Below are 72,089 nucleotides of genomic sequence, written 5' to 3' on the forward strand. Positions count from 1 at the left end.
GAGTGTAACCCATCCCCCATGCGCAAGTTCAAAACATGCGGAAATGGCTCCCTCTGCTGGCTGTAGTCTTTAGCCTTATTCCAAACATTCCTCCTATGATGCAAATATCGTCAATTTTCGACAATAATTTGATTATACTTCAGGGTTTCTACTGATACAAAGCCATATGCTAATCGCTGAAGTAACCCTTTAAGCAATTCAGACAGAACAGTCCCTGAAGACGAAAAAGATGGTGACATGTTTGGTAGGCACCCTTATATAATTCCTGGTCGCACAATGATGATGTCATGGGCTGTTGCCGGTCAATAAGATTGACGTAATTCGATAGTAGCTTCAGACACCTGTCGCGCTGGAGGCGTTCCCCCGAAGCGTTCTAGGACGCAGTGCGAGTTCCCTTTCGAAAGGGAACAAAACTGTTCTATCTACAAAGAACTTTGAAGCTCAATATCTCAAAACTGCAGAACAAACTGTCTAGGGGTTCTTTTCTAAAAAGCTTTGTAAGCCTAAGTTGATCGTAGAGACCACTGGTGGCTATTGTTCTATGATCAACTTAAACTTATAATGCTATTGGGTAACACAGCCCAGTTCAGTATCATTAAGTCTTGATTTCACCTTCTGTTTTTGCTTATTTTGAGCTAAATGAGCCCTGTCTATTGTCACAGAACTTACCTCAGTTTTTCCAATTTACACCTTATATTCTCCAATCCAGTGCAGAGCAGCTTCACTCCTGAATCTTGGAGATTATTATTGTTCATGTTGAGCTCTTTCAGATTGGTATCTGATCCAAGAACTCTAGCTAGAGCTGAACAGCCTTTGTATGTTAAGTTACAGTCATTTAGCCTGCAAGGGAAATAAGTAAAATTCCAGAATAATATGTTTAAATACATTTGCTAAAATACAAATATCAAATCTTTTTTTCACCTATAGGTTTAATGACAATAAATGATACATTTAAAAGTGCTAGCTCGATAGTCTTTTAAAAGGTGTTATGCCAAATCTGACTAAAAACATTGCCATTCCTATCAAGTGCTTAACACTGGCTTGAATGCTCAATGCTCTGGAAACACACTGTAAAAAAGAATCATTTGATGCTTCCACAGAGTGCTTCCACAAAAAAAAAACACATGGGAGCATTTAAATGCAGCCACCAGTGGGTATCAAATTGACTTAGTACATGTTACTACTGCAGAAAGCCTGGAATTAGGGGTGTGACGAGATCTCGTGCCATGAGATCTCGCGAGACTAAACTGTGACGAGATTGTGAGTGTGAGGAGTGTGAGGGTGAAGTTTATATTATGGCTCCACTCTAGTTTTGCTAATTAAATTGCTATTTGTTATTTAATTCAGGTGGATAATCATAACAGTCACTTGAACTCACTTCAATTCCATCAGTTCATCTAGAATTAATCATACAGAAATAAAACTTTTTGGCCGACCACCACCGGAGCTACTCAGTGTGGTGGTGCGGTTGTCATGTTTACCGGCACAGCCCTAGTACCAAAGTACCTGCAGTATTGACAACAATCAGGACTAAATATAACATGATGTGTAACTGCTGTAGGTTGCAGATCCCAGGCTTATAATGTATTAAAATAACTGGTTAGCAAGTTACTGAAATAATATTAACCAGGTTAGGTATCTGATTACCAGTTGACATTAGCCCTATTCGCATGGGGCTAGTATTATCTGGGGACCTCTGGTGATTTGTAATAATTGCAGAGAATGTCTGTGATCTTAAGCGAATCGGCCATGTCTGTAATTTGTAAAGTAAAATTCCCCCACAAATGATCTACCATATTTCGGTGAACACAGAGGTCCTGTGATAATAGTAGTCCCGTGCGAATCAACATCTCTTTGATTTGGCCAGGATTAGGCAGATCGTATATAATTTTTGCAAGGTTTTTATTTCCTGTGCGCATTTCTATCTTTATCTTTCACAAAGAATGGAGTCTGCATTCATAATGTGCACCGTTATGAATTCCTGTGCGGCCGTACGGATTACTTTCACTTTAGAATAAGTACCAATTTGGGAGCAAACTATTTGAATGGTGTGTTTAATATTAATATCAATACTATTCTCAATGAAAAACATAAAAACAGAACAGTACAATGACAAGCTGGCTTAAATGAGAATAAGAGAGTGTGAATGAGAGAGTGAATGGGTGAATGTGAGGCAAGATGTAAAACGCTTTGGCCATGGGTCTGTTAAAAGCGCTATATAAATGCAGTCCATTTACCATTTACCATAAATGGGCACTTTTACAGTTTTGAAACTGAATCTTCCGCCGTATATTTTCAGCTTCTCACTGGTGATAAATGAAATGTGACTCCTACTGTCAGTGCTCAGTTCAGTTTTTAACTGTAGCGTCTGTTCTCTAACTGAAATAATAATAATTTATTACTATAAAACAATCAAAACGATTTCGATACATATGACTGTTTGAGTTCATACAGCTATATCTATAATGAAAAAAACATTTACAAATCTTGAAGTCACATCCGGGAGAAAAGTCAGTAAATTTGAGTAAATTCACAGGCTTTGCTTATCCCATGTGAATGTGCCACGCAAAACTCAGATGTGGGAGTAATTTCTAAATCACAGAGGTCTCTAGATAATACTAATCCATTGTGAATAGTGCTATTTTCTCCAAAAATTTGACCAGTTAATAAAATTAGCTAACGGCAGCAAGGGCCAACACAAGAGTAAACTTCTCTAATCTTTCAAAATACTTCTCTAATGTTTCAAAACTTAGCATCCCCAAATATAGCACGTTCTTCTACTTATGTTAATTGCTTCAAGGAGAAGGAAACTCTTTGTTCTAAGCTAAAGGATAACACAAAAAATATATAAAAAAATTAAACCATCAATTTTCCAGGTTTTTCCAGGACATGTGGGAACCCTGAAAAAAAAAACCTAACAATGACTTTGTTTTGAGTTTGACTTACAGTGCAACTTTGGAAGTTTTGATGACTGCTGATAGTCTAATGAGACACTCATCTGATTTCATGAATTTCTGAAGCTCAAACTCCTCCATCTCTTCCTCTGATGTCAACAACACGAAGACCAAAGCAGACCACTGGGCAGGTGAAAGGTCAGCAGATGAGAGACTTCCTTTGCTAAGGTGGGTCTGAATTTCTTTCACCAGAGTTTGATCATTCAGTTCATTCAGACAGTAGAACAGATTGATGGATCTCTCTGGAGACAGATTAGCTTCAAGTTTCTGCTTGATGTAATGAACAATTTCCTTCTTGCTCTGGTCATTTTCATCTTGCTGTGTCAACAGACCTCGTAAGAGTCGCCGATTGGACTGGAGCGACAGACCGAGGAGGAAGCGAAGGAAAAGATCCAGGTGTCCAGTTTCACTCTCGAGTGCCTTGTCCACCGCACCCTTGAGAAAATCAATCATGGCTTCATTTTTGTTATCCTGTTCTGTAGACTCTTGATCAAATGCAGTTTTCTTGTTGATGTATAGAATAAGATATGCATAAAGTGTCTTGAGCAAATCAATCATGGTTTCATTTTTGTTTTCCTGTTCTGTAGACTCTTGAACAAACACACTTTTCTCTTTGACGTCGAGAAACAAATGTGCATAAAGGGCTGCAATAAACTCTTGAATGCTCAAGTGAACAAAGCAGTACATGGTGCCAAGAACGATCTCTGTTTCCTCCTTAAAGATCTGGGTACACATGCCTGAATACACTGATGCCTTATAGACGTCAATACCACAAGCTTCCAGGTCTGATTCGTAGAAGATCAGGTTGTTTCTTTCCAGCTCTTGAAATGCCAGCTTTCCCAGTGAAAGGATGGCGTCTTTATCCCAGGACACATCTGGTGTGCATTCTCCATCATACTTTCGGTGGCTCTGCTGGATCTGAAAGCGGAGAAAGTGTGTGTACATTTGTGTCAGAGTCCTGGGAGTGTCGTCAGTATTTGATTCCTGCAGTGTTTTCGAGATCTCATCAGACTGATTATTTTTCAGATCATTATTTCTTTTCTCCTCCAGAATCTTTTGGAGAACAGTGGCTGAAATCCAGCAGAAGACTGGGATGTGGCACATGACAAAGAGACTCTTTGATTGTTTAACATGATCAATGATTTCATTGGCTATTTTCTCATCAGTGAATCTTTTTCTGAAGTACTCCTCCTTTTGTGCGTCATTGAATCCTCGTATCTCTGTCAGCCGGTCGACACACTCAGGAGGAATCTTACTGGCCGCTGCTGGTCTGGTGGTGATCCAGATGAGAGCAGAAGGAAGCAGATTTCCCTTGATGAGGTTCGTCAGGAGAACATCCAGAGAGGCTGGTGCAGATACATCACACCACGTCTCATTACAGTCAAACTTCAGAGGAAGACGACATTCATCCAATCCATCAAGGATGAACAGGACTTTAAAATCATTCTTTCTTGTAAGGTTTAGTCCTTTTGTCTCTGGGAAAAACTGAGTTAGAAGATTCATCAAACTTTGTTTTTCATTCTCCTTTAAGTTTATCTCTCTGAATGGAAGAGGAAAAATGAATCTGATATCTTGATTTTCTTTTCCATCAGCCCAATCCAGAACAAACTTTTGCACAGAGACGGATTTTCCAATGCCAGCGACTCCTTTTGTCAGTACAGTTCTGATCTCCTTGTCTTGTTCAGATGCTTTGAACAAGTTTGTGCATTCAACCGGTATCTCTTGTGATTCATGACGCCTGGAAGCAACTTCAATCTGCCTGACCTCATGTTCAGTATTGACCGGTTCACTGCCACCCTGAGTGATATAGAGATCTGTGTAGATGTTATTCAGAAGTGTGGAGTCGCCTTGCTTCGTAATTCCTTCAAACACACTTTGATACTTCTTCTTTAGGCCACACTTTAGCTGATGAATGAAGAACAGCTCTTCTAAACACAGGAACAGAAAAAAAGATAGTTTAAGTCTTGAATTTCTCTCCTACATTTATAAGTGTCAATCTGACAGATGTTGATGAGTCTCTTACCTTCTAGAGCATCAGCAGCTGTATTTTCCTTCATCTCTCTCAGGTAGTGTAGTGTGAGATCAAGAGCTGCTTCTTTGATACTGCATCTGTTCTCATTAAAGTCCGTCACGAAGGATTCTGTGTTCTCTTTCTGCAATATCTTCTTAAACTTTCCCAGCTCATTCTTCAGAAACTTGATTATTTTGCTCTCAAGATCCTACAAAGAAAGAAAAAAGACAGAACAACAATTTAAACCAAACTGTACATCCACATTTCCTGAAAACCATTTATTCAATCATTTAAAATATCAGTTAAAAAGACAAACATGATAATGGTGTCATTTTTGACAAATATAATGCATTTTTAAATATAGTATTACCTTTAATAAATATAACAAATATATGATTTTTATTGCTTTTATTGCATTCTTTAAAAGTTAAAAATAAATTGTCAAGATGAATTAGAAATTAAACTTCTGTGTTTTATTACATTTTTGTAAATATAAAACACTTATGAAAATGTGTTCCCTTTCGTTCAGTCACTCTGACGTAACGTCAGTGACTGACGAATGGGGGTTTCGCCTAGAAGCCAATCATCTTCGAGATCTTAGAAAACGCCCAATGGCAGTGCCAATGCCATGGGCATTTACATTTACATTTACATTTAATCATTTAGCAGACGCTTTTATCCAAAGCGACTTACAAAAAAAGGGTAGAGCAATAGAAGCAACGAAACAAACAAAGCCAACAACCTGTAAGAGCTGTAAGAAATCTCAATTAATTAGCAGAGAACACAACTTTTTTTTTTTTTTTTTTTTTTATAGCCAGCTACAACAAATACTCACGTACGGAAAATACAGAACACAGGATTTGGATAGCTAAGATAAGATAACAACCCATTAGGACTAAGGCTGATGCCCCAACTGTTGTCGTTAATGCGGATTCAGTGGCCCAATGGGTTGGTTTTGTATGGCATTCTAGCTAAACGCGCAGCAATAGCCATCGACAGCAAAAACTCACGTACACAAAATACAGAACACTGGGTTTTGGTAGCTATGATAACTATGTAACATACCCGCCTGAAGGCACAAATCCGGATGAGAGACGTAGATATGATCAGTAAGTGCTATTCTGTATTGGTCAAGTGCAATAGGAAAAGTGCAATTGGAAAAGATGTGTCTTAAGATGTTTTTTAAAAATGGCTACAGACTCGGCAGCACGAATTGAGATCGGCAGGTCATTCCACCAGGTGGGAACGGTCCAGGAAAATGTCCGTGAGAGCGATTTCATGCCTCTTTGGGAAGGAACCACGAGGCGCCGCTCATTCGCAGAACGCAAGCTTCTGGAGGGTGTGTAAGTCTGAACAATTGAGTTTAGGTATAATGGTGCAGAACCAGTGGTTGTTTTGTAGGCGAGAACTAGAGCCTTGAATTTGATGCGAGCAGCCATTGGCAACCAGTGCAGTTTGATGAAGAGAGGCGTAACATGCGTTCTCTTCGGCTCATTAAAGACCACTCTCGCCGCTGCATTCTGGATCAGCTGCAAGGGTTTGATAGTGCATGCTGGAAGCCCAGCCAGAAGAGCATTACAATAATCCAGTCTGGAGAGAACAAGAGCTTGAACCAGGAGTTGTGCAGCCTGTTCTGATAGGAAGGGTCTAATCTTTCTAATGTTGTATAAAGCAAATCTGCAGGACCGGGTTGTTGCAGTAATGTGGTCAGTGAAGTTTAACTGGTCATCAATCACAACTCCAAGGTTCCTGGCTGTCCTTGATGGAGTTATGGTCGATGAACCAAGCTGAATGGAGAAATTTTGATGAAGTGCTGGGTTGGTTGAGAAAACAAGTAATTCTGTCTTTGCAAGATTGAGTTTAAGATGATGCTCTTTCATCCAGTCAGAAATGTCTGTCAGACAGGCAGCGATACGAACACTGACTGTAGGATCATCTGGTTGAAATGAGAAGTAGAGTTGAGTGTCATCAGCATAGCAGTGATAGGAAAAGCCATGTTTCTGAATGACGGAACCTAATGATGACATGTAGATGGAGAAGAGAAGTGGTCCAAGGACTGAGCCCTGGGGAAACCCAGTAGCTAGATGATGTGACTTAGACACTACACCTCTCCATGACACCCTGTAGGACCTACCAGAGAGGTAAGACCTGAACCACTGGAGTGCAGTTCCTGAGATACCCATCGTCTTAAGTGTTGACAGGAGGATCTGGTGGTTAACTGTGTCAAAAGCAGCAGACAGATCCAGCAGAATGAGCACTGAGGATTTGGAAGCTGCTTTTGCCAGTCTCAGTGCCTCAGTTACCGAGAGCAAGGCAGTCTCAGTCGAATGGCCGCTTTTGAAGCCGGATTGGTTGGTGTCTAGGAGGTTGTCCCTTTCAAGAAACATAGAGAGTTGATTGAACACAACTCGCTCAAGGGTCTTTGCAATGAAAGGGGATACCGGTCGGTAGTTTTCTAAAAGTGCTGGATTCAGAGAGGGTTTCTTAAGCAGTGGGGTTACCCGAGCCTGCTTAAATGCTGTGGGAAAGGTTCCCGTATGAAGAGAAGTGTTGACAATGTGAGTGAGTGCAGGAGTGATTGAAGAAGAAATGGCCTGAAGGAGGTGAGTGGGTATAGGATCAAGTGGACAGGTAGTAGGGTGATTGGAAAGGATGAGTTTAGAAATATCTGCCTCGGAGAGCGGAGAGAAGGATGGAAGCGTGTTCGTGTTAGTTGTTGAGATGTGCTTGTCAGTTTGTGATGAGGAGAACTGTTTGCTGATGAGGGATGTTTTGTTTGTAAAAAATGATGCAAAGTCATCAGCTGTAAGAGTTGATGAAGGAGGGGGAGGAGGAGGACAAAGGAGAGAGGAGAATGTTTTAAAGAGTTTGCGAGAGTCAGAGCATTTGTTGATTTTGTTGTGGTAGTATGTTGTTTTAGCAGTGGAGACATTTGTAGAGAAAGAAGAGAGAAGCGACTGATACAAGGTAAGGTCAGTATAGTTTTTAGATTTCCGCCATTTCCTCTCTGCCGCCCTGAGTCCAGAGCGATGTTCACGGAGAACATCAGACAGCCAGGGGGCAGATGGGGTGGGGCGGGCTGGTCTGGATGAGAGGGGGCAAAAACTGTCTAAGGAGGATGTTAGAGTGGAGCAAAGAGTGTTGGTAGCACTGTTAGTGTCCAGTGCTGAGAACTGAGCAGGTGGAGGGAGTGAAGATGATACCATAGTGGATAGGCGAGAGGGAGAGAGGGAGCGTAGATTACGCCGAAAGGTGATCTGTGTAGGAGTGCGTGTTGTATCAGGAGTCAGTATGAGGTTAAGAGTGATGAGAAAGTGGTCTGAGGTGTGTAATGGAGTAACTAAAGTGTTGTCCGTGGAGCAGTTGCGTGTGTATACAAGGTCTAATTGGTTACCTGATCTGTGAGTAGCCGTAGTAGATACTAACTTAAGGTCAAATGAAGTCAGTAGAGTGCTGAAGTCTGCAGCTAGGTGTTTATCAAGATGGATGTTGAAGTCACCAAGCAGAATCAGTGGAGTGCCATCCTCAGGGAAGCTAGAAAGTAACACATCCAACTCCTCCACAAAGTTACCGAGGTGACCTGGAGGACGATAGACCACTACCACATGGATTTTAACAGGGTGAGTAACAGTGATTGAGTGCGATTCAAATGAACTGGCCGGTAGAGATGGTAATGGATCAAATTTCCAATCATTTGAGATAAGCAAACCAGTACCCCCACCCCTCCCAATAGGCCGAGGAGTGTGTGAAAAAGTTAAATTGGTTGAAAGGGCTGCAGGAGTGGCAGTGTCCTCTGGTTTGATCCAGGTCTCAGTTAGGGCCATGAGGCTGAGCTGAGAATGAGTCCCAATAGATGAAATGAAGTCTGCTTTGTTTACAGCAGACTGACAATTCCAGAGACCAATTTGAATAGAGAGTAAAGTAGCAGAGGATGTTAGGATATAGCGCAAATTATTAGGATTGCGGCGTCTCATGCGTACAGAGCGTGAATTACGAGTGCTAGTAGTTATAGTTGAGATTTGGAAGCACATGGTGAATACAGATCAGAGAAAAGGCCAGATCGGAATTAGAAAAGAGCCGAACACAAATAATGAAAGGAAGATGATACTCAAGTGGCTTGTCGAGGTCCTTGCTCGCGAGGAGTTGCACAGGGAAGAGTTGAAGTCTTTACACTCGTCGGTCTTCACACAAGGAGGGCTTCACACTGCCGCTTCCGCTGCCGCGGACAATCACGCTATTTATACTCACTTGAGTATCGTTATTGAAAGCAGCTGGGAACGCCCCCAACAAACTGACTCCCAACGTGGCAAAGACCAAACAAATGCTAACTCAACAAATGCTAACTCCCACACACACCACCACAATACACCAAAACTACTAATACACACCACTGCACCACACAGACACACTTATCCAACAACAAATGAACAAACAATCAAAAATGAGAAAAGTTACAAACACTTACACAGTAGTTGTCTATCAGTCAATCAATGCTTCACCTCTAACCAGCTGCTAACAAACACACGAGGCTTTTAATACCTTGCTGGCCACGCCCCCAACAAACTGACTCCCAACGTGGCAAAGACCAAACAAATGCTAACTCAACAAATGCTAACTCCCACACACACCACCACAATACACCAAAACTACTAATACACACCACTGCACCACACAGACACACTTATCCAACAACAAATGAACAAACAATCAAAAATGAGAAAAGTTACAAACACTTACACAGTAGTTGTCTATCAGTCAATCAATGCTTCACCTCTAACCAGCTGCTAACAAACACACGAGGCTTTTAATACCTTGCTGGCCACGCCCCCAACAAACTGACTCCCAACGTGGCAAAGACCAAACAAATGCTAACTCAACAAATGCTAACTCCCACACACACCACCACAATACACCAAAACTACTAATACACACCACTGCACCACACAGACACACTTATCCAACAACAAATGAACAAACAATCAAAAATGAGAAAAGTTACAAACACTTACACAGTAGTTGTCTATCAGTCAATCAATGCTTCACCTCTAACCAGCTGCTAACAAACACACGAGGCTTTTAATACCTTGCTGGCCACGCCCCCAACAAACTGACTCCCAACGTGGCAAAGACCAAACAAATGCTAACTCAACAAATGCTAACTCCCACACACACCACCACAATACACCAAAACTACTAATACACACCACTGCACCACACAGACACACTTATCCAACAACAAATGAACAAACAATCAAAAATGAGAAAAGTTACAAACACTTACACAGTAGTTGTCTATCAGTCAATCAATGCTTCACCTCTAACCAGCTGCTAACAAACACACGAGGCTTTTAATACCTCGCTGGCCACGCCCCCAACAAACTGACTCCCAACGTGGCAAAGACCAAACAAATGCTAACTCAACAAATGCTAACTCCCACACACACCACCACAATACACCAAAACTACTAATACACACCACTGCACCACACAGACACACTTATCCAACAACAAATGAACAAACAATCAAAAATGAGAAAAGTTACAAACACTTACACAGTAGTTGTCTATCAGTCAATCAATGCTTCACCTCTAACATGGGCATGCGGAATTTGCATGCGTAACTCCGCCTACCCACCTGGGTATATAAGAAAGTAGCTGGCATGAATCGCATTATGTTTCTGCTTCGGAGCCAAGAGCATCTCTTCACTCCGGCAAGCCTGAATTCTGAAGTCCTCTCTTCAGTCTTCGAGACGAGCGGTTCTCCAGGGTGTTGGTGTAACGGCTGTGTGTGTTTTCCCTGGGCACTTCGGCACTCTGCAGAGCTTCCTCTCACAAAAAGAGCTTGCGTGTGGCACGTCTTTTTCAAGACGGGTTGCCCGCGCACTTCCGGGTGCGGTCGATATCTGTTGCTGTCTTTGGGACGCATTCACTGCTCGACGTGTTTGGGCCCAGCACGTTCGGACAGTGTTTGTGGATGTGCTGTGTTCCCTCTGTGGGAACATGACCATCGAGATGTTGTGGTCGAGACTCAATGATCTCTGTAAAGAGAGAGAGTCCCCTCTGCCACACCCCGATCTACCATCTCCGAGAGAGGTGGTACTTTGGCTGGTGGCCAGGGTGACCTGAGGGCGGTGCTGTGGTATTAAGAACCCCGACGATCATTCCTCGGGCCACTCCCGCCCTCTTGCACATCGCTTCCAGTGAGTGTTGGACTGAAGCAGCGGGACCGTCTGCTGACGCCCGAGTTTGTTTCGTTCATACTCCAGATAGCGGCGAGAGGTCAATTGCCGCATCTCAAAGTGGGCTAGAGTCCTTTGGGGATGACGATTCGGCTATGCTCCGCCCCCGGGTGTGGTAGCACTGTAGAATCTGACCTAGAGTTGACAGCCATGTTATCTCGGGCAGCCGCGAGCCTCGGGCTGGTGTGAATCTCCACCCTGTCACAAGTGCTCGCGGTTGGGCGATTGGTTTTTGGAGGTGGCACCCGACAGCTGCGGGCCCCGCCCCCAATGCCATTTCGCTCCCGAGATGCATGAGGAGTGCACGCAGTCCGGGAGATCTCCGGGTCTTCCCGCGACCTTTTGGTGGTCTCCTCCGCCTTTTCTGCCCTCGAGGGGTCGCGGCCTAAGGGTACACTGGGGTCCCTCCCCCTCAGTCAGGTGCTCTGTTGGGCACTACGGTGTCCACTGAGTGCTTTGACTTGACGCGGTGAGGCTATCCTAAGTGCCCTCCCAAGCCTGTTGGCTCGTCTACTTCGGTGGCATAGTCCAGCAGTGCTATGGGGTAAGCTGCCGCCCCGATGCGTATGCACGAGGACAGAGCTGATCCAGGGCTATGAACCCCCTCGCAGAGCAGACCCCAGTGGAAAGCAAGTCCTTCCCTGGTCTCCTCTGTCAGGGCGCAGTCGTTACCAGTGCCCCGACACCGGGCCGCTATGCCACCCGAGTCCGGGCCGGTAACACTGCCTCTAGAAAGGCATGCCGCCACCGATCCCGCCCAGCGCGGCGTAGGTGACCACACGCCCCATGGGTCAGGAGATGTCCACAGCTGTGGTCCGGGAAAGACAATTGGCCTTACTTGGTAGATGTGGGAAGGCTGAGTGAGCCCGCCTCCTCAGCTCGCCCATATCCCAGGCCGGCCTTATCGGCGGCACGGTCAGGGACTGCGCCCAACAGTTCTTGGCCGTCCCCAGAGGCAGACTGAGGCCATCTGCCCCGGCGGCCCGCTGCTGCACCTAAGCGCCGCCGGCACAGTTGCCTCAATTTCCTAGCCGCCAGGGCGACATCCGGCGACCCCCTCCCGCGTGGCCACAGCAGCAGCCTTCACCCTGGCCACGCCGCGGAGCCCACGGGTCAGCAGCACCCTTTGTAAGAAGGAACTGATTACCCATCGTTGAGCACCCAGAGACCGGTGACGGCAGTGTGCGCCGCCTCCGGGCCACGCCGCTCTCGTCCCTCTCTGTCGCCAGCCCCCTCTCAGAGCAGACCCCAGTGGAACGCGAGTCCTTCCCTGGTCTCCTCTGTCAGGGCGCAGCCGTTACCGCCGCCCCGACACCGGCCCGCTACGCCACCCGAGTCCGGGCCGGTAACGCTGCCTCGCTGCCCCACCGAGGGTACGCCGGTGCTCCGCATGACCCCATTGGTACACTCCCTGGGAGCGTGGCTACAGCTGCCGGGACTGTCCTGCTGGGTCGCACGGACCATCCGGCTCGGCTATGCGATTCAGTTCGCACGAGCTCCTCCCCGCTTCCGGGGTGTCCGGTACACCATGGTGGGGTCCAATGCCCCAGTCATGCGTGCGGAGATCGCGACCCTACTGGCGAAGGGCGCGGTCGAGCTCGTCCCTCCAGCCGAGATGGAGTCCGGCTTTTACAGCCCTTACTTCATTGTACCGAAGAAATCCGGTGGGTTACGACCAATCCTGGACCTTTGCGTCCTGAACCAATCCCTGTACAGGCTTCCGTTGAGGATGTTGACTGCGAAACGCCTTTTTGAATGCGTTCGTCCATGCGATTGGTTTGCAGCGATCGACCTGAAGGACGCGTACTTCCAAGTGTCCATCCTTCCGCGACACAGACCGTTCCTATGGTTTGCGTTCGAAGGGCGGGCATATCAGTATGCCGTACTACCATTCGGGCTAGCTCTGTCCCCTCGCATCTTCACGAAGATTGTCGAGGCAGCCCTTGCGCCCCTCAGGCAGCAAGGGGTTCGCATCCTGAACTATCTCGACGACTGGCTCATACTGGGCCACTCTCGGGTGTGCGAACACAGAGACCTGGTTCTCCACCACTTAGCTCGTCTGGGCCTTCGGGTCAACTGGGAGAAGAGCAACTCTGCCCAGTGCAGAGGATCTCTTTTCTCGGTATGGAGTTCGACTCGGTCGCCATGTGTGCGCAGCGTACCGGCGTGCGCGCACAGTCACTGCTGACTTGCCTCCATCAGATAGAGAGCAAGAGTGCGGTTCCACTGAAACTGTTTCAGAGGCTCCTGGGGTATATGGCATCTGCAGCCGTGGTGACGCCGCTCGGATTGCTTCATATGAGACCGCTTCAGCACTGGCTTCGCGATCGAGTCCCGAGATGGGCATGGCAGTCTGGCACGCTCCGGGTCCCAGTGACTCGGGCCTGCAGACAGACACTCACCCAGTGGTCGAACCTCAGCTTTCTACGGGCAGGTGTGCCCTTAGAACGAGTTTCCCGGCATGTTGTTGTGTCAACAGATGCGTCCACCACGGGCTGGGGTGCCATGTGCAATGGACATGCAGCCGCCGGCTCTTGGTCAGAGAGCCAGAGCCGCCTGCATATCAATTGCCTCAAGATGCTGGCAGTTCGGTTCGCCTTGCACCGCTTCCTAGCGTTGTTGAAGGGCCAACACATTCTGGTCAGATCAGACAACACGGCCGTAGTAGCGTACATCAACCACCAGGGCGGTCTACGCTCCCGCCGCATGTCTCAACTCGCCCGCCATCTCGTTTTATGGAGTCAGAAGCGCCTGAGGTCCCTTCGTGCTGTCCATATCCCGGGGATCCTGAACCGTGCAGCCGACGAGCTCTCACGGTTTCAGTCAATCCCTGGGGAGTGGAGACTCCATCCCCAGTCGGTCCAGCTGATCTGGGATCAGTTCGGGGACGCACAGGTAGATCTATTTGCCTCCCACGACTCGTCCCATTGCAGCCTGTACTATTCCCTGACCGAGGGCACGCTCGGCACGGATGCACTGGCGCACAGCTGGCCGCAGGGCCTACGCAAGTATGCGTTTCCCCCAGTGAGCCTTCTTGCACGTGTTCTGTGCAAGGTCAGGGAGGACAAGGAGCAGGTCATCTTGGTCGCCCCGTACTGGCACGGCCGGACCTGGTTCCCAGAACTAGTTCTCCTTGCAACAGCCCCTCCCTGGCTGATTCCTCTGAGACAGGAGCTACTCTCTCAGAGACGGGGCACCCTGTGGCAACCGCGTCCCGATCTTTGGAACCTCCACGTGTGGCTCCTGGACGGGACGCGGCAGGTTTGTGTACCCTACCACCTACGGTGGTGGCTACCATCACTTCCGCTCGGGCCGAGTCCACGAGACAGGCCTATGCATTGAAGTGGAACCTCTTCGTCAATTGGTGCTCTTCTCGCCAAGAAGACCCCTGGAAATGCCCGGTCGGGTCTGTGCTCTCTTCCTCCAGGAGGGGTTGGATCGAAGGCTGTCTCCATCCACCCTGAAGGTTTATGGGGCCGCTATCGCCGCCTATCATGACCTCTTGGACGGGAAAACGGTAAGTAAGCACGACCTGTGCCCGGTTGCATAAAACACCTTAAGTTTTTCCCTTAAGTATGATACTTAAGGCGTGATTTCCCCTTATCTAAGGGAATGATTTAAGGGTGTTGCATATAATCCCTTAAACGGTTCTCTTAGGTAAGGGACGCCGCTAAGTGTTTCACGACTGCAACCCAGGTTTTACCGTTATAAAATTCTATTGTTGCCATAGACACGCTACGCTGGCGGGTTAGAGAGTGAAGCTGAGATTCAACAAGAGGAATATTACACGGAGTGAGAGAACATTATTGTCTAAAATCAAATGAAAATGATCACTGCTGAGGATAAACGATTTGAAGATCACGACAAAATAAAATAATATGCTTGGTAACGTTATTTGTTTCACACGTTAGACCTTCTCAGCAAAAATCAGCTTCAACACCGGCAGAGCACCAGCAGCACGACAAACCATGCAGCAAAGTGAGGTTTTATTGCTTCTTTGTTAACAATTATTTTAGTCTATTGTTAATTTTACAGCCTCGATATAATTTTTAGATTTTTTTCATTATTCCTTCAAAACACTTGTGAATTGCAGAAAGACGCAAATATCCTTTCCAGCCGCGACAAGAGAAAAAGTGCTAGAACTGCAAAGAGACATGAGCCTATAGAAGACAAAACTGCAATTAGAGATCGAAAAACTTAAAAAGGAGAAGGAAAATCAAGACCTTTACAACTTCATTCTTAATAACAAACTAATGCAGCTACAAAGTGAAGGAAAAATAAAATGCACATCAATTGACGAATATTTTTTTTATGACAGATCTGACAGGTTTTGTATTTATTTATGATTTATTTATTTATATTTTATTTATTTATATTTATGACTTTTGTCCATAGGCTACTAGCTAAACTAATTAAAGAATGCATTTACGACGGCATCTCTGACAACAAATCCAGCCCGTTGAAAATCTTGTTGATTTTCTTCATGAGCCTCTTCTGCTTCTGCTTCTTGAGCCTCTTCTTCGACATCATCTCCCTCTTCACAATACATCTCTGACATGTTAAAAAGAACAACACTGGCGACAATAATTTTGCAGGCTCTTGGAGGCTCAACGCGCAGCTCGCTGTGGAGACAGTGAAATCTGCGTTTGAGCTGTCCGATCGTCCTCTCAATGTCGTGTGTGTCAACGCATTGTTGTAGGCTATCTTTCCTAGGATCAAACGATGACCATAAGTATCAACAAGTCAAAATACATTTTAATACATTGAAAAAATATGATCAATAAGTTGACAATAGCCTATATGTTTTCACTTAATTTTCAACTTTTTAAAGTTAATAGGCTATAGCTCTGTCTAAATCCTAGAGTCATGCTACTCCCTGGCCATGATGCAACAACATTTCTAATTCTGCACACATGGTCACACTAGCTGCACATTAACAGAATGGTAATTTTTTCTGTTAACATACTGATCTTCATGCGTGCGGGGAGCCTGAATTCTGACATGTGTGCCATCGATTACACCACTTATTCGAGGAAACCCCGCTTTCCGAAAAAAAGAGGTTTGAATGGCATCCAGTTCAACACGCGATGGAAATGTCACAGTTTGGCTTAAATGACGGCAGAGAGTCCCAGCAACCCGGTGAATAACTCTACTAACTGACGATTTATGAACATGGAAAACATCTCCCACAGACGGGAAACTCCCAGTTGCAAAGAACCGAAGTGTTATAAGCAACTGTAACACAGAGGGTAGTGAGTGGTTGCGCTGGGTAACATGATCAAGATCGCCTTCCAGTTTGTTAGCGATCTCATATATCCCGGGGCGATCAAATCTATATTCGCGAAGCAGTTTTTCATTGCTAAGATGGTCCAGAGGATTCTCCCTATCGCGAAAAATTCGCTTTGGCACATTGACATCTTCAACAGGATCAATAAACTCAGCTATTTTTTTCTCATTAATGTTCGTCAACTCTTAAGGTAAACTTTTCCTAACCTTAAACTATACTTAGGAAAATGACAGTTAAGGGGCTTTATGCAACACTTAACGGTTTTTAAGGGATTACTTAAGTGAAAAATAGACATTTGAGGATAATTCTAAGGGTTTATGACGTTTCAGTTTAATAAACCCTTAAGTGACACTTAAGGGTTATTTTATGCAACACCCTTAAGTTTAAGGGAAACCTAAGGGCGTTCTTAAGGGAAATTTTCACTTAAGGTGTTTTATGCAACCGGGCACTGGTTATCAGGTTCCTGAGGGGTGCGAGGAGACCTCTCAGTAGTTCTAAGTGCTCTGCAGAGGGCCCCATTTGAACCTTTGCGGTCAGTAGATGTTAAGTTCTGAAGACAGCGCTCCTGACCGCATTGGCCTCCATCAAGAGGGTAGGGGACCTGCAGGCATTTTCGGTTGACGAAGCGTGCCTGGAACTCGGGCCGGCTGACTCTCACGTGATCCTGAGACCCCGGCCTGGATATGTGCCCAAGGTTCCCACCACTCCGTTTAGAGACCAGGTGGTAAACCTGCAAGCGCTGCCTTTGGAGAGGCAGACCCAGCCTTGGCATTGCCCTTCGCGCTTACGTAGACAGGACGCAGTGTTTCAGGACCTCAGACCAGCTCTTTGTCTGTCATGGTGGGAAGCTGAAAGGGAAGGCTCTCTCAAAGCAAAGGCTGTCTCACTGGGTAGTGGACACCATTGTTTTGGCTTACCAGCAGCAGGGACGTCCATGTCCCCTTGGGGTCAGGGCCCATTCCACTCGGAATGTGGCCTCCTCTTGGGCTTTAGCACATGGCGCTCCGCTGACAGACATCTGCAGAGCTGCAGGCTGGGCGACACCAAACACATTTGCCAGGTTCTATAACCTCCGAGTGGAGCCTGTATCCGACTATGTACTCGCCTCTACTAGTGGCCGGTAAGGATTGGCTCAGGTGTCTTCGCTTGCTCGCCATTCCACTCCACGGACTGGATACGTGCGATATTCTTCTCAGGTGAGCTCCCCGAGAGCCCTGAGCTCCTCCAGCACTGACGACGCCGACGCCAGTAAGTCTGCCCTTAGCCCAGACACTCGTGTCCGGCCAGGTGCCCCATGTGCATGGTTCCCCTCCGGGAACCCCCACATGTGTATTTCCACCGTAAGCCTCCCTGAGCAGGTGTATGCCCTTGGCAACCTTGCCACCCCCTGGGGTTAAAAAATTACCTGCGGCTGGTACCCCAGTGATCTCCGTATGCAGCCCCCTGGGTCATATGTATATTCCTAAGTCCTCCCTACGGGTAGGCATCTTGGCTTATATCTCCTCCTGGAATATGCCTCGCAGTGTACCTTGGTATTCCTGCGTTAAGTAGAGGCCTTTGACCGTCCTAACTTGCATCAGGGTTCTCACGCTTGCGCAGGGCACTGGAAGACAGCCGAGAGGCGTTATTGCATTGGGACCCCCATTTGTCAGTCACTGACGTTACGTCGGAGTGACTGAACGAAAGGGAACGTCTCGGTTACGTATGTAACCCTCGTTCCCTGAGGAGGGAACGGAGACGTAACGTCCCGCTGCCACTTCCGCTGTACCGCTGGAACGGCCGAGAGTTCAGTCTTGGCTCCTCAGCAGGTAACATAATGCGATTCATGCCAGCTACTTCCTTATATACCCAGGTGGGTAGGCGGAGTTACGCATGCAAATTTCGCATGCCCATGGCATTGGCACTGCCATTGGGCGTTTTCTAAGATCTCGAAGATGATTGGCTTCTAGGCGAAACCTCCATTCGTCAGTCACTGACGTTACGTCTCCGTTCCCTCCTCAGGGAACGAGGGTTACATACGTAACCGAGACGTTTTCTTACCTGGAAGATCCACTGGAGATTGTCTGTGAAATTCCTGTCGTTCCTGTGAGTGTGTACGCTTGAGTCTAATGTCTCATATTGAAGCCTGTTAAAAAATAAATAAAATAAAATACAGAATGTTCAGACAAAATATTACAGAAATCTCTTGTAAAAAAAAAATTAGCAAAAAGAAACAAAAGCTGATTAGCTGTAACTAGCATGTTAGCTATAACATTAGCTGCTATAATAATTATTCACTTATACATTTTCCAAAACACTCCACATGTGACCAAAAATAAGAAACACATGAAATACCTTTTGGCAGATGATGGTGTTCCCTCACTGAAGTTCGGCATGCCACCATCTTTTGAACGGTCACTCTTCACAGACACAGAGCTGGACACACATGAGCCTGATCTTACACTAATGACACAAAGAACAGAGAAGGGGAAAACACTTTACTACAGGTCTCGTTTTAAAAGGTTTAAATGTTGCAGCTGTGCATTTGTCCTTCATGTATTTTGATAAATGAACATTTTAATGTTTGAATGCATGATCTATTTTCCATGGTGACTTTATGCCTCCTAGTGGCTTCCTGTGTAACTATATTACTGGAAAGAAACGCCAGACCAAGTTCAATAAAGGTTACCAGACGTTGTGTTTTTTTATTTACTAGTAGAAAAGCTTGAATTTTAACTAGGGATGCACGATACCATTTTTTCTGAACCGATCCGATATTAAAAATTCTGAGTATCGGCCGATACCAATAATAATCCGATACCAATGCAGTTTTGTTTAAAACTTTCGCTTTATTATTAGTGAAACCATACTTATTCAATAATAAAGCATGAAGACTAGATATGTATCAAAGGTCATAGATGTTTATCATAGAATTTGTTCATGTCTCTTAAGCCTAAGCTTAAAAATTCAGAATAAACAGGGATTTCTCTAATTCTAATAAATAAAGGTAGTATTACTTGTAGTTTAATTCAGAACATGGCACAGTTTGTATGAAAAACTGGTAATGTGAAAGCTGTCATGCGGACCTGGGAGCGCACCAGAACCACACCACACCTGGAGGAGGGCCATATTCCACCAGTAGGAATATAGTGCGGCCCCTTTAAGAGACGCGCACTCCCTATTGGACTGCCGGTATTTTGCGTGTGCGCGCCGAACTATGCCGCTATTCACGTGAACAGTGTGAACAACACGGACTCGGGAGCGCTCTTGTTTAGAAAAGTAACCTGTGCATTCGTTTTAGACGATTTTAATGCATTTAGTTCAATATAACAAATGTACTGTAAGTGGTGATGTGTCAATGATTTCCCTCAGACATGAGCGAGAGTGAGCTTCAGTGTATTCGTGCATCGCGCTCAGACTGCAGAGAATGTGCTCAATGTAAACAGACTTTACTTCCGACCTGGTGACTAATATGATTAAACAGAAATGATGGTAGCTTATAGGCAATAACTGCACTTTTGGTTTAGAATATTAATGTTAACCCTTTTCCCTATAAATGTTTGCTGCTGCATCCTTTACACCTATGGCTTATCTCGATTTCTCAAACTACAGACCACGGATCAAACAGAAAATGCGTGCTGCGTTAACAAATTTAGTGCCGTTAAAGTGAATTAACGTGTTATTAACGCATTAACTTTGACAAGTTAACTTCGACTCATCGGTCGAACTAGAGGGCTACACGCTGGTGAGGATGGACCGTAACCAGAACTCCGGGAAAAGGAAAGGTGGAGGTGTGTGCATGTTTGTTAATAATACATACTGTAACCCTGGTCATATTACGGTGAAGCATCAGATCTGTACGAAGGACACTGAATTATTAGCGCTTTCCTTAAGGCCTTATCATTTGCCTAGTGAAATACACCAAATCAGACTGTTTGTTGTGTATATTGCGCCCTCCGCCGATACATTGGCCGCCGCCACTACGATTCATGAACTTGTAACTAAAGTGGAAGAAGAGGCCCTCAACGCAGCTAATTTTTTGTTTGGGTGACTTTAATTCATGCAGTTTAAAGGAACATTTACCTACTTGTGACGGTCACGGAAGGACCGAATCACTAATATGGACTGAAAATGTGGAAATGAACTCTCTCTCTCACATGCACACACACACACGCACACACACAGAGACTGTTTATTGATATGAGTTTATTATGATTGCCTATTGGAAGGCGCGAATGAAATACCTGTGATTGTGCGATATGTGTCCCATGATTTTAGAGTTCCAGTAGGGAAATCTTCGGCGGGAATCTTCGGTTCCGCTTATGTGGGGACTGTACCATTTAATCATTGAGCGTGGGGGTTTCGGGGACAACGCGGCCGAGTTGTTTCTGTTAGTATTTCCTGTTCAATGTATGTGAAATGACATGTGAGGTAACATAAGAGAAGATGTATTGGTTTTCATGCTATGTCAACCTGTTTCTCCTAGAATCTATATTTATGGGAAAATGTGTAAAGTGTTGTATGTGAGTTTGTCCCTCCCCATGGGGTAATGGTGCTGGCCGCCAGTATAAATGTGTGTATTTGTTTGAATGGCGTTTAGTCTGTGCAGGGGCTGCAGTGGAGAGTGTGGCTTGAGGGCTGCAGGTATTTTCTATGTTTTCTTAGTTTTTCCTTTCTTTTGTATTCTTCGAGGAACTTAATTTTGGAAAGTATTATATTTTGTACTTTTTGTTTGGATTCTAATTTGGATTTATTTGAATGCTTATTTTTCCAGTTTATTTCTTATTTTCTGGTAATGATATTTTGGGGGTTGGGTTATTTCTATTTTGATGTCTAAATAAATATTCATTTTATACTTTAGACTTCTTGTAGTCACTCTGCCTCTGTTTAATTTGGCCAAACCATTCCTTCTTGGTTGCCCATGGTGGGTGACTGTTACACTACTTATCAACAATACGTCACTTGTTCAACGCACAATAAAGCTTGCCTTGACCATTGTTATGGAAACAATTATGGAAACTGATGTTGCGATTGAGGCACTTCAGGATTGCCTGGAGTCCACAGATTGGAATGTAGTGACTGATGGGACTGACAATGTCAATGATGCAGCGTTCGCTATATCGGGGTATGTACAATTCTGTGAGGACGCAATCAACCCCCGAAAGACTGTTAAGATGTTTCCTAATAATAAGCCCTGGGTTACCCCAGAGTTAAAGCAACTCCTTAATGAGAAAAAGTGTGTGTTTAAATCAGGAGGAAGTAGAGAAGAGAAAAAGACAGTGCAGAAAAAGATTAAAAGTAAAATCAATGACTGTAAAGCATCATATAAACATAAGTTAGAAAACTTTTTTTTAAAGGTGACCCTAGGAGAGCTTGGTAGGGAGTCCAATCTATCACAGGATATAAGCCCAAGACGCATTCGTTGGTAGCAGAGAATAATTTTAATATGGCAAATTAATTAAAGGGAGGGACGGACCAGGGGGGCACGGGAGGGATGGACCAGGGGGGCACGGGAGGGATGGACCAGGGGGGCACGGGAGGGACGGACCCGGGAGGGACGGAACAGGGAGGGACGGACCCGGGAGGGACGGAACAGGGGGGGACGGAACAGGGGGGGACGGAACAGGGGGGGACGCACCAGGGCGGGACGGGAGGCGCGGTGAGAGCAGGGCGCCTGGGAGACATCTCCTGCCCAGCGGCGTTCACCGGAACAGAGTCCACCGGCATAGGGACAACCGGAACTGGGACCACCGGAACACGATCCACCGGCACAGGGACCACCGGAACACGATCCACCGGCACAGGGACCACCGGAACACGATCCACCGGCACAGGGACCACCGGAACACGATCCACCGGCACAGGGACCACCGGAACACGATCCACCGGCACAGGGACCATCGGAACACGATCCACCGGCACAGGGACCATCGGAACACAATCCACCGGCACAGGGACCACCGGAACACGATCCACCGGCACAGGGACACCCGGAACACGATCCGCCAGCATTGGGACCACCGGAACACGATCTGCCGGCACTGGGACCACCGGAATACGATTCGCCAGCATTGGGACCACCGGAACACGATCCACCGGCACTGGGACCACCGGCATACGATCCGCCGGCAGTGGGACCACCGGCACAGGGACCACTGGAACTGGGACCACCGGAACAGGCACGGAGGGAGACTTCCTTCTCCTCCTCCGTTTCAGGACCACTGGAACACGAGCCGCCGGTACTGGGACCACCGGAATACGATCCGCCGGAATCGGGACCACTGGAACACGATCCGCCGGTTCTGGGACCACCGGCATACGATCCGCCGGCACAGGGACCAACGGCACAGGGACCACTGGAACTGGGACCACAAGAACAGGCACGGAGGGAGCCTTCCTTTTCCTCCTCCTCTTAGAGACCACCGGAGCTTGGGTCACTGGAACTGGGACCCCCGGAATACGATCCACCGGACCACGGTCCACTGGCACAGGGACCACCGGAACAGGAACCACGGGAGCTATCCAGCCCCTGGTCCTAGAGGGACTGGAGTCCAGCTGTTCCACAAACTCCCAAAAGTCTGGGGTTCCCATTCTCTCAACCTCCATGGGGCTGAGAGGCATGTCCAGGCAGAGGTTAAACACCTCTGCCTTCTCTGTCTCATTGAGGTACAGGTGATGCACCTCAATAAGGAATTGGCAGGTGAACTCTCTTACACCCGCCCCCTGTTGGCGGATGTATTTAGAGTTCACCTGCCGCATCACCTGTACGTGCCTGGTTAGCTCCATAGTCCAAAGAGCAAACAAACAAACAAAACAAAAACAAAAAATCCTCTTGCTGAATCATCTATGGTTGGATCCTTCTGTCACATCACAGACAAGGGAAAATGGTGCGAGGACTCATGTGCAGGAGAATGATAATTTATTTACAAAAACAAAACATAAACTCAAAACAACAACCCACGAGGGGGAAAAACACATAATAGAATAATAAAAATACAAACTTAAACAAACCAACAGAATCACGGGGAGGACGGAGACATTACACAAGGATCCAACACAGACTGACAAACACAAGGAGCTTATAAGGGGAAGAAATCAAGAGGGAACAGGTGGGAGAAATCAACACTAATCAGATAACAAGGGGGAGGGGTCAGACAATGACAGGAGCACATGCTAGACATGACAAAACCCACATGTGCACACAAGACAGGACAGGCATGTGACATCATCTGTGTGTTTGGTAACATGCATGTTAAGGACCAAAGGAAATTGCAGCGCATGATTAAGATGGCCGACAGGATCATTGGAATTGACCAGGTGTCGGCAGCTCAGTTGTACAATGAGCTTATTTAAAAAAAGACTGACCAAATCCTTACTGACCCTACTCACCCTCTATATCATAAATTCATGAGAAGTAATAGGTCAACTGGTAGAATTTTACAACAGAGAATTAGAACAGAAAGGTATAATAGATCATTTGTCCCCACAGCGATCAGACTGTATAATGATCAAGCACATCGTAAACTATCATAGTTTTAGTTACCTGTTAATATTATATATTTTTTATGTTAAATGTTGGATTGTAACTGTAATTTTGTACTTGGATTGTAATTTTCATTTTTGTCTTTATTGTTCTATTTATAGACTGCTGTGTGTTGTATTGTTTTTGAAGAATATGTTGTGATAAGGGCGCGTAATGAATGAATGAATTAATGACCATATGAATTTCCCCTTGTGGGACAATAAAGTTTACCTTGACCTTGACCTTACAGCTAATATTTGCACTCCTAAAGGTCCTTTCACACCGGACGCGTAACGAAAAAGCGTAACGAATAAGCGAATATTTCGCATGCGAATGTTTCGCGTCAAAACCATTCACATCAGCCGCGACACGAATTTGCGACATTTCAGAACAGCAACATTCCAAAACATTCGCGGCGACAGCTGAGAAAACACGGGCACTTCATCATTCAGTGAAGACGAGCTTTTCATTTTATTTAAAGGACCGAGAGGAAGGTTTTGGGTGCAGCAGCCAGTCTTAAAGAACAGAGAGTCTGAAGGGGAGGATGCTAATCTTGTACAGGAGTTAAAACTTTATCATGGCCGGTTCAGCACTTACTTTTTAAAGTCTGTCGGACAATACGAGGATCTCCTCCAGAGACGGCAGTGCATCTGACGAGACAAACCGCGCACTTCAGGGAATCAATCGATCCGAGCAGATGTTCCCATATGGAAAAGTCTCGCTAAAAACGTGTGATTCTTATATGTTCCAACAGAAAACTATAAGGATCATATATGCTGCAAAAACCACATATACAAATTGTACAATATTCATGTATTTTCAATCATATATGTCCTACACTGTAAAAAAAAAAAAAATGCTGGATTGTGTTAAATACAACCCCTGCAAATCAGTGAGATTTTACTTTAGTAAATTAATTAGCAAGTAAAACTAATAAAAATGGGTAACCCTAATGCAAAGAAAATATTTCCTTATACATGTGAATGATAAATATATTAAATTATTTAACTGCATATTAAAAATATACAGGATAAATATATTACAATATTTAATAATACATGAGGAATTGCTGCTTTCAATTAGAAAAATATGTGACAATATATTTATGTATGTCATTGTATTTGATGTGCATGTGATGATATACCCAAAAATATATTGAACAAAATAATATATATATTACAAAATAAAAGGAACTGTAGTCCGTTACAGTTACGGAGAAAAATATGCGCTATTATATTACAGTTACTTATGAAAATGTTAACAATTACAAAGGGTTTTATATATATATATATATATATATATATATATATATATATATATATATATATATATATATATACACACACACACACACATACAGTTAACAATAACACAAGTCAAGCACACCGGCATGTTCCTAAATATTTAGCAAAGAGCTATAACTGTACTGAAAAGTGCACCGACATTATTTTTAATAAAAGTAACAGTTTTATTGGTTTTTGGCCAAACGTCAACCTCACTATATCCACTATTTCAACCTATCTCCCTCTATTAAATTGAGCAAAAACACATGAAATAACAATTAAATTTAACATTTAACCTCCTTTAAATCAGAAGTATGATGGGAAGTAGAAATTTGCTGTAACTCATTCTGTAAAAGTGTTTGTGTGTGTACATGCATTCACATTAATATGGGAAATTCAATATACAGTAAGGCTACACAATAAAGCATACAACTTAATGGATATTACATGTAATACTATTTATATCTTAATTACTAAATATTGTATGTGTTAAAATATAGCCATATTTTATAAATATAGTCAATATGCATACATTGCAGTAGCTATATTAAAAAAGGCTTTAGTTTCCTTTATTCCTTTATATTTCCTTTAATATAGGCTATTTTGCATATAATTGCAGTATATCCCCATATATTTGTTTCGTAATGTTCTACCCATACAGACTATTTGTTAACAGTAATATCAGCAATATTTAAACAATAATAATTAAACACTCAAAAATAGCCTTAGTTCTGTCATCGCAAACTGCGCATGCGTCACCGCGCCGCGGCCAGGAGGAAATCAATCGCGGGTTCATTGTCTGATTTGTCTGCCTCCCAGCGGGACCGCGAAGTGTCGAGCTCCAGGTAAGATTTGTGTTTGTCATGTCGTTCTCAATGCAAATGTTAACTTATTTAATGGCAAGATTTGCTAAAAGATTTGTAAATTGTTCGTTTCTGTTATCATGTCGGTGCCACAGCCTTAGTGTTAGGTAACGTACAGGTAACGTTAAGCCTAATTATGCTGCACGCGTGCAAAAATTACATTACAAGTATTTAATGTGCAAAAACAAGTGAAAAATGCTTATATTTGTATTAAAGTTATTAAACTATATGATTGGCCTTGTAGCGACTCAGGCGAATCAAACACACAATCGCCAGTTACATTTAACAAATATGTTTTGAATGCTTTGTGCTTAGTATCAGACCTTCCCCCAACACAACAGAGGGAGATTCTCCGTTACCCTGGAAACCATCTGATAAGATGTTTTACGGCCCAAAAGAATTTGGCCACATGAAAAGTCCTAAGTTAAAGCTTGTGAAACACACGCTTTTGCCTCAAATTATAGACAACCATCTATAAATGAACATGCACCCCAGGACATTGTATGTAAACACATAACTGTCTTGTAAAATGTTTCTTCTGTATGGTATGTTGCATCTTTTTGTCTTTGTCTTAACAAATTACTAGTTCAGATAACCTCATATATGTCATGTCTCCTATCAAATTAATGCTCACTTCACGACTTACACTTCCATGTATATCACTTATTCAGAAAATGCAGTGTGTGTTTGTTGCATTAATTAGAATATGAATGGTCAGAGACCCACTGATTCAAGCTTGGAACAAAGAGCCATAAAATCTTCTGAGGAATTTCCCGCCTGGAAATCCCAACAATCTCATTGGTTAAGTCTAACCCCGGAGGGTGGGACTACTCCCAGATCTTAAAAAGGGAGGTGCTCGGATGCCCTCCCTCTCTCTCTTCTCTCTCTGGCTGAACCAACACGTCCCTCCAAGCAGGGAGGGCCTCTTCCACAATCCTCTTCCCCTCTTCCCTGGTTCTCCTTGCTTCCCTACTGATTCATCAAATTCCTAGCCCCGAGGGCATTTCTTCAGGGAGAACACAGAGCATCTCTAGAGCAACCAGCTGCTCCCCCCTTCCTCGGAAAGAACCGCCGGACACGCAGGACATTTGAACTCGGAACACACGCACACACGCGAGAAGCCAAAACTAAAGCAAGTATTCTTATTTCCAAATTCAAACTGCTGTTAAGAGGGTGTGTTATTTTCCCGTTGGGACAAGTTAACTCCGTGAAGGTTGTATTTGATGAACTGAAGGAAGCTGCCCCCCCCCCAATCTCTTTCTCTCTCTCTCTCTCTCTCTCTTTTTTTATCTCTCGAATTTTAGTCTATTCATTATTCTCTTTTATGTATTCTTTCGTTACTATCTATATTTCTACTCTCTTGATGCATATTTAGTGTGTATTTTCTGTGTGAATTGTAGTGTTATTTTTAGTCTGTTTATTAAACCTCCAAAAGACATTTAATGAGTTGAGTCTGTTGTTCTCCCACATACACGAAGTCAATGAAACTTACGATCTAACGTTACCTAACTGCTTATGCTACTATTTTAGTAAAGTAAACTGTACGACCACTTGAAATATTGATTTTGTCCTGATCAGTAAAGTTAATGTTTCTTATGCGCTCGTAAAGCAGTAATCCCTTATTGAGAATTGATTTGGAAAGTCTATAACTAATTTGCAGGACAAACTTAGTAGGATAATTTCAATTCCGTAAAGGGTTACTTGTATTTAATTAAACAATTTTCCCTATCGGAAAATTTTAATACGTAATGAACGACTAGCAAATTATATTCATAAATTCATGAATATTGAATATTAAATCCCTTTTGAGTTAATTATTCCCCGCGACATTAAACTCATAGTCGTTGTTGTTACAGCCTCCTCATTTGTTAGTCCCTTTGAATAAAAGCGTCTGCTAAATGATCAAATGTAAAAAACAAATATTCTAGTTGGTTAACTATGTCATTTGATAACTAAGTTAAACCCTAAAGCTCATGGTTTGCATAGATAACGCTATACAACGATTGTGTGTGACAGTGAAAGCTGTGTGACACTGACAAAAAGCAAAAGTTAGAATAAATATAATGTGATTTGTTTACCGGTATGTTCCTTTAGTCATCATTAATAGTCTATTTTGTGCCAATTCACTTTAAAAGAGTTAATGTTTTAGTGAACTTGAGTTTGCAAATGGCTCTAATGTAGTTAAAATATAGCTAAAATATAAACTTCTATCATTTGCATTCATGTAACTGCAACATATATGAATCTAAATGATGTACAATATTACAATTTTGTAATAGAAAGTAAGTTACTGTATAAGAATAGATTGTTATACTGAAAAAAACATTATAATGAAACGTGTTTCTAATATTTACTCTTTAAATTCTAATATATAAATTCTAATGTTTCTAATATATCCTCTTTAAATTCAAATTCGTGACCAGTGTTTTGTTTTCCTCTATTCTCTGCATAACCGCATTCATCAATACATCATGCTTCAGGTCAGAGGTCACTCTTTTGGCGTAAGTAGACACGCACGGTTGACTGCCGGAAGATATTATAGTCTAAAGTCAAAAATATGGATATTTTTTTAAATGTCCTGATAATTTACTCAGCCCCATGTCATCCAAGATGTTCATGTCTTTCTTTCTTCAGTCGAAAACAAATTCAGTTTTTTGAAGAAAATATTCCAGGATTTTTCATCATATAATGGTTTTTAGTTGCAACCAAAATACTGAAGGTCCAAATCAATGCAGTTCCACCTTCGTGTTTACAAAGCGCTCATGTGAAGACTAATACAAATGCGCTCTACCAAATAAAAAAAAGATAAAACATTGATATTGGAGGATTTTGAAGTTGAAAATTGAGTGTTTTTGCTAAAGGGCGTTTATTAGTCTTCACATTAGCGCTTTGTAAACACAAGGGCGGGACTTCTGCCTACGTCTATGTGACCATTTACACGTGATTACGTCATCCTTGGCACCTCGCAGAGCTGAGCAAGTTGAACAATTAAGGTTGAACTGTATATTCATTTTTTTAAATGACTGATCGTTTGACTAGATAAGACTAGGGTTGCCACCTTCAATACAGAAAAATAAGGGACGCCTGCCGCAGCGGTGGCCACACCCCTCGGGGCCACGATGACCACAGTCCCAACTTAAAACCTAATTTGTATAGATATATATATATATATATATATATATATATATATATATATATATATATATATATATATATATATATATATATATATATGGACATTATAATAGGATATCTGCTATTGAAATCAGTGTGAACAGATGCGCTCAGTATAATACACAGCTATGTCAATAAAAAACAAACTCAGCTGCTGTAACCTAGACGGGAGTAGGATAAGAAATTGCAAATTAACTTGAGTAATTTTATAGTGTTGTGAACAAAGATTTTGACTAAAATATTTGTCATTGTTTGCAGTAACACCATCCAAACAGTGAAACCACACCTAAATAACTGTAAATGATATAATATTCATTTCTTATTTTAATAAAACACTTAACAACATTTTTATTTTTGGTAAGTTAAGTAAATATATTTATGTATTATTCCGTTTTTATATAGTCTATTGTTAATTCTATAGTATTGGATGATGCAATTATTTAAATTTGTTAAGCATAACAAATAGTTGTTTATTTTATTCCTAAAAGGTCCTATTTTGATTATATATATATATATATATATATATATATATATATATATATATATATATATATATATATATATATATATATATATATATATCTTATCTCTTATTAAAGTAATGCTTGTGTCTCACTATACAACTTAACCTTAATAAACAAATCATACCATAACATCATTAATGTAGCCTACATTATTAACATTATTTCTTAATAGGCAGCATATGAAATCTAACGTTATCAATCAAAAAATTGAGGTGATAAAAAAAAAAAAAAACATAACTGTCTGCCTCAGGAGATGCTTGAGGTGTGAAGAACTGTGCGACAGTGCTTTGATTTCGGTGAGCTCTTGCATTTAGTGAATGTTGCTCTCCCATTGCATGCTGTCTCACATCAGACAGGCCAGCGTGCGCCACTGAAAACACTCGCCGACAAATAATTATTGTGCAATTGACTTGGTATTCATTGCCGCGGACACTTTCCAGCCAAATATTTATTTCTTCCCACTCTCGTCTGTACCTCTGCATCCGCTTGCGTTTCTGCTCTGAAACTTTTACAGCTGGACGCGGGGGGTATTTGGACCTGCCTCCGCCATCGTTTCTAATGGATTCTGCCCATATAGAAAAGAACCTATACCTCTTCTGACTCTGATTGGCCGTGATTCACGGCCCGTGAACCTGAAACAAACCAATCAAACAAACCAACGACGGCAGCGACCCAATTAGGGGCAGAATAGGACGTGTCTTCACACAATGCGGATGGACCTATGTAGAATACGGGACAAATCGCGTCCCGTATTGCTTTGATACGGGACGAGCCATTTTTTCTGAAAATACGGGACGATTCCGTATTTCAAGGGACGGGTGGCAACCCTAGATAAGACCCTATTCCTCATCTGGGATCACGCAGAGGCTATGAAGCCCTTTGAAACGGCGTTGATTTGGACCTTCAACATTTTGGTTGTAACTGAAAAGCATTATATGATGAACAATCCTGGAATGTTTTCTTCAAGAAACTTAATTTCTTTTCCAGTGAAGAAATAAAGACATGAACATCTTGGATGAGATGGGGGTGAGTAAATTATCAGTCAATTTTGATTTTGGGGTGAACTAATCCGTTCATTATCTTTGATTGATGGCCATTACACAGTGTTCAGTGTATTTTGTTGTTGTTTTTTGGGTTTTGTTTTTTTCCTGAGCAAAGTTCAGTTTGCTATCAAGTTGTAATTGTAAATTACTCATGTGGAGTATAATTTGATTATTTCATTTTGTGTTGAAATAAAAGTGTTTCCATCACAAATTTGTGTATGTCATTGACTGATATCATATATGGTTAGTATATGCAGAGATGTTGTAATATTGACTGAAATCATGTATGATTATTATATGTATTTATATGTATATTATATAAACTTGAAGAGCTAACACACCATTTCCCTATTAAAAACATATGAAATCTGTATAAAAAGCATATAAACAAATGACACAAAATATAAATAAATCCTATATGACTTTAATATGACTAGCATATGATTCAGTATAAGTACTTTATATGATTTGTATATGAATATCATGTATTTTCTGCTAATACCATATACCATTGCATACTGTTTACATGTAAAACTCATATAAGATTTTTGCAGTATTCATACATGACCCAAAAGTTTTCTGTGTGCTTTTTAGTATGAAATGGGCCATAAACGGTCTGATTTTGTGTATGACATATATGGGACTTACATTAAACATATAAGATAATTCTGACTGATTTAAGTAAGTCGCTATATATGAACCATATAGGTTTTTTTTTCATATGGGTTTCCAGTCGAGTCACATGTAAGCATTTCAGTGCCACAGACGTAGCCTACTGATGGCAACACGTTCACTTTCCATAATCGTGGACACAATGTTAAAAAAAAAATCAACTATTTATAAAAGGGTATAAGATATTGCTGTCTGTAGCATACAGTGGGCAAACACAGCTGCAGCTGTACAGCTTACAGTTGTAATCTCATGAGAAATGCCATGCCTGCCAAAGGTTAAAGTTGATTGAATAGCTCGTGACATCAACTGGACATTTCGTCACCTTTGTTTCCTTTATGTGATTGGTTGAAGCTGTTTTTGTCGCCTCTAGAGTAAAAAAAAAAAATCGACATCGAAACGAAAAAAATAAATGTTGTTTTTTCGCCTCAGCACATTCGCGTTCGGTGTGGAAAAAACCATCGCGCGAATTATTTGCACGTCAAAATCGCGTCCAGTGTGAAAGAGCCTTAAACCTTAACTCAATCTGAGCAGTGTAAATCAATGTGAGCTGTCTGTGAACATCAGCATTCTACTTTTGTTTCCTTAATTTTCTCACTTTTTCTCACAATCTTACACGATATTCATCTTCATGACAGTATAACTGATGTTATTGGGGGAAACATGTATCAATGCTACCCGTTTTTAGCTTTGCCTTATAAATATAACTAGCTTGTTACGAATTAAACAAATATATTTTAAACTTTAGCAGTACCGGTATTCTAGCTTGATAGTGAGGACTAAAGACATCTTATCTGTTTATATTCATACTGATGAAGTTAGATGTTTTATCACATGTGATTCTGACATGATGTCACTACATTGATTGCACACCGCTCCTCTCAGGTCAATAATGCTCTTCCAGCTGATTGGTCGGTGAGGCGCGTTCATGTGTTTTGGGGGCGTGGCTTTGGAAAGAGCCCAGACGGGAGAAGGTGGAGTGAATGGAAATAATGAGCTGTCTTTAAAACAGTCCTGAGAGGTCTACACACACTCACATTTTATACTTTCTTTTTCAGAGTACTTATATTTAAATTATGTATGGATACGTCAGTGATAGGTTTTTATTTGTCCTCTAGAGGCCGCTGTGGTGCTATATAATGCAGCAGACCTTTCTCACATTGACAATTCACCTTCCTGTCATTGACAGTTTCTTAGCCTCCCCCCACCACCCCGTCTCCTCACTTACTCAATTAAAACTCCTTTAAATATCAAAACATATCTTTACTCTATTTAATTGATGTAAGTGTGAACTCATCAACCGGAAAACTATCGGTATTGATTTTTGCAGATAACGGATTGTTCCACCAATCAGCTATCAGTGCCGATTAATCTGCAAAACCGATGAATCGGTCGAGCTCTAGTTGTTTGCTTGTCAATGGTAGCACGCTGATTCTTCAAAACATCTGATACGGACGACACACACGCATTTTAATGAAAGTATCGAGCGCTATATTGACATTTTTGTATATATTACCAACAGCGGTGTACCGTTGATAAATACTGATACCCTCTAATCGCCCAGCCCTAGTCCACATGTGACCAAAAATAAGAAACACGTGAAATACCTTTTGGCAGATGATGGTGTTTCCTCACTGAAGTTCGGCATATCACCATCTTTTGAACGGTCACTCTTCACAGACACAGAGCTGGACACACCTGAGCCTGATCTTACACTAATGACACAAAGAACAGAGAAGGGGAAAACACTTTACAGGACATACTTTAGTCTCAATCTTATCAGCTCTTTATGTTTGTAAGTTATTAACTGTGACACTGTCTATAAAGCCCTCTTTACCATGTAGATTTGATTTGTTGAAGAAGGTATTAGTTGTGTTTTTAAGTCAAGTCATCATTATATATATTTTTAAATGGTTTAGTATTTGCAAACATAAAACAATGCTTGTTAAGGTTTTGTTCTTCACAAAGAAAAGACAAACCCCTGAAAGGTAATTAGTGTTAATAATGATTGTGTGAAAGAGTCTTACCTCTGTTCCTCTGAGAGACTCATCTTAGAGAGAGAGTGCTTTCCTCGCTCCTCTGCCATACTGCAGCTAAACGGCCACTGAACACAGATCAGCTCTGGTTTCTGAACACGATCATTCAGTTTGAGCTACAGATGACCATATGTCACTGAGATCAATAGCACGGCAGTTCAGGAAATAATCAAGAATGTAAAGTGAAAAAAGAGCATTATATAAAATCAAGTGAGTTATAAAACAATATACTGACATGTGGAATAATCAAATGATCTTATAGCAGATAATTTAATGTGTTTGTAACAACTACGACTAATGAGTTTAATGTCTCGGGGAATAATTAACTCAAAAGGGATTTAATATTCAATATTCATGAATTTATGAATATAATTTGCCAGTTGTTCATTACGTATTAAAATTTTCCGATAGGGAAAATTGTTTAATTAAATACAAGTAACCCTTTATGAAATTGCTTGAAATTATCCTACTAAGTTTGTCCTGCAAATTAGTTATAGGCTTTCAAATCAATTCTCAATAAGGGATTACTGCTTTACGAGCGCATAAGAAACATTAACTTTACTGATCAGGACAAGTTCAATATTTCAAATGGTCATACAGTTTACTTTACTAACATAATAGCATAAGCAGTTAGGTAACGTTAGATCACAAGTTTCATTGACTTTGTGTATGTGGCAGAATAACAGATTCAACTCATTAAATGTCTTTTGGAGGTTTAATAAACACAGACTAAAAATAACACTACAATTCACACAGAAAGTACATACTAAATATGCATCAAGAGAGTAGAAGTATAGATATTAACGAAAGAATACATAAGAGAATAATGAATAGACTGAAGTTAGAGAGAGATAAAAGAGAGAGAGAGAGACAAAGAGAGAGGGAGAGAGAGAGAGACTGTCACATGCCTGTCCTGTCTTGTGTGCACATGTGGGTTTTGTCATGTCTAGCATGTGCTCCTGTCATTGTCTGATCCCTCCCCCTTGTTATCTGATTAGTGTTGATTTCTCCCACCTGTTCCCTCTTGATTTCTTCCCTTTATAAGCTCCTTGTGTTTGTCAGTCTGGGTTGGATCCTTGTGTATGTCTCGTCTACGTCTCCCAGTTCCCCGTGATTCCTTTGGTTTGAGTCTTTGGTTCATGTTTTATGATTATGTGTTTTTCCCCCTTGTGGGTTTTGTTTTGAGTTTATGTTTTATTTTATAATAAATTATCATTTTCTGCACTTGAGTCCTCGCACCCTTTTCCCTTGTTTGTGACGTGACAGAAGGATCCAACCATACAATGAGGACTCAGCAGAGAAGTTCTCCCTCGGTGCCAGTCCCGGGGGTCCCGAGTCCGGGAATCCCGAGTCCAGACATGGCCTGGAGGGCTGTTATGGGAGGCTTTGTGGTGGCAGTCCTGCATGCTTGGGAGAAGCACAGGGTGTCATCCACAACTCCGGTGGTCCCAGTTCCGGTGGATCGTGTTCTGGTGGTCCCAGTTCCGGTGGTCCCTGTGCCGGTGGATCGTGTTCCGGTGGTCCCTGTGCCGGTGGATCGTGTTCCGGTGGTCCCAGTGCCGGTGGATCGTGTTCCGGTGGTCCCAGTGCCGGTGGATCGTGTTCCGGTGGTCCCTGTGCCGGTGGATCGTGTTCCGGTGGTCCCTGTGCCGGTGGATCGTGTTCCGGTGGTCCCTGTGCCGGTGGATCGTGCTCCGGTGGTCCCTGTGCCGGTGGATCGTGCTTCGATGGTCCCTGTGCCGGTGGATCGTGTTCCGGTGGTCCCTGTGCCGGTGGATCGTGTTCCGGTGGTCCCTGTGCCGGTGGATCGTGTTCCGGTGGTCCCTGTGCCGGTGGATCGTTTTCCGGTGGTCCCTGTGCCGGTGGACTCCGTTCCGGTGGTCCCGAGTCCGGAAACGGCCTGGAGGGCTGTGATGGGATGCTTTGTGGTGGCAGTCCTGCATGCGTGGAAGGAGCACAGGGCTTTATCCGAAGCCCCGGAGGCAGTTCCGGTGGTCCCAGTTCCAGCGGATCGTGTTCCGGTGGTCCCTGTGCCGGTGGATCGTGTTCCGGTGGTCCCTGTTCTGGTGGATCGTGTTCCGGTGGTCCCAGTTCCGGCAGATCATGTTCCGGTGGTCCCAATGCCAGCAGATCGTATTCCGGTGGTCCCAGTGCTGGTGGATACTGCTGGACTGGAGAAGTTTCCCCAACGCCCTGCCTGCGCCGCTGAGGCGTCCTGCTCTCCCTGCGCCGCTGAGGAGTCCTGCTCTCCCTGCGCCACTGAGGCGTCCTGCTCTCCGTGCGCCGCTGAGGCGTCCTGCTCTCCGTGCGCCGCTGAGGCGTCCTGCTCTCCCTGCGCCGCTGAGGCGTCCTGCTCTCCCTGCGCCGCTGAGGCGTCCTGCTCTCCGTGCGCCGCTGAGGCGTCCTGCTCTCCGTGCGCCGCTGAGGCGTCCTGCTCTCCGTGCGCCGCTGAGGCGTCCTGCTCTCCGTGCGCCGCTGAGGCGTCCTGCTCTCCGTGCGCCGCTGAGGCGTCCTGCTCTCCGTGCGCCGCTGAGGCGTCCTGCTCTCCGTGCGCCGCTGAGGCGTCCTGCTCTCCGTGCGCCGCTGAGGCGTCCTGCTCTCCGTGCGCCGCTGAGGCGTCCTGCTCTCCGTGCGCCGCTGAGGCGTCCTGCTCTCCGTGCGCCGCTGAGGCGTCCTGCTCTCGCCGCACCTCCCTGGCGCTCCCTGCACTGGCCGCACCACCCAGGAGTTCTGCTCTGCCCGCGCCTCCCCGCCCTGCTCTACCCGCGCCGCCCTGGCTGCCTGAACTCTCCGGGCCGCCCTGGCCGCTTGAACTCGGTGGGCCTCCCGAACTCGGCAGGCCGCCCTGGCCATTCGAACTTTGTGGGCCACCATGGCCTCCTGAACTTTTTGTTTTCCTTGTCCCTCCCTTGTTTACCCCTCCCTTGTCTGTTCCTTCCTGGTCTGTCCCTCCCGTCCCACCCTGGTCTGTCCCTCCCGTCCCGCCTTGGTCTGTCCCTCCCGTCCCGCCTTGGTCTGTCCCTCCCGTCCTGCCTTGGTCTGTCCCTCCTGTCCTGCCTTGGTCTGTCCCTCCCGTGCCCCCCTGGTCTGTCCCTCCCGTGCCCCCCTGGTCTGTCCCTCCCGTGCCCCCCTGGTCTGTCCCTCCCGTGCCGCCCTGGTCTGTCCCTCCCGTCCCGCCCTGGTCTGTCCCTCCCGTCCCGCCCTGGTCTGTCCCTCCCGTCCCGCCCTGGTCTCTCCCTCCCGTCCCGCCCTGGTGTGTCCCTCCCGTCCCCCCTGGTCTGTCCCGCCCGTCCCTAGTGGAGCGTCTGGTAGCCGCTCCTTAAGGAGGGGGTAATGTCACATGCCTGTCCTGTCTTGTGTGCACATGTGGGTTTTGTCATGTCTTGCATGTGCTCCTGTCATTGTCTGATCCCTCCCCCTTGTTATCTGATTAGTGTTGATTTCTCCCACCTGTTCCCTCTTGATTTCTTCCCTTTATAAGCTCCTTGTGTTTGTCAGTCTGGGTTGGATCCTTGTGTAATGTCTGCGTCTTCCGTCCTCCCCGTGATTCTGTTGGTTTGTTTAAGTTTGTATTTATATTATTCTATTATGTGTTTTTCCCCCTCGTGGGTTTTGTTTTGAGTTTATGTTTTATTTTATAATAAATTATCATTTTCTGCACTTGAGTCCTCGCACCCTTTTCCCTTGTTTGTGACGTGACAGAGACAAAGAGAGTGGGGGAGGGTAAGAAACAGCTTTCCTTCAGTTCCTCAAATACGACCTTCACGGAGTTAACTTGTCCCAACGGAAAAATAACACACCCTCTTTACAGCAGTTGAATTTGGAAGATAATACTTGCTCTAGTTGTGGCTTCTCGCGTGTGTGCGTTTGTTCCTGCGTATCCGGTGGTTCTTTCCGAGGTTGGGAGGGAAGCGGCTGTTTGCTTTAGCGATGCTTCGTGTTCTTGAAGATCGGATTGTAGAAGAGAAGATTTTTGGAAGGGCTGAGGCCTGCTTGGAGGGCCTGCATTGGTGGCATGGCTTAAGTGTCAGCCCCCCCGCAAAGATGCAAAATACCATACGGAATAAACATTTTACAAGACAGTTATGTGTTTACATATAATGTCCTGGGGTGCATGTTCATTTATAGATGGTTTGTCTATAATTTGAGGCAAAAGCTCTGTGTCTTAAGCTCTTTGTGTATAAGACTTCATGTGGCCAAATTCTTTTGAGCCATAAAACATCTTATCAGATGGTTTCCAGGGTGACGAAGAATCTTTCTCTGTTGTGTTGGGGGAAGGTCTGTCAGTAAGCACAACTTTCAAAACATATTTGTTAAATGTAACTGGCGATTGTGTGTTTGATTCGCCTGAGTCGCTACATAATCCCCCCTTTCGCTAGTTGTTGTCCCTCCTATGGACAACAACGAGCGATATCAAAGATTCAGGAAGATCAGACACACCATAGCCATGTTAGGCTCCAGTTGTTTGTGTCTCCTGGAGTGATGGTCGTTCCACGGCAGATAAGGCAAACAGTAGCCAGTTCAGGTCTCTGTGCTTGTGCAGCAGGTGTCGAGGCAGCAGGTGCCCTGACGGTGCGTCACCTGTCATCCAGAAGTCCGTTTGTGTGGTGCAGGTGTGCTGTGGGCTTTCTGCAGCCCTGGGTGGAACCATGTTCCTCGCAATGGCCAGTCAGTCCTTTAGGTCTCCTGCCTAGGAAGATGGACTGTGCATCTTGACACTTTTATGTCCTATGCTGACTAGGAACTTTTCCAGAGGGTGCCTCGCATTGTGGCCAGGCTGGGTGCCTTCTGGTGATCCACTTTGGTTTCTCTGTTTCAAAGTTCAAAGTCATTGGGGTTTTGAGAATCCCTTCAGAGGCGGCCTTGTGTTCGTTAAAGGCCTTCTTTCTCAAATCACATGCATGACATAGTGTGGGGCTTGGCAGTACTGCCTACAAGATGACTAACTGGTGTTGGAGGAGAAGGTTCTTGAAGCTGGTGTAAGGTTAGGCAGAGGGCTTGGGCTCCTCCCCCCCTTTGTGTTTGTGTGCAGGGCTGGAGGAGCTTGCGCTGCTGATGTGAAGTTCAGGAGAGTATGTCTTTCTTTTGAGGATTCATTTGCAGTTGGTGATCAGCAGTCCAGGTTGCTCTCTCAGTACGATGCCCGAGGCTGGACCTGGTGTGATGATGTCTGGTGGTGGCTGGCCTCTGATTGTCTGGAGGCACAGGAGCATGATCACGGCCGCGTTTCTTAGGCATTTCCAGATCTGTTGCATGGCCTCAGTAGTGAAGTGGATGCCTCTGTCTGAGTTGATTCTCAGTGGCAATCTTGGCAGGAAAAAGATGTGATTCATCAGGTGGTATGCCGTGGTCTGGGCGGTGTCGTTGGGTGCTGGCAGACACTCTACCCACTTGGTAAACTGGCACACCACTGTGAGAAAGTACTTTTTGCCTTTTGTGGACCTGGGCAGGGGTTCTACCCGGTCGATTTGTAGGTTTGACCATGGGAACGTGGTCCCTCTGTGTTGCAGTGGGGCTCTGTGGCTCGGGTTTGCTGGTTGGAACTGGCAGCGAACTAGCCATTCTCTAACATACTCTGCCGTCTCTTGATGCATCCCAGGCCAATATGCCACCTGTTTCAGTGTGTCATGCGTGGCTCTGGTGCCGTGGTGTCCAGCACATGGTGTGTTGTGGGCGTACATTAGCATCACCCCCCTTTGCGACCGTGGCATTACAAGCTGTGGCGCTGTGTTGCCATCGGGTGCAAACCAGAGAATGTTGTCCATAATACGCATCATGTGTCTGGAGTTATGCAGATGCTTGTGGCTAGAGTCATCAATGAGCTCAGAGTCAGTGATAGGGCGGTTGGAGGGGTCTGAGAGGAGGTCAAGAATTGTCTTTGTTGCAGTGTCAGAGGCTTGCGTATCCGCAATATCGTTGTGTGAAAACTGCGGCGTTAGCGATAGCAGCTGCAAGGGAGGCATTGTAGCCGGTGTCGATCGCTTGCTGTGGGTTAGCACTGCAACAATTGGGCTGGATGTGGGGTTTGGGGGTGCCCACATGTCGCCGTGTGGTGTGTTTCTACTGATTGCATTGCACAGTGGTAGACTTTTGGTTGAGTTGTCTGCCCACAGTGCAGGGATACTGTTCGTTGTGATAATGTCATTCAGCTGTAGGTCATTCATGACCTGGGGGCAGAAGGCATCAGAGTCTTTGGATAGCTGAAATGTGCAAAGTAGCGAACTTGAACTTGGCTTTGGGGCTGAGGCTGTGTTGTCACAGTGTGCTGCAGGGGGTCCCGTGGCCTTTGTGACCTGGCAGTCTGGCTCTGTGGGAGTTCCCGTGACCTCTGTGACTTGACAGTCTTGCTCAGACGATGTGTGTGTCTGAAGGGGCAGAGGGTCACGCACTTGAGCCCAGACTTTCAGCTGTTTGAAGTCCAGTACGGGTTCGAAGCGGTCCAGCAGGTCTTTTCCGATGAGAAACGGATAAGTGTTCATAGGGGAGATATAGACTGGGTGTATCAGCCTCATAGGTCCAATTGTCAGGTGGATGGAAGCTACGTGCTTGAGCTGGATGTCGTTTTGGCTATACGACTGCACATTTAGCTTACAAGTGTGAAGGTTAAGGGTGCGATTTTTCCTCTGTGCTTCAAATCTGAGTCTTTCAAACAGTTGGGCGGATATAAGCGTGAGGTCGGAGCCAGTGTCAACTAGGGCTTCGAGCTTAAATTCCCTTTCCATAGTGATAGTCAGATAGAGTTTTCGAGCCATCCCCTTCTCGATTAGGTTTCCCAGGAGTCTTGGTGTGGGGACCTGTGTGTTGCTTGATAAGCCGTCTGGATATGTGTCAAGTGTCTCATTATGCGTGCAAACAATCAAAGCAGCGCTTTCTGGTACGCTGGGCTGTCCCGTGATACTGTCTTGATTAGAGGCTGTTGCTGTCAGCTGTCGTGTGGGTGTGCTGCTGACGTGTGGGGGTGCAACAGTTAGTACACTAGTCCGTGGTTGGGGAACAGTGTTCAGGGTGGATGATTCAGTTGCAGGAAGGGCGGGAAGGTTGATTTCAGGTATCATGTCTAGTTGTGCTGTACCTGGTCCGTCCTTCTTGTCTTCCTTGTGAGGTTTCTGTCGGAGGAGCTCTTTCAGGATCTTTATGAGCTCTGTAACTTCAGAAGCAGCTACACTTTCTTTGCCAGACGTGGGTTCAGGTCTGGGCCTACCATTGTCCCGTCGAGAGTGGCCTCTTCGCTGGCTTTCTGGGCGAGGCGGGTCCCAGAATCCTTTAGAGCGATCGCTCTGGTACCGTGGACGGTCGCCATTATGACCACGCTGCCCTCTGCTGGCTTGGAGTGGTTTGGACTCTCTGTTGACGGGTCGGTAACTGTGGTTCTGTTGGGCGCCCTCTAGGGTTAGCTTTGGGCGGTGCTCAGAGACAGGGCAGATGGTGGGCTGTTTTACAGTCTTTTCAGAAATGGTTTTCTGTTTGACGTAAGCTTTGTGAGCCAAGTCTCTTAACTGTTGCGTGCCCATGCTGTGCGGGCACGCCAGCACCCCCAGGTGGTAACTGATGGTAGGGTGCAGGTTTCGGAGGAAAAGAGTTTTGAAGTTGATGTCCTCCTCCATGCCTGGGTCGTTACGTGTCCCGAAGTAGGCACGTCACAGTCTGTTATAAAAGTTCTGTGAGGTCTCAAGTCGAGCTTGCTTAAGGTCCATGGCAGTGATGAACCCCTGGTCTGACTCGGGGTCGGAGTACTCACGAATTAGAGCTTGTCGTAGATGCCAGTAGTCCGCTTTGATGGCCTCTGGTTGTCGATCCAGAAAGCTGCGTACGTCACGATTAGACGTGGCCCTGAGCAGGTACAGTCTGTCCCAGTTGTTTGCGTGAGCGACAGTTTGTAAGTAAAAGTCTATGTCTTTTAAGTATGCGTGGACGTCGTGTCCTCCTGCCGGGTCGGGGCTGAAGGTAGGAATATTTCTGGCCAGCTTGTCGAGGTTCTTTGAAGCTTTGTGGCTGTTGACCTTGACTTCCTGGAAGGGCGTCCTTTCCTTTGCTGCTGACGGGGATTCGTGGAGACTGGCGGGTTCTCTTTTAAACAGGGGGCTGTCATTCCCCTTCGTAGCTCTTGCGTCGTGGCTAAAATGTGCGGAGTAACTGGTCAGGGGAAACTGTGTGTTGTGTGTTTCCCCCTTCCGGTAACGTTGCACTATATATGATTGTCTCAGTTCTCTTTGCACCATGTCAAGTTCATTTTTGAGCTCGTGTCTTTGCTGGATGAGCTCGTCGATCTCGGCTTGTGCCGACTGCAAATGTTTTGCATAGACTTTAGCTTTAATGTCTCTGTCTTTAAGTTCATCAGTGGCTCTCTCCAGGAGGGATTCGCCACGCCGAAGCTGTTCGTCGAGGTGTTTCCTGGCGTCTTTCTCTGACTGTACTCGTCGGTCGGTGTCACGACGGAGCTCCTCCAGGGTCTTTTGAAGTCTTTCTATTTCTTTTCTTTGTTCTTTGTCTGTTTCGTCGTCTTTCTCTGTGTCCAGAAGCTGATCTAGACGAAGCTGGGTGAGGGCTTGGTCTCTCCGGGCCTCCTTGGCTTGAAGCTTTAGCGTTGCTGCCTCCTGTTCCAGGTTGTCGTAGCTCCCTTCGCTTAGACGTGCCTGTGCGATGAGGACGTGGGCGAGGCTTCCGAGGATCTTGGCCACTTCCTTGTTGGAGTAGCTGTGCGTGGGGTCGTGTGTCATCAGCTGGTCTAGCTCGGTGTCCAGTTGCTCCTGGCTCGGCTGCCCCAGACTTCCTTGACTGGTGGCCGTTAGCGCTTCCAGCCATGTTGTTAGGCGATCCCACGGGACGGCGGAACTGGATGCACGGGACATGCCGGCTTACTGTGGACGAGAGAAACACAGCACACACACACACACAGAGAGAGAGCCAATGCAAGCTTGTTCTAAGCTAACGAGCTATCGTACGGATAGCTGGGAATTTTGGCTAACTGATGTAGACAGTTAGAAAATTAGACAATTTAGACAATTAGGTGGGCGGTAGCCCTGGGGGGTCACTTGGTGAACTGCTGCTCGGTCGTCCCGGGACTATCTAATTCTCCTTGGGGTCTCTTGGTGAACTGAAAGAAACACAATCGTGATAGTCCAACAGTGAGGATAGGAAAGAGCACAGTGGAAACAAACACAAGATGAATTGGTCTGTAATGAAAGGAATGTCAGCGTGCGCGCCGGGAGTGTTAGGGAAAACTAATAGGCTTAATGCTCAAGATATACTAAAATTCGGCTTGTACTATGGGTTATCCCATTTAGCTCATCCGGGGTGAATTGAGGTCGCTTAAGTGGAAGATCAAATATCAAGAGCAATTTAGAAAAAGGCAAAAGTTTCTGTCAAGTAATGATAAAACAAAAGCACTTTTGATACTGTTTGTAATTACCAGACTGAGCTTTATTCCCAATGGTAGGGGAAAAGAAAAACTTTTGCAGAGAGAAAAAATAATAATAATAAAAAAAATAATAATAATAATAATTTTTTAATTAAAAAAAAAATAAATTAAAATTAAAAATTACAATTGAAAATTAAAAATTAAAATAAAATTATAAATAAAATAAAAAAAAATAAAAAAATTAGAAGCTCAACTTAATTCAAATTATATTCAAAGCAAGTTTAAATGAAATTTAAATAAGCCTGTAAGGAAAAATCAAATAAAAGAAAGCCAATCAAAAATCCTATCCTATAACGATTAATCTCTAAGTGGGAGTTATCCAAATAAAAGAATTAATCAGAAAGGGATTAGGGAGTTAGTGGTGGGCTGACTTAGCAGGTATAGCCACACGGTGGCGTCCTTCCTTCCAATTGGACTGTCTGTGACTTAAACCTAATTTCACTTTGAGTTAGAGGAAGTTATGTTTCTTTTTAAACTTCAAATTCGAATAAGGGTGTTTAATCAGCAAGAAAGGAGACTTGGTTGTTGCTAGAAAAATTGTATAAATGAAACTGTGTACAACAGTAAGCAATAAACAATTTATAGGCTTAAACTTATTTTGTTAAGGCAGAATCAAATAACGGAGAGTGAAACTATCCGAATTTATCCACACGATGGCGCTGTTGCGCCCACCCTAGACTAGAGTTAGTTAGGCGGAAATGCTCACCAGATGGCTTTGTCTGGTTTTAGAGTCGCCCTCCGGCGTTCTGCAAGCGGCGTTGCAATTCTTGAGTCGCCCTCTGGCGTTTTGCAAGCGGCGTTGCAATTCTTGAGTCGCCCTCCGGCGTTCTGCAAGCGGCGTTGCAATTCTTGAGTCGCCCTCTGGCGGTTTGCAAGCGGCGTTGCAATTTCTGAGTCGCCCTGGCGTTCTGCAAGCGGCGTTTTCTACCCTTTACTGGCTTTTGCACTCATTTAAAAAGGACTGCACTTTATGTGCACGGGTGACAGCAGGAATTTTCCGTCTGCCTATTCACGCATTTTACATGGACTCCAATAGACATTTATCAATATGGGTGACGGTTTTCAGCATTTTTGATTCAAATGTTTTAGGTCTCAGGTCTTTGGTTAGCTAAGCCAGACTTAAACCAGGAGTTATCGTTTATCTTAACGATATAATAATTATTCTGAGGCCCCTTATATTGTACAGGAGAGTCTCGCCCTGTCCCAATCTTCCGCAATGATAGAAACTTTCCGTAGTTCAGATCAAGCGGGATAACGCAACGTACGTGTCTACAGACTACATCAAAATCTCATTATTTTGATGGAACACATAATATATTGCTCGAGTCAAATGTATGGGTTTTCTACAATACATTTGTTTGGAAATCACGCGGATAAACCCTATTGTGCCTACGGCTGCAGAGTTTTTCGGAGATCACGCGGATTTTCGTACTGTTCATATTTCATTAATATAATCCGGCTACTTCAACATTTCTCAGCATCTGTTTATGCTTGGGTTCGCTTTGCGTGTACCGTTCATATTTTCATTAATATAATCCGGCTACTTCAACATTTCTCAGCATCTGTTTATGCTTGGGTTCGCTTTGCGCGGTACCCAGCATCTGTTTATGCTTGGGTTCGCTTTGCGCGGTACCCAGCATCTGTTTATGCTTGGGTTCGCTTTGCGCGTTACCCAGCGTCTGTTTATGCTTGGGTTCGCTTTGCGCGTTACCCAGCGTCTGTTTATGCTTGGGTTCGCTTTGCGCGTTACCTCACAATTCTCCAAACAACAACAAAACAAAAACGAAACAAAACGCGCGTGCAGGTTATTAATACCTCAAAAATACACAATGAATAGAATATGAATATCATTCACACATACACAAACGTTTGAAACTTGCCCGGTATTTCTCCACCAAATACATGTAACAACTACGACTAATGAGTTTAATGTCTCGGGGAATAATTAACTCAAAAGGGATTTAATATTCAATATTCATGAATTTATGAATGTAATTTGCCAGTTGTTCATTACGTATTAAAATTTTCCGATAGGGAAAATTGTTTAATTAAATACAAGTAACCCTTTATGAAATTGCTTGAAATTATCCTACTAAGTTTGTCCTGCAAATTAGTTATAGACTTTTCAAATCAATTCTCAATAAGGGATTACTGCTTTACGAGCGCATAAGAAACATTAATTTTACTGATCAGGACCAATCAATATTTCAAATGGTTGTACAGTTTACTTTATGTTACGCTAAAGAGTGAAGTGAATTATGCTGCTCTGTTGCGGTTGTGCTGCTGCTGTTCCTTCTGTCTCCCCTAGAGGCCGCGCTGTGTCCCGCTGGTTACTGATTGTGGGTTGGGCAACCGCTTTAAAAACACCTGCCTGATGTCCGGAGAGGAGGCTTCTATTTTCCACCTGCTCTTTTCCATCGACGAAGCGAAAGCACCGCGCTCGTACATCTTACTATGCTCCGGAAAGGGGATAATCATGTGTTTTAGTTTATGGGTTATTTTGAGAGCTGGTGGGAGAAAGGTGAGGGGTTTTTTCCACGTTGTTTATCTTGTCGGTAGTTTAGTGTAGCAGCTAGAGGAACCGGAAGACTCACGACAACTTGTCTTTTGTTTGGACGGGAGGTAGGCAAGTTTCACCTTTCTTTACAGACATGTGTAGTCAGGGTTGTTTTTTTTGTGTTAATTTCCCACCATGCTCTGTTTGTTAAGTCTTATTCTTTATTAAACTAAATTGTTGCACCATCATTGCGTCTCTATGGTCACTTTGTATGTTATGTTATTCCATTTTTCCTGTTTACTTAATGGTGACGTAACATATAAATGGGGGCTCGTTTAGTCGGGTTTTGAACCATATTTGTTAAAAAAAAATATATATATATTTTTTCTGATTTTCATTTTTGTGAAAATCTTTTCTGTGGTGGTCGCACTGCGCGCTGTGAGTGCGCATTTGTTTGAACCGCCCTTTGTTCTTTATGGCTGTAGTTTTATGGTGTATATTTTTCTTTTTTTCCCCTTTTGCTCGTTTAGGGAATTTTTTGTCACTCGCAATGTTCGATTTAGACGCGTCTATTCTGGCTCCTTCACAGGATATTTTGTTAAGTGTTACGCGTGATGACCTTGTTAGAATCGCTGGCCACTATAAGCTTGAGGTGAGTGGTAGCCCTTCCAAGGCTGATTTGCAAGATAAACTTATGGAAGATTTGCGAGAAATTGGAGTGTTTGGGAAAGTGTCTTCGGATGTATCTACGGCACCCGATCAGGGTAAACGTCTTCCTATTGATTCGTCACCTTCACCCAGTAAAGCAGCACTAGAATTGAAACGTTTACAGTTAAGAGAAAAGGAAATTGAATGGGAGCGCGAAAAAACTAGGTTGGAGGCTGACAGACAGACAGTACGAGAACGAGAAAAAAGAGATCACGAGTTTAGATTGAAAGATCTTGAGCTTGCGCAGGCATTACGTATTAAAGAGCTTGAGCTGAAAGCCCGTGAGGCTGGTGTTCCGTTCAAGCCAGATCAATGTGATATAACTCGTAATATTCGCCTCGTTCCACCTTTTAGTGAAAGCGAGGTTGACAAATTTTTTGCACATTTCGAACGCGTAGCGACAACGTTTAAATGGCCCAAAGAAATTTGGACCATGACGTTACAATGTGTTTTCACTGGGAAAGCGCAGGAAGCTTACTCCTCATTAACTCTTGAAGACGCAGCAGATTACGATAAAGTCAAACATGCTGTTTTTCGCATCTATGCTCTTGTGCCGGAGGCTTATCGACAAAAGTTTCGTAATTATTATAAACCTGAAGCTCTTACCTATGTCGAGTATGTTAGGGAGAAAGAAATGTTGTTTGATCGTTGGCTTAGTTCTCAAGAAGTAACAACTTTTCAAGCTCTTCGTGATCTGATTATTCTTGAAGATGTTAAAAACGGTCTTCCTCAAACAGTTGCTACGCATGTTAGTGAGCATAAGAATTTGACTCCTGCTCGTGCGGCTGTGCTTGCTGACGAGTATGTACTCACACATAAACGTGTTCCTTCTAATCCTAAATTTTCAACCAATGTTTCAAATCAATCGAATGTCTCTAAGATGTCTAGAGAAAACGTGCCTGTTTCTGCCCGCTCTCCGGACCGGCGTTCGTCAGGGTCTAACGTTACAGTTCCGACCTGCGCCTATTGTAAGAAACGTGGTCATGTTCTGGCTGAGTGTTATTCTCTGAAGCGTAAAAATAAGGCGGCGGGTCAACCAGCTTCTTATCGATCGGAGGTGGGTTTGTGTGTTGCGAACATGCCTGTGAGTGGGGACAATGCTAATACTGACAATCATAGTTTTGCACCTTTTATAATGGATGGCTTTGTCTCTTTGCCTGGTGAGTGTTCAAAAATTCCAATAAAGATTCTGCGTGACACGGGCGCCTCACAGAGTTTTATCGTGCAAGATGTGTTGCCTTTTTGTGATAAGACTTTTACTGGTGATAGCATTCTTGTACGTGGATTTGAAATGGGGTATGTTAATGTCCCTCTGCATGAGATTTCTCTTGTGTCTGACTTAGTTACTGGCAATGTTATCATGGGCGTACGTCCCTCCTTGCCTATTAAAAATGTAGCAGTGCTACTTGGTAACGATTTGTGTGGTGGAAAAGTTTTGCCTTGCCCCATAGTGTCTCATGCATCGTTAAAAACATGCTCTGATGACTTGTCAATTAACTTCCCTGATGTTTTTTCTGCTAGCGTGGTTACGCGTGCTATGGCGAAAGATGAAAAGGAGAATGAAATCGACGATCAACTTGATCTTAGTGATACTTTTATTGCTCAACCTTCACTCCCTAGCGACAGTGATTTACTTTTGAATTCTGCTTCACTGTCGTTTCCTTACGATGTTCTTAATTTGTCTATGAGTCGGGAGCAGCTTATTAAAGAACAGAAAATTGACCCATCTCTGTCTTCTTTTTTTTCAGAAGCTAAGTCTGAAGAAGACATTGAGCATTCGCCACACGGCTACTTTTTACGAGATGGTGTCTTAATGCGCAAGTGGAGACCTCTTATGGCCTCCGCACAAGATGAGTGGAGAGTTTTTTTGCAAATGGTTGTTCCAGTCTCTTTTCGGGATAAGGTTTTAAGTTTAGCTCATGACCATCACTTTGCGGGTCATCTTGGCGTAAATAAGACCACTGACAGAATTTTGCGCCATTTTTTTTGGCCAGGTATTAAAAGAGATGTTGTGAGGTATTGCCGAACCTGTCATTTATGTCAGATCGTTGGTAAACCTAATCAGGTGATTCCTCCTGCGCCTTTACAGCCGATTCCTGTTACGTCTGAGCCTTTTGAACACGTTATATTAGACTGTGTGGGCCCATTGCCTCGAACAAAATCTGGGAATCAATGGTTACTAACCATTATGTGTAGTGTGACTCGTTTTCCAGAGGCTGTTCCGCTTCGTAAAATCACCGCTCCTGCCGTTATTAAGGCCTTGATGGGTTTTTTCTCTCTTTTTGGCCTTCCGAAAACTATTCAGTCAGATCGCGGTACTAATTTTATGTCCCGTGTATTCGCTCAAGCTATGCGCCAGCTCGCGGTCCATCATGTTACATCCAGCCCGTATCGTCCTCAAAGTCAGGGTGCACTCGAGAGGTGTCATCAAACGTTGAAAAATATGCTCAAGAGTTTTTGCCTCGAGTTTCAGCGCGATTGGGATGAAGGTGTTCCGCTAGCTCTTTTTGCTGTGCGCGAGGTAGTGCAGAAAAGTTTGGGATTTAGCCCGTCGGAACTTGTTTTTGGGCACACAGTTCGTGGGCCTTTAAAGCTGTTGAAAGAATCGTGGCTCGCTGAGCCTAAGAAGTGTCTAAGTTTGTCTGATTACGTGTCCAACATGCGTAATAGGCTTCGTTGTGCATGTCAGTTGGCCAAAGATAATTTGGGTCTTTGTCAAAAAAGGATGAAGCAGAGGTTTGATCAGAAGGCTGTTTCTCAAAGTTTTAGAGAGGGTGATAAAGTTCTTGTGTTGATTCCTGGAATGGGTTCTGCTTTGCAGGCTCGTTACAGTGGGCCTTATCGTGTCGAACGGCGAGTGAATGATTTGAATTATGTCATCTCTACACCAGATCGAAGGAGAAAGACCACACTATGCCATATTAATCGTTTGAAATTGTATCATGATCGAGAGGAGGGTTCGATTTCTAAGCTCAAATCTCCTTGTACTCCTACTGTCAACAATGATGCTTGCGCAACAGAAGTGGCGCTGTCTAAGATATGTGGTGCTGAAGTTGTTTCTTCACTGGTGGCTGTGAAGCCAGCTAAACATGTGTCTCTGTCGGTACAACAGGGTGCTGTGGCGAATGCCTTGCTGGAGGACGAGGGTCGTGTTCCATCTGTTGAAGTTATTGAAGGGAGAATGAAGAATTCTGAGGTTCTTAATGACTTAGATTCATTTTTGTCTAAGCTGTCCGCGTCAGAACGTAAGGATTTAATCTCTTTGATTGAACAACATGAGAGTTTGTTTCCTGATGTGCCTCGTCGCACAACGGTAATTGAACATGATATTGATGTGGGGGCTACATGCCCAATAAAACAGCACCCTTATCGCACAAACCCATATAAAAGGTTGTTAATTCAGAGTGAGGTAAAATTTATGCTGGAGAATGGGATCGCGGAATCTAGCAATAGCCCGTGGAGCTCGCCATGTTTACTTGTTCCAAAGAGTGATGGTTCCATGCGCTTCTGCACAGATTTTAGAAGGGTGAACGCCGTTACTAAATCTGACAGTTACCCATTACCGCGTATTGACGATTGTGTTGATCGCCTGGGTTCCGCTGTATTTGTCAGTAAAATTGACCTGTTGAAAGGTTACTGGCAAGTCCCGTTGACCCTTCGTGCCAAAGAGGTCTCCGCCTTCGTGACTCCAGACCACTTCCTGCAATATACCGCCATGGCCTTTGGCCTTCGAAATGCCCCTGCCACCTTTCAGAGGCTCATCAATGGCGTTCTTGATGGTGTGCCTAACTGCGAAGCCTATTTGGATGACTTGGTGGTTTATAGTGCCACATGGCCTTCACATATGACCCACCTTTCAACTGTCTTTCGCAGGCTGTCGGGAGCTAATTTAACCATTAACCTGGCTAAGTGTGAGTTTGGCCAGGCTACCGTGATATATCTGGGTAAAGTGGTTGGCCGTGGGCAGGTGCGTCCTGTCCAGAGTAAAGTTGAGGCGATTTTGAATTATCCTCCTCCAACTACCCGTCGCGAGCTCCGTCGTTTTCTTGGCATGGTAGGTTACTACCGGTCATTCTGTAAAAACTTTTCAACTTTTGCCTCGCCTCTTACTGATTTGCTTAGTTCAAAAGTAACCTACAACTGGACTACACAAAGTCAAGCTGCTTTCGAGTCAGTTAAAGCTCTGCTGACTACTGCGCCCGTGCTGGCAGCTCCTGATTTTTCCCAGCCTTTTTCCATCGCTGTGGATGCAAGTGACTTGGGAGCGGGAGCTGTTCTTTTACAACTTGACGGGGATGGTCTTGAACACCCCGTCTGTTTCTTTTCGCGCAAATTTAATTGTCATCAGCGTGCTTATTCGACAATAGAAAAGGAAGCCCTTTCTCTTGTGCTCGCCGTCCAGCATTTTGAGGTTTATGTCGGAGGTTCTGCATGCCCGGTTGTGGTTTACACAGATCATAACCCTTTGGTTTTTCTTGATCGCATGCGTAATAGTAACCAGCGCTTAATGCGTTGGAGTTTGATTCTTCAAGGTTACAGCTTGGAGATTAGACACATTCGAGGACGTGACAATGTAGTTGCAGATGCATTGTCTCGTGCTTGAGGGAAATATCCCTGCAAATAAATTGTGGGATCTAAATATTAAAAAAAAAAAAAATGCACTGTTGCCCATTAATATATATTTTTCTCATTTGTTTCAGTTTAACAGGTTATGGAGCCGTTGCTGAATGGTTTGTAAAAAAAAAAAACGTTCATTTGTAAAAATTTTGTAATTTTGTAGTTCATTTAAACCCCAATTTATTTTTTTTAAGGGTAGGGGTGTTACGCTAAAGAGTGAAGTGAATTATGCTGCTCTGTTGCGGTTGTGCTGCTGCTGTTCCTTCTGTCTCCCCTAGAGGCCGCGCTGTGTCCCGCTGGTTACTGATTGTGGGTTGGGCAACCGCTTTAAAAACACCTGCCTGATGTCCGGAGAGGAGGCTTCTATTTTCCACCTGCTCTTTTCCATCGACGGAGCGAAAGCACCGCGCTCGTACATCTTACTATGCTCCGGAAAGGGGATAATCATGTGTTTTAGTTTATGGGTTATTTTGAGAGCTGGTGGGAGAAAGGTGAGGGGTTTTTTCCACGTTGTTTATCTTGTCGGTAGTTTAGTGTAGCAGCTAGAGGAACCGGAAGACTCACGACAACTTGTCTTTTGTTTGGACGGGAGGTAGGCAAGTTTCACCTTTCTTTACAGACATGTGTAGTCAGGGTTGTTTTTTTTGTGTTAATTTCCCACCATGCTCTGTTTGTTAAGTCTTATTCTTTATTAAACTAAATTGTTGCACCATCATTGCGTCTCTATGGTCACTTTGTATGTTATGTTATTCCATTTTTCCTGTTTACTTAATGGTGACGTAACACTTTACTAAAATAGTAGCATAAGCAGTTTAGGTAACGTTAGGATCGTAAGTTTCATTGACTTTGTGTATGTGGCAGAATAACAGATTCAACTCATTAAATGTCTTTTGGAGGTTTAATAAACACAGACTAAAAATAACACTACAATTCACACAGAAAGTACATACTAAATATGCATCAAGAGAGTAGAAGTATAGATGTTAACGAAAGAATACATAAGAGAATAATGAATAGACTGAAGTTAGAGAGAGATAAAAGAGAGAGAGAGAGACAAAGAGAGAGGGAGAGAGAGAGAGACAAAGAGAGTGGGGGAGGGTAAGAAACAGCTTTCCTTCAGTTCCTCAAATACGACCTTCACGGAGTTAACTTGTCCCAACGGAAAAATAACACACCCTCTTTACAGCAGTTGAATTTGGAAGATAATACTTGCTCTAGTTGTGGCTTCTCGTGTGTGTGCGTATGTTCCTGCGTATCCCCCCCCCCCGTGGGTGTTGGCTCCCACAGGGAGAGAGTTGGAGAAGTAAGAGCAAGAGATTTTCGGAGAAGAGAAGAGAACGGAGTAAGAGAGAGAAGATTGTCTCCACTGGTCTTTTAAGGTCTGGAAATAGTCCCACCCTCCAGGGTTAGACTTAACCAATGAGAGTGTTGGGATTTCCCGGCGGGAAATTCCTCAGCAGATTTATGGCTCTTTGTTTGAAAGTTCGACTCAGTGGGTCTCTGAGTCTTCATACTATAATTAATGCAACAAACACACACTGCATTTTCTGAATAAGTGATATACATGGAAGTGTAAGTCGTGAAGTGAGCATTAATTTGATAGGAGACATGACATATATGAGGTTATCTGAACTAGTACTTTGTTAAGACAAAGACAAAAAGATGCAAAATACCATACGGAATAAACATTTTACAAGACAGTTATGTGTTTACATATAATGACCTGGGGTGCATGTTCATTTATAGATGGTTTGTCTATAATTTGAGGCAAAAGCTCTGTGTCTTAAGCTCTTTGTGTATAAGACTTCATGTGGCCAAATTCTTTTGAGCCATAAAACATCTTATCAGATGGTTTCCAGGGTGACGAAGAATCTTTCTCTGTTGTGTTGGGGGAAGGTCTGTCAGTAAGCACAACTTTCAAAACATATTTGTTAAATGTAACTGGCGATTGTGTGTTTGATTCGCCTGAGTCGCTACATGTTTAACTGACATATGGCTCTATAGTCCAAATATAATATATGCTTTAAACTGTGGGAAAAATGAACCCGGTTTGTTATATTTCTGTATTGCAGTTTAATTTAATTTGCAGTCGTATTTACTCCTATTTTATTAACGGTCGATTCTTCTTGGTTTGTCATTTGATCATTACTTCAAGTTAACAATACATTTCATTAGTGGGCATACTGCACAATAATTGCTATGTAACTAAAATATTACATTTAATAAAAGCAGATGTAGGCAATGTTCGTCTTTGATAAATAAATAAATAAATAAATAAATAAATAAATAAATAAATAAATAAATAAATACATACATACATACATACATACATACATACATACATACAGTGAGTGATAGAATAAGTGAGCACTAAATGCTGGGTTTGATCCCGTCTATAGACTGGTACTTTAGAAGTCACAAAAACAACATCATCCTAAAATGGACGACGACATCCGCGGCCTTCAAATCATTTCAGTAACTTTAGGCCTAATTTCTGACAGTCTGTTTGGAGTAGACTATAAAACACTTCCAGAATAAGAACAGGCCTTTTGTAACATTAAATCACGTTTACATTTACAATATGAAACTTCTGTTTTATTCCCCCAAATAACTGTAATCAGAAAAGTAAAAACTTACAGCATTGCGCAGTAAGAAGAGAGTTTAGAAGTATTTGAAGCATGATTTTCCCCTTCCTGTTCGTGTGTTGCTTGTGTTGTTCAATCCCAGAGTAAAGTCCAGTCTCTGGTAAAGCTTTCCGTGTCGTTCATCTGCTGTATGTTTGACTCTGGAAGCGATTATCAGCTGTTACTGCTCATTCTGACGGGCTCATTCGCCATACGGAGTCCTTTCTGCTTTTGTATTTAACACTATCACTTTCACTTTCGTCTTCTTTGTGGGTTTTGCCTGTGGGTTGTGAAGCAGCTAAACAGGTTCATATCGCCATCTACTGTAATGGAGCGTGTATATTCCACATATTTCCACATGATTAGCCTAATAACTCTTAACCTAATGATTTCAGCAGCGTATTCATAATTTCTCCTGTTTCTGGAATAATCTCCAAGATACTGGATTTTGTAAATGCCTGGAATCATGAGATTTGTATTTATTTCCTACATTAAATTTGGTTTCATTCATCATATCAATAGCCTAGCCTGCATTATGCTTCATGATCCATAAGCCTTAGATTAGGCTATTATATTGTATCATATGGCATGTCCTTATAGTCAGACTGATTGTTTCTTCTCAATGTTATTTAGCAGGATATTCTCTCTGAATATGCTGAATTACAACAGGCTAGTGATAGTAACTATAAACCAAATCATGTCCTCATAAACTGCGAGTAAACACACACAAATGCATTTAGCAGTGAATTTTCAACATTGATCCAATATTACTTAGCACTGAGATTTCAACCTCAACCAAAATGATGATTCTGGTGGAATTTCAACATTGACTCAATGTCCCAATGCTATCTGGGTTACCTTGTACACCATATATATCATTACAATCAGTGCTTTTGTTATTAGATACTGCTGAGACGAGATATTTGATGACTTTAGATGGGCATTTGTTGCTCTTGTTGCACTTAAACCTGTCATTTGTTTTTTGAAAATATGTGTCGGTGATTGAATGCACCGCATCTTAATCTAGAGTCACTAACTAGTGGTTTATATGTATTTGATATCGGTTGGTGATTAAATAAAACAGAACTTGATGCACTGAGGCTTATATTCATATATAATCTGTATTGTTTGCAATGTTTTTGTAAATTAAAGGGTTACTTCAGCGATTAGCATATGGCTTTGTATCAGTGGAAACCCTGGAGTATATTCAAATGATTGTGCTTTCCCCCCTCATATCCCCCTGAGACTAGAGATTTATGCATTTTATTTCTGGAAAATTCCTCCACAAATGCATTAATTTTCTTGGATATTTTTCTAAATCACAAGTCCAATCACTACAACTGCTTGAATCTGCTGCTACGAGTCCCACGCGCCATTTTTACGCCTTCAAATGACAAGTTCCGCGCGCTCTCACTTTTGCACCAAATACACCAAGAAATGATGAGCAAAGGTGATGTGTGTATCTGTGGGGCAGAGAGCAGAGTTTGTGTAAATCCACTTAATTGCACACGTCTAGTACAATTATGTGGTTTTGTTCATTAATACAGTGTATACTTTTTTCTTGATTTACCCCAAAAGAATGGAAGTGAAATGTGACAACATGCCCCATAGTTGGGGTACATTGTAACATGAGCAAATGACAGCTTAAAATGTTATCTGATATAATCACACACACAAAAAACATCAAAAACAAACTAAAATATTTTTTTTCAATAAAATACAATTAATAGCTTTTTTAATAAAATAATGGCATTTTTAATCATTAAAAAACACATTTTTGATTTTGACAACAAACACATCTCTAATAGCCCAGCTATACAGCATAGTTAAAAAATAATAATAATGAATAATTTCTGAACATTGACTCTCAGTCTTTATTTACCCTTTTCTCATGGTTTCTCAGAAGAATTCATACAAGTATAAAATATAATAGCGTAGTTCTAATAGGGGCTCACCCCACCTGCTCAACTGGGATTTAAACCATGGCTTGCGTTTTCTGCTGTTAGATCAGCATTAAAGAACGATCTTAACTCTTAAATAACAGATATAAGATTCAAATAATATCAGATTTGTCTTATATTAAATAAACACAAAAAACAGAGAAGAAAAATTTGCTTAAGTATGAAATTTACTTTTGCTATGGTAAAATAAATGTTCAATGATATCTTCCAAAGATTTTTTATTTTTTAGTGCTATTTTTTTCTCTATAGTGTTGATATGGAAACTAGTAAATACACAAAGTTTTGTCATCCTGGCATGTGTGGAAAGCAAGTGTTAAACCATGCGTGTTACAACTAACCCCGTGTTAGGTTGTGCCCCGCTCTCCCCTATACTACTAAAACAGTCATTAACTTCAATGTTACACAATGTAGTGTCTCCAAATTCAGTTTGCATAAACTCGTCTACTTGTCATAATTAGTTTGATAACATTTTTGCATAATTGTTAGGATTGTTTTATTAGGAAAAAATATTTAGCTAACTTCATTGAAAAATTCAGTTCACACATCACAGAATGCTTAGTTTGGCAAGTAATAGCACATAAAAATAATAAAAGTAATAGCAGCTAAGTAGGCCTATTCTTTACACAAATGATGTTGGTACCCAGCTAAAATACAGTAGTTGCAATAGCAGCTACTGTAACTCTAGCCCTAACCCTAACCCTAACCCTATTGAATAGCTTTTGTATGATTGTTGCTTACCGGTTAAAATCGATTTTTGAAGTTAATGAATTTTTTTTTTCTAAGAACAGTGAATTGATTTTATTTTATAATTCATAAATATTATGCGAAAAGACACTTTGTCAAGTGTTGTAGTATGACTAGTAGGAGAGCATTGATGTGTAAATGTCACCTAGTGACCAACGTTGAATAAAATAAATCAGGTCCCAGCCAGAGAAACAAAACAGACAGTCCATGTGTGGGTACAACAAATAGTCTTTATTGGGACAGCAAGCACTACTAGAAACCGTGTTACTTAAAGGAAAAAAAGTCAACTACAATGATGTCTCTGAAGCTGTTTGAGAAGAGGTTAAAGTTCGGTGACTTTGCAGCAGGTCGCTCCAACGATCCTCCCTCCAACAGAAGTCAAGCAGACACGTCCAGAAGATCACGGCAGTCGTCCGACCCACAGTAGAAAGTTATGGCACTCAGCAACAAACCGCAAATGCTGTGGGAGATCCTGGTGTCACCGAGACAGTCTTCACAGCAACACTGGGCCCAGGAGCCCAAGATGGATAATCCAGAGGCTAGAAGAGAGCACCAAGAATGACCACCCCAGCCAACATTGATATGTGGGGCCCATATGGGTTATACCTGGGCAGCATGGGTTCTATGTGGGCATGGGCGGCAAATGGGCAATTTATGTGGGGCCCATGTGTGTTTCATAATGTGGGACCCATATGGGTTTGAACATATGGGACCTTCATGGGTTCTATGTGGGCATTGGCTGCAAATGGGCACTTTATGTGGGGCCCATGTGTGTTTCATAATGTGGGACCCATATGGGTTTGAACATATGGGACCTTCATGGGTTCTATTTGGGCATGGGCTGCAGATGGGCAATTTATGTGGGTCCCATGTGTGTTCCATAATGTGGGACCCATATGGGTTTGAACATATGGGACCTTCATGGGTTCTATGTGGGCATTGGCTGCAGATGGGCAATTTATGTGGGTCCCATGTGTGTTCCATAATGTGGGACCCATATGGGTTTGAACATATGGGACCTTCATGGGTTCTATGTGGGCATTGGCTGCAGATGGGCAATTTATGTGGGTCCCATGTGTGTTTCATAATGTGGGACCCATATGGGTTTGAACATATGGGACCTTCATGGGTTCTATTTGGGCATGGGCTGCAGATGGGCAATTTATGTGGGTCCCATGTGTGTTTCATAATGTGGGACCCATATGGGTTTGAACATATGGGACCTTCATGGGTTCTATGTGGGCATTGGCTGCAGATGGGCAATTTATGTGGGTCCCATGTGTGTTTCATAATGTGAATCCGTATGAGATTGTATGCAGCATGCAGGCCTTTTATCAATTATTTTAAATAAAAACAGTAATTGAATTCTAATACAAGCAACCCACCAACCTCCCTCCCCAAATACTTTTTTTGTTTTATTATTTTATTTATTTTCCATTTTCTTTGTTTTCTTCCATATATTATTACAATGTCAAAATCTAGTGCTAAATCAGGATTTGTATAAAAGTGTAAACATTTGTATTGGAATGTTTTTGTTTCTGTGCCAATTAAAAAAAATAAAGAGAATGTATAAAATAAAATAAAAAGTTTTTTTAAACATTTAAAATATTTTAAATTAACATTTGTGAATTATCAATATTAAAATGTTACCCTGCCTATGCAAAAATGCATTTTTCTTTTGCTTTACCAGGGACAACGCCCTTTTTTCAAACTCTATCGGTCTCACGGCCATGGGACCTATACTGTACACTCTCTTTCTGACAACTCCGCTTGACAAAGTAGTCCTGTATCACAATTTTAGTTAGATTTTTTTCCCACATAATATTATATCGTATAATATCATATGTCATTGATCTCGGCTGAAAGTATGCGTACATTTTAATTTATAACTGTAACGATTTTAAATATTCGAACAAAAAGAATTCCCGCGCTGGCGCGTGGATACAATCTCTTCTAAGCGCAGTGGTGCGGCAGCCTGGAGGAGTTTCAGTCTTCAGCAGCAGAAGTCGAGACAGATCGGAAAAGCAGGTAATATGCATTTATTTTTTTGAAATCGTTGAATTATCCACGGTTTCAAGTATTGAGAACACTGTTTTGAACGTTTAAATTACCTTTACAATGATATAGCCTTTAATATTATGATGTTATATTGTTTTTTGGCCGCGTAAGTAATCGCTAAAAATGTATAACTGTTAAAGGCTTAAACGTTTGTTGACGGTAAGGTGTAGTTTTGTTCTTGCCAGCCTTTAAAGTAAGATATTATTGTTCATTTATGCTCCATGTAACGTTACACATTTTGTGACCAACGTTAGCCGCTATTTTTACCTGAGATGAAACTGGATTTCCTCACAATTTTAGTAATAACCGCGTTTGAATGGTAAAATACTTAGTTTTTAAAGGGATAATCCACTGTTTTTTCATATTAAACTGTTATTCCCTTAACTAAGACAGTTAATACAGTGCATGCACTTAATCGCTCAAAAACTCTCTCTCTCACACACACGTTTGTTTTTGTGAAAAGTGGGGACATGGCCAATGTCCTCATATTTCACCCTCTCCTTGTAATAACTTACCTGTGTCATACCAATGTTATACACATTTGTGTCCTGATATTTCACAAAAACAAGCACACTCACTCACTCACACACACACACACACACACACACACACACACACACACACACACACACACGTTTGTTTTTGTGAAAAGTGGGGACATGGCCAATGTCCTCATATTTCACCCTCTCCTTGTAATAACTTACCTGTGTCATACCAATGTTATATACATTTGTGTCCTGATATTTCACAAAAACAAGCACACTCTCATTCACTCACTCACTCACAAACTCACACACACGTTTGTTTTTGTGTAAAGTGGGGACATGGCCAATGTCCTCATATTTCACCCTCTCCTGTGTGAAATACCCATGTCATTATACACATTTGTGTCCTCATATTTCACAAAAACAAACACACTCACACACACACTCACTCTCACACACACACACACACACACACACACACACACACACACACACTAGAGGATGACACGGGAGTGGATTTTCACTCCTGTCCCATCCCACTCCCAGACCAAAGTTTAAAAAAAAATCCTATCCTGCTCCTGGTAAATTGACTCCCGCTCCAGTAACGCTCCCATATATTTTTTTCTTCAATTAGTGTTTAGTTAATACATAGAATTTGCAAATACATAGCAAATAAAAGAGTACATCGTTCACAACATGTCTACAATACGTAAATGAAAGGTTAAGATTTTTCTCTTTTTTATATATTTGGGTTTTATGTTTATATATTAAAAAAAAAATGTTTAGAAGTCCACGACCCCATCTTAAACAGGGGTGTCAATAATTTTAGAGGGCACTGTATGTACACCTCACAAGGACACAGTACAAGGTAAAAGTATGTAACTGGACATTTCAGATGATTATATGTGTAAGCTTTTGTTTTATAGGTGGTCTGAAGAAGAATGCGCTGTCCAAGACTGCGAACCAGAAAGACATAGAAAAGGCACTCTCAAAATGGTCCACGGGGGCTAGAGGCAGGGGCGGAAAGAGAGCAAGCAGGTCACAGCAGTCTTCAGGACTGTGATCAGTTTTGTGTCCATCCATTAAAATTCTTGAGACCAAACATTGTAATACTGTATTGTAAGTTAAACTGTTTTGTCGTTGAGGTTTTAAAGGGATAGTTCACCCAAAAATGAAAATTTGACATTTATCTGCTTACCCAAGGTGTAGGTGTGTTTGCTTCTTCAGTAGAACACAAATGAAGATTTTTAACTCCAACTGTTGCTGTGTGTCAGTCATATAAATATGTCAACAGGGTCTAATTCTATTAAATAAATAAAAAACATGCACAGACAACTTTAAATTAAAACTCATTGATGTCTTAAGACACAAATTGATCGGTTTGTGCGATAAACCGAACAGTATTTATTTATATAATTTTTTACCTAAAATACAACACCATGCCCAACAGCCCTGAAATTAAGGTCAATGTATATAATCTAGTCTAGAGACATCACTTCCTGTGTGTGAGGTCTCTACATGATCTGGCGTAGTTTACACAAACACCAGAAGTGAGTGACATATAAGGGCTGTTGGACATAGTGTTGTATTTGAGGTTAAAAAACTATGTAAATACTGTTAGGTTTATCGCACAAACCGATCGTTTTGTGTCTTAAGACATCAATGTGGTTTAATTTGAAGTTGTCTGCATGTTTTTTATTTATTTAAAGGGTTAGTTCACTCAAAAATGAAATGTCTGTCATTAACTCCTCCCCCTAATGTCGCTCCACACCCGTAAGACCTCCGTTCATCTTCACACACAGTTTAAGATATTTTATATTTAGTCTGAGAGCGTATGCAAGTGTATGCACACTATACTGTCCATGTCCAGAAAGGGAATACAAACATCATCACAGTAGTCCATATGAGACATCAGTGGGTTAATTAGAGTCCCCTGAAGCAACGGAAATATATTTGGGTCCAAAAATAACAAAAACTACGACTTTATTCAGCATTGTCTTCTCTTCCGCGTTTGTTTTAAAGCTCAAATGAAGATTCAAAAGGTCATGAATCAGCGGATTGACTGATTTGGATCGCGTGTCCAACTGCTGAAATCACGTGACATTGGCGATCCGAATCATGAGTCAATCCGCTCATTCATGACCTTTTGAATCTTTATTTGAGCTTTAAAACAAACGCGGAAGAGAAGCCAATGCTGAATAAAGTCGTAGTTTTTGTTATTTTTGGACCCAAATATATTTCCGATGCTTCAAGAGACTCTAATTAACCCACTGATGTCTCATATGGACTACTGTGATGATGTTTTTATTCCCTTTCTGGACATGGACAGTATAGTGTGCATACACTTGCATACGCTCTCGGACTAAATATAAAATATCTTAAACTGTGTGTGAAGATGAACGGAGGTCTTACGGGTGTGAAACGACATTAGGGTGAGTCATTAATGGACAACTCCGGTGAGAAATGCCCCTAGGTGTAATTACAGAGGGTTACCGAGTAGATCGTTCTCTGGGATGCGTTTCAGCATTCAGAACTTTGTAAGAGTACAAACAGATTAAAGCCGCACTTGGTAACTTTTGCTCTCGGGGTCCCCCTACAGTTGGGAAAAAATAATGTCCTCAACGACTGTCGTAAGAGCGGTCATCCTACAACAGGGGATGCCATCGCGCGTGCATTTGTTGACATGACAACCCTGATAGCCCTGAACTAGTGATGCGCGGGTCGTCTCATAACCTGTGGACCCCGGGTGCGGGGCGGGTTGTAAAAATATATACAGTGGTGCGGGGCGGGCCAAATAATTTCATAAAAAACATAGACATTTTTATTTTTTTATTTTCTCTGTTGTGTTCAGTGTTTTCTTCCGGAAACAACGGACCATATGAGATTCCAAGTCACCGTTCATCACTTAGCAGAGCGCTCGTGGCTCGACTGGTCGAGATTGTTTTCCAAGATGGCGCCTGTCCGTGAACGCGTAATGCATTGTGTTTATAAAGTATCTTCTTATTAAACTGTTTGTACTCTTACAAAGTTCTCAATGCTTCGGTTTGCATGTAGGGACCCTCATTATGCTGCCGTGTTAGTGTGAGGCTATTTTGAGCCTTGTTAATGGTATTAACTAGCGGTTTAATTTCACTACTCTGTGCCCCATAGACTAGTGTTATAAGCTAATCTGTGTTTAAAGATAAAACTCTTTACATTCGATTTCCATGAAAACGCATCCCAGAGAACGATCTACTCTGTAACCATCTGTAATTACACCTAGGGTCATTTCTCACCGGAGTTGTCCTTTAACAGGGTATCCGCGGGGTCTTGAAAAGTCTTAAAAGGTGATAAATCAATTTTGGGAAAATTAAGACCCTTATAAAGTATTAAAAAGTCTTATCACGGCTTTATAAAGTCTTAAATTTTGAAAGTATTTTGTTCAAGCTTTGTCAAAAGAGTTTGACTCCAAAAAGTATTTATGAATATATTTATTTTCATCCCCATAAGTATTAAAAAACAACGGGGTGCTCAGTCTGAGATCGGCTCGGAGCGCGCGCCAGGGACGGACATTAGCACTGCCACCTGCCAAATGCGGCTGATTTTGAGTTGTGGCGGGTAAACTCGCTTCACCTACCGAGCTGTTTCACCTCTTTGTAAACTTTGTTCAATGCATGCAAGTGCTGCCGTATGTGCGCAGATGACCAGTCGTTTTCTCCGTCATCACTCGCGTGAAGACGCGCTGTGAGACTCGCGCGCGCTGAGAGAAGATCTGACGCTGTGCATCATCCGAGAGAGCGCGCGCGAGTCTCACAGCGCGCAAATATTAAGTTCTCTTTCAAGTCTTGCGCTTAAACGGACAAATTCACACAAGAAGTATGTCAACATGTCGATCTTGATGAGTATCCTAGCAGACATAGTCTGAATATGCCTTAAGTGAACTGTATAGTGTGCACAGTCGAGAAAGACGAGCATATCCCTGCATCAGGTCTTAAAGGCGCAGTAGCCTTTACTGCTGCCTGAGTGATGTCCTTATATTTAGTTTGACATTGAACAATGCTCTTGATTGAATAGCTTTTGTAAGTTTAATAAGGATTAATCTTTCATTTAAACAGTTTAATATGCAGTTATTTTACATTTGATTACTTTATTCAATTCTTTCTGCAGGCCAGTAGGCATGAACATTATTTTTTAATGTACACATGAGTGAGGTCGGGTTAAACATTTTAGTTTGAATTTATTTTAATTTTTTTCGGTTTTCGGCTTTGGTTTCTTCTTTTTTGGTTTCAGCCAAGAATTTTGATTACGGTGCATCCCTACTGACAATGTTCTGCTCGGTATGTTGTCAACACGCTTCAAACATGCCAGAATGAATAGTTTCATTGTTGGGACTAAAAACCATAAAACTGGAAGCCATAAAAGACCACAAATCATCGTGAAAATGTCAGTATTTCATTGAGACTTGAGATTAAATAAACTGCTTAAGTATTGTAGAGCTTGTAGTATTAATTTTCACATGCAATTACACATTGTCAGTTAAAAACCAAAAAGTGGCTGGTAAAAACATTGAGTGGTAGACTTTGAAAAAAGTTAATTTCCATCCCTGGCGAGCGCTGTCTACGGGTGACGTCATGTATTTTGCGAAATGCGCAGTTAGGGGATGTGTCGTCCTCCTTACGTTGCGAAACAGATATGCAATATAAACGATACAAAACTGGCCTACGATAGAGATTTTAAGTCTACATTCGACTACAACTGTTTATTAAAGGTTTGTTGCCGATTAGAACTTGGTGCGATGAGGTCTTAAAATATTTTGAGAAGGTCTTTAAAAAGTCTTAAAAAGGTCTTGAAATTAACTTCAGGATTCCTGCATATACCCTGTTTAATGACATCAATTTCATTTTTGGGTGAACTAACCCTTTAATAGAATTAGACCCTGTTGACATATTTATATGACTGACACACACCAACAGTTGGAGTTAAAAATCTTCATTTGTGTTCTACTGAAGAAGCAAACACACCTACACCTTGGATGGCCTGGGGGTAAGCAGATAAATGTCAAATTTTCATTTTTGGGTGAACTATTCCTTTAAGTGTTTCTTTTTTTAAAAGATTGTTCACCCAAAGTATTAAAATCTTTTCTCTCTCTTCTGTTGATTTAAACCAGTGGTGTCAAACTCAACTTGATATTTATCTGTTCCATAACTTTGGTTATGTAAAACGAGCTGTTGTGAGAGAATCACCCTGTTTTAAAATAAACTGGTAATGTTGGTGTTTGACACTTTACAAAAACTTTTATTGAAAAGTATATGAATTATAATGAAATAAAATGAATATGAATTAAAATAAAGAAATTGATATACTGAACTTTTACATGCATTTCTTTTTTTTATTAATTTTTGTAGATGAGTGACCAGTTTAATAGTCAAGCAGATGAATATTGTGCGCCAATGTATGATTATGAATGTTGCCTATTTAGGCCCCACTTAGATTCTATGTGACATTTATATGGGTTAATTTGTCCACGGGTTCTATGTGGACCCTGTATGAATTAGCCCATATAAATGTCATAAGTGAGACCAATATGGGTCTTATATGTGTTGCTCATTTGGGCCCCACATTAGCCCCAGTCAGGCCCTATATGGGATTCATATGGGATAATTTAGATGGGGCCCACATGGAACCCATGGACAAACCCATGTATGCCCCATGTTTACTGCCCATATGGGCCCCACATTAGCCCCAGTCAGGCCCCATATGGGATTCATATGGGATAATTTAGATGGGGCCCACATGGAACCCATGGACAAACCCATGTATGCCCCATTTTTACTGCCCATATGGGGCCCACATTAGCCCCAGTCAGGCCCCACATGGGATAATTTAGATGGGGCCCACATGGAACCCATGTTTACTGCCCATATGGGGCCCACATTAGCCCCAGTCAGGACCCATATGGGATTCATATGGGATAATATAGATGGGGCCCACATGGAACCCATGGACAAACCCATGTAGGCCCCATGTTAACTGCCCATATGGGGCCCACTTGGGCCCCATGATAGAATGTTGGCTGGGACTAACGTCACAGATAGCAGGTCACACTTACACTGTAGTACGATAAAATATAATTACGGCCCTTCAGGCAGCATTAGAGAGCGTTGAGGAAGGTTCGAGGGTTAGAGAGCGTTGAGGGAGGATCGAGGATAGCCACAGTCTTCGGGACAATGCCAGCCACTGGAACCATCAGATAGGTATTGCTGAGGCTAAAAACAAGTGATCATCATGAACACCAACACCACAGAAAATGGACCCCCATTCACAATATGTGGTAATAAAATATAATTACGGCCCTTTAGGCAACATTAGAGAGCGTTGAGAAAGGTTTGAGGCTTTAGAGAGCGTTGTGGGAATCCAGCTGCAGTATACCGGTGGTCAACCAAAGATGCCTGGGAACTTGGGCTTCATGTGCAGAGCAGGAAAGTGCACTCAACACAAAATGGCAGCAGATCAGCAGTCACCAGTCCTCCACTCTGTTCCAGAGAACCAGTTTTTATCTCGTTCAAACTAAGCATGGCCGGCTGTTAGACAATTAGTCGCTAATTGCCATTATCAGCAGCCAATGCAGATGCAACAATAAAGTTACTCAGTCACAGGAAGTGTCATCCAAATATGGGCAGGAAGGTGGAGCATGGTGGCAAGTACTTATGAATTAATTAAGTTGCATTAGCAGGGGAGGAAGCACAGTCCAAATATGGGCATAGTAATAAAACAGGAAATAGGTTGCCAGGTTTATCCATGAATAAATGTCTAAAAAGGGCCAAGCAGGGCAAATTAAGAAATAAAACCCACTACAAATTTGATGCACAGTACATAACCACTACAATTCAGAGTGCCAATATATTAATGCACACAGTAAACACCATCACACAACACTGCACACAATAAGGCCCAAATGTCTCTGATTAAAAACAAACAAAAATGCTGGGTCAACCTATGACATTTCCCCCCCACTTTTCTAATGGTCGTCCCGACATTATCTATATGTGCCCATACCTGGTTGGGGGCTGCCCCCTGGTGGATCTTTGTGACCGCCTTACTGCCCCACTTGTTGGACTCACAGGGAGGCTTGGCAGACAGGGCACGGTTTCAGGTGATATTATTCGCTCCGATTCACCCATCAGTTCTTCGTTCAGCAGGCTTGGGTTCTGTCGTGTTGGGTCTACTCCACTAGCTGCAGTCAGCAGATCTCTCTCTGTATTTGGTATAACTGAAGTGGTGGTGGTGGGAATACGGCCAGTAAGCTGTTGCTGATGGATGAGTGGAGTGACCATGATCGGATACCAGGACATGCCCTGTGGTCGGCTTGTAGATGGTTCCTCTTCTGAGGGCTCCTCTCTTGGCATGTTAACGGGGCAACAGCGCAGGTTATTGCGGTGAATGGTCTTAGGGGGGCCTTCATGACCTTCTGGGTGAATTACATAGACCGGTCGATCGGCTCGAGGTCGGGCTACCACCACCCAAACATCCGGACCCCAACGCGGTGCCAGCTTGCCCTTTGCACGCCTGCGGAAATTCCTTAGGAGGACTCGTTCCCCTGGCAGAAGCGTATCCACTTTAGCCCGGCGGTTATACCTTTGCTGGTCCTTTTGTTGCTGCCTCTCGGCATTTGCCTTCACCACGTTGTAGGCTTGTGTCAGAGTTCTGTAGTGGTGCTTCACCCAATCCGACAAAGAATATCTTGGTATGGCAGGGGATGAGGATACGACCCAGTCTACTGGGAGGCGTGCATGTCGACCGAAAACAACAAAATGAGGGGGTCATACCAGTGGAGCCATGGGTGGAATTATTATAAGCCTGCAGTAATGCAGGGAGACTCTGTGGCCAGTGGTTCTGATCGGCTTCCGAAAGAGAACTAAGGAGAGACAGCAAAGTTTGATTAAATCTCTCGCATGCACCGTTACCTTGAGGATGGTAAGGGGTGGTTCGGGACTGTTTACATCCATACAACTGGCACAATTGTTCCATTACAGCTGACTGAAAGGCCCCCCCACGGTCAGAGAGGATCCTTTCTGGGCACCCCACCACCTGGATCACGGCACTGTACAGGGCTTTGGCAGTAGTGGTTGCAGACTGGTCCTTGGTGGGTACTGCGAAGGCATACTTAGAGAAGAGGTCAGTCATGACTAAGATATACGGGAAAGGGTCCCCGGGTCTTCCCAGAGACAGATAGTCTATTCCCAATACCTCAAAGGGGTAGGATGTAGAAATAGGCGCCAGGGGAGCTCTTACCTCAGGTCCAGGCTTCTGCCGGAGACAACGAGGACAGGCCGCCGTCCAAGTCTCCACGCTCTTCAGCATGCTGGGCCAATAGAACCGTCTCCTCAGAACTGACCAGACCTTCTCTGCTCCCTGATGGCCCAAGTTCTCATGATATTGTTGCCATAGCCCTCGTGCTTCCTGCTCCGGGATCAACACTTGCCAGTATACCTCACCAGTCCTTGGGTCTGTGCATCGGCGTTGCATTTGATTGCCACGGATTACAATACGTTCCCACTCACGCAGGAGTCTCCTTACATATTGGGGAGCCCCTCTTTGTTCATGAGGTGGTGGAAGTTTGTTTACAGATTTCCAGGTCCAGAGGAGCTGTAGCCCTGGGTCCTGAAATTGGCAATTATACCACCGGTCCAGAGTCTGGTGAATGTCCTCCACAGGATGGACCGCATCAGCTGGTTCAGTCACCACCCTTACCGCAGCTTCGACGCACTCGCCTGGCAACCTGGAGAGGGCATCAGCATTTTTATTAGTACTACCAGGGCGAAACATGATGGTATACTGATAGTTGGCGAGCTGGTTCACCCAACGTTGTTCCACGGCTCCCAGGTTGGCAGTGGCTAAGTTTACCAGTGGACTATTGTCTGTAAAAACATCAATGGTGGCCCCCCACAGATAATCCTTAAACTTCTCGGTAATGGCCCATTTCAGAGCCAAAAGTTCAAGTTTAAATGAGCTGTAATTTTGGTCATTTCTTTCTGAGAGGTGCAGACTCCGACTGGCAAAAGCTATGACTCTTTCTTGTCCATCCTGCTCTTGGGCAAGTACTGCTCCCAAGCCCTCCAGGCTGGCATCAGTAAACAGTCTAAAAGGCAGAGAGAAGTCAGCGTATGCAAGGACTGGGGCACATACCAAGGCTTTTTTGAGCCTGTCAAATGAATCCTGGCAAGTTTCGGTCCAATTCACCTGAATTTTTCCTTGTTGAGCAGTGGCTGTTCCCTTCAGCAAGGCATGAAGAGGGGCAGCAAGTCGGGAAAAGCCACGAATAAATCTTCTATAATATCCTGCAAAGCCCAGAAAGGAACGCACCTGTTTGATAGTTTGTGGGACAGGCCATTTCCCCACCACAACGGTCTTCTGAGGATCAGTCGACACTCCTTGGTTACTGATGACGTGGCCCAGGTAGGTTACCTGTTGCTGAAACAACTTGCACTTCTTTGGTTGTAACTTCAGACCATGATCATACAGCTTCTGAAACACCTGTTCCAAATGGTGAAGGTGGCTGTCAAAATCAGGGGAAAACACGACCACATCATCCAAATAAATTAACAAAAAGTCATGCACCATGGACCCCAAGCACCGCTGCATGAGCCTCTGGAAGGTTGCTGGTGCGTTGCACAAGCCAAAAGGCATACGGTCAAACTCATAGAGACCCGTTGGGGTAGTGAATGCGGTCTTCTGGCGGTCTTGGGGGTCTATTTCAACTTGCCAGTATCCACTAGCAAGGTCAAGTGTGGAATACCATTGGGCCCTCTTCAGTCCTGTAAGGGACTCTTCGATGCGAGGTAGCGGATATGCATCCTTGTGAGTAACTGCATTAAGCTTACGATAGTCCACACAGAACCTCCAACTGCCGTCTTTCTTTTTAACCAGGACTACCGGTGCTGCCCATGGACTGGAGCTTTCACGAACCACCCCACTATCTAGCATGCCTTGTAGAAGGGTCCTAAGTTCTGGATAAAGGGTCGGGGGGACAGGACGGTATCGCTCTCGACAAGGCGGAGCAGCACCCGTGGGTATCTGATGCTGTACTGCACTGGTTCTGCCAAAATCATCATCATGCAAGGCGAACACGCTGTTCCACTTCTTTAAGAGCTGCAGAATGCGTTGGTGTTGATCTGGGTTCAGGCCATCTCCCTCAATAGCAAAGATAGGGTCTGTAAGAGTAGAAAGTTCAGAAATGTTAGTCACAGCTCGAATTGCCACTTCCACAACTCCAGAGGAGTCGGGCTGGACCACTAACTCCCGTCCCATTTGGACATCACACTCGTCAGTCTGCGTCACCTTAGCCAATGGTCGGCGCAGTGGGACCTCGACTGGATAAGGATTTGGGTTACACATCCTCATTGGCAGCTTACCTCCGCTTACCACCACTAACGACCGTGCTACATACCACTCCCCATCTTGGTCCTCTAGGGGTTCTATTAATGCATTGTGAACTGCCTTGGGGGCTCCATCCTGAAGTTGAGCCCATACCACCATCTCAGACTCAGGGGGGATAACCACTGGTGGCTGCCGAGGCAGTAGAGCAACCCCGTGAAAGGGAATGGCATGCCCTTCAGCCGTCACCCTCTGGCAGACAGAGAAAGCTTGTTCCCAAACTTGACCTGCTACAGGTGACACAAGAGACTTGAAAGCTGACAACCCAGGGTGTTTACCCTTGGCCAATTCATCCCAACAGTGTGCAATTACATTCATTCCCAGAATGGCATGGTCTGCTCCCATGCACCCATCTTCAACCACCACCATTCCTTTCTGTGGAACCTGGACACCCCCGAAAGCAAAATCAACAACTGCATAGCCAACATACGGAATCTGTAATCCATTAACTGCTCGTGAGGTTAACCAGGGAGAGTCGTGGGCACAATTCATGTCAATATCTCCAAAATGTCTTGCAAAAAAGGCTTTACTCACCAGAGTGACTTGGGAGCCGGTATCAAGGACACAAGGAATAATTTTTCCATTAGCCTCCACCTCAACACGTGGACATTCTCCAACAAGCTGGGACTTGGTGGTCACTCCAGCAGAATGAGCGACCGTCCCTGCCACACGCCCCTTGGTGGCAGGGGGCGCTAAAAACCCGAAGTTGACCTGCGACGAGCTGGACAATACCTCTGGATGTGCCCCACTCCTCCACAGTCCCTGCATATAGGCCTCCCCTCAGCATCCCATTGGAAGGACCCCCTGCCTGGTGGTGTCTGTTGAGGTCTTGGTCGTACCGTTGTACCACTATACAATCGGGGGGTGACGGCAGGCAAAGGTGGGACAGTGGACTGACTGGCCATTAGGGGGGTAGGTGATATCTGTTTGCGAAGTTCCTCAACAATGGAGGCACTCAAACCCTTTAATTGCTCTGCCACTTCTTTGCGAAATTCTGCCTGGAGTTCGCTTTTCAGTTGACTCAGGTCAGATGTATCGCATTTTGGGGTGTTGACTGGTGAAGCCACTGCTGTAGGTGTTGCGGCCCAGGCATGGTCTTCTCCATGTTGCTGCTCATGCTGGAGAGCCACAGCCTCAGTGCAGACGGCAGCAAATGTCAACTGGGGATTGCGGCGCACTTGTCGATGAATCTCTTGCTGGATTGGGCCTGGTCTTAAATTCAAGGTGAACTGATCTAACAGGTACTCACCCTCTTCTTCTTGGGTTGGCCCACGTCCCTGCCAGTCGAAGTAGAGTTCCCGTAATTTCAATATAAAGGATTCTACTCCCTCATCCTGACCTTGCCGGCAGCTGAAGAACCTGGACCGTCGCTGGGCTCGACTTCCTCCATCACCATACTTCTTCTGTAGGGTGTCCAGTAGTGCTTTAGTGTCGGCCGTCTCCTCTGCCTTAAATAACCGTGCCTGGCGCCTTGCCTCCCCATCTAGTGCTGCCAAAAGAAAATCCACCCCTTGTTGTGTTGTTAACCCCTGGGCCCTCAGCATAGCTTCTACCTGAGATCTCCATGAGTTAAATGTTCCCCTCTCCCCACTAAAACGGGGTATCCATGGCCCCCCCATAAACCATGGTACCAATAAATGGGCTGTTCCCTGACTACTTCCACTAGCCACATTCTCTTATGCCTCTCGGTTAGCTACGCTACCAGGAGGGTCAGACATGGCTGTTGTGTTTCGCTGCTGGGACCCTGCCGAACTACGCCAGAAAAAGACTGTCACCTAGTGACCAACGTTGAATAAAATAAATCAGGTCCCAGCCAGAGAAACAAAACAGACAGTCAATGTGTGGGTACAACAAATAGTCTTTATTGGGACAGCAAGCACTACTAGAAACCGTGTTACTTAAAGGAAAAAAAGTCAACTACAATGATGTCTCTGAAGCTGTTTGAGAAGAGGTTAAAGTTCGGTGACTTTGCAGCAGGTCGCTCCAACGATCCTCCCTCCAACAGAAGTCAAGCAGACACGTCCAGAAGATCACGGCAGTCGTCCGACCCACAGGAGAAAGTTATGGCACTCAGCAACAAACCGCAAATGCTGTGGGAGATCCTGGTGTCACCGAGACAGTCTTCACAGCAACACTGGGCCCAGGAGCCCAAGATGGATAATCCAGAGGCTAGAAGAGAGCACCAAGAATGACCACTAACGTCACAGATAGCAGGTCACACTTACACTGTAGTACGATAAAATATAATTACGGCCCTTCAGGCAGCATTAGAGAGCGTTGAGGAAGGTTCGAGGGTTAGAGAGCGTTGAGGGAGGATCGAGGATAGCCACAGTCTTCGGGACAATGCCAGCCACTGGAACCATCAGATAGGTATTGCTGAGGCTAAAAACAAGTGATCATCATGAACACCAACACCACAGAAAATGGACCCCCATTCACAATATGTGGTAATAAAATATAATTACGGCCCTTTAGGCAACATTAGAGAGCGTTGAGAAAGGTTTGAGGCTTTAGAGAGCGTTGTGGGAATCCAGCTGCAGTATACCGGTGGTCAACCAAAGATGCCTGGGAACTTGGGCTTCATGTGCAGAGCAGGAAAGTGCACTCAACACAAAATGGCAGCAGATCAGCAGTCACCAGTCCTCCACTCTGTTCCAGAGAACCAGTTTTTATCTCGTTCAAACTAAGCATGGCCGGCTGTTAGACAATTAGTCGCTAATTGCCATTGTCAGCAGCCAATGCAGATGCAACAATAAAGTTACTCAGTCACAGGAAGTGTTATCCAAATATGGGCAGGAAGGTGGAGCATCGTGGCAAGTACTTATGAATTAATTAAGTTGCATTAGCAGGGGAGGAAGCACAGTCCAAATATGGACATAGTAATAAAACAGGAAATAGGTTGCCAGGTTTATCCATGAATAAATGTCTAAAAAGGGCCAAGCAGGGCAAATTAAGAAATAAAACCCACTACAAATTTGAT

At 43.7% G+C, this 72,089-nt stretch overlaps 1 protein-coding gene across 2 annotated transcripts; it reads right to left on the minus strand.

Moving 5' to 3' along the window:
• Nucleotides 1-2,942: 2,942 nt before the first annotated feature.
• On the minus strand, nucleotides 2,943-53,746 carry LOC137040661 (NLR family CARD domain-containing protein 3-like). 2 transcript variants are annotated; one of them, XM_067416451.1, is made up of 6 exons: nucleotides 53,462-53,746; nucleotides 33,576-33,676; nucleotides 33,156-33,263; nucleotides 18,532-18,616; nucleotides 4,978-5,173; nucleotides 2,943-4,882 (listed from the first exon to the last, which is right to left on the minus strand). In XM_067416451.1, the coding sequence occupies exons 2-6, from the start codon at nucleotides 33,632-33,634 to the stop codon at nucleotides 2,943-2,945; spliced, it is 2,388 nt and encodes a 795-aa protein (XP_067272552.1). In that variant the 5' UTR covers nucleotides 33,635-33,676; nucleotides 53,462-53,746. The 2 variants fall into 2 exon arrangements, with proteins under 2 accessions (XP_067272552.1, XP_067272551.1); XM_067416450.1 differs by lacking the exons at nucleotides 33,156-33,263; nucleotides 33,576-33,676; nucleotides 53,462-53,746 and adding an exon at nucleotides 18,826-18,898.
• Nucleotides 53,747-72,089: the final 18,343 nt, after the last annotated feature.

This window comes from Pseudorasbora parva, chromosome 14 (genome assembly GCF_024679245.1).
Source record: "Pseudorasbora parva isolate DD20220531a chromosome 14, ASM2467924v1, whole genome shotgun sequence".
In the NCBI taxonomy this organism is placed as follows: domain Eukaryota; kingdom Metazoa; phylum Chordata; class Actinopteri; order Cypriniformes; family Gobionidae; genus Pseudorasbora; species Pseudorasbora parva.

What these genes read in the sequence shown, in the direction of transcription:
- LOC137040661 (XM_067416451.1), bottom strand. Translation starts at nt 33,634, where the DNA reads ATGGCAGAGGAGCGAGGAAAGCACTCTCTCTCTAAGATGAGTCTCTCA. An exon ending in AGTCTCTCAGAGGAACAGAG is followed by an intron (nt 33,264 to 33,575) that starts GTAAGACTCTTT and finishes TTGTGTCATTAG; the next exon opens with TGTAAGATCAGGCTCAGGTG. An exon ending in AGCTGCTGATGCTCTAGAAG is followed by an intron (nt 4,883 to 4,977) that starts GTAAGAGACTCA and finishes TCCTGTGTTTAG; the next exon opens with AAGAGCTGTTCTTCATTCAT.